General features: G+C 44.0%; 1 protein-coding gene across 1 annotated transcript; it reads left to right on the plus strand.

The window, feature by feature from the left end:
- Window positions 1-451: 451 nt before the first annotated feature.
- ABCD2 (ATP binding cassette subfamily D member 2) lies at window positions 452-44,491 on the plus strand. Its single transcript, XM_035126486.2, has 10 exons — window positions 452-1,595; window positions 5,211-5,391; window positions 9,911-10,032; window positions 17,064-17,232; window positions 23,124-23,218; window positions 27,414-27,559; window positions 32,820-32,965; window positions 34,025-34,109; window positions 35,177-35,302; window positions 37,515-44,491. The coding sequence occupies exons 1-10, from the start codon at window positions 630-632 to the stop codon at window positions 37,723-37,725; spliced, it is 2,247 nt and encodes a 748-aa protein (XP_034982377.1). The 5' UTR covers window positions 452-629; the 3' UTR covers window positions 37,726-44,491.
- The last annotated feature ends 10,213 nt before the right edge of the window (window positions 44,492-54,704 follow it).

Raw genomic sequence — 54,704 nt, forward strand, 5'->3', positions numbered from 1 at the left:
CAGAAGCAACGGGGGAAGAGGGCAAGTTTTTGCAGGTTATAGATCGATCTCGGAAAGCCTGTGATGGGCGGAACCCCTCCTTCCACCCCTCTGTTCCACACCTTCCCCAGGACAGGAGCATGTGTGGGGCAGCAGATCCCGAAAGCGAACGCACAGAGATCATCACATGCCACCACTGGGGAGAGGGAGAGAGAGAGAGCGATGACAGCAGATGCTCTCGACACTAGACGAACCCGGCAGCGGAAAGGATTTCCGCTGCTCGGAATCGGAATCCCACTTTTAACCTAGAGCGCTGTGGAGGACCAGAAGGAAAGCGACGCCGCTCGCCGGCTGAGGATTTCCCAGGGCTCGGCGACCAATGAGCGGGTGGCGGGGGCGTGGCTTGCTGCGGCGGGGTGGGAAATGATTCGCCGTTCGTGGAAGGGGAAAAGCCTCGGCCGCCGGCGGATCCGGAGTCATTCCGCCTAGGTCGCCAACGCGATCGGCGGCGTGGGGGGGAGAGTGAGCCACGTGAAGATGGGTCGCCCCAGGCCTCGATGAGCGGCTGCCGTCCCTCGGCCCCTCCCTCTGGGTGGGTATAATAAATAAGCCAGACAGGAGGAGAGGCACAAAGCAGCTTCCCCGGGAAAATGCCCCCCGGGCGCGAGAAATGGAGCCGCTCGAGCGCCGCGAAGAGGGCGGCGTGCTTGCTGGCTGCGGTGTACGGGCTGAAGATCCTCTGCCCGCTCGTCCGCAGGCGGCTCCGGCAGGCTGGCTGCAAAAAGGACCCGCAGCAGAGGCAGATCGCCAGCAGCAGCAGCAGCCGGGCTGACGGCGGGGATCTTCCGAAGGAGGTGGCGGAGCTGCAGCTGCTGCCTTGCCCGGGTCTCCCCGCCGGCAGAGCGTCTCCGGCGGCCAATGCGGAATTTTTCCGGCAGCTTCTTGCGCTGCGCAAGATCCTCTTCCCCAAGGCGGTGAGCGCGGAGAGCGGCTGGCTGTGCCTGCACTCGGCGGCGCTGGTGTCGCGGACCTTCCTCTCCATCTACGTGGCCGGCCTGGACGGCAAGATCGTCAAGAGCATCGTGGAGAAGCGGCCGCGCAGCTTCGCCTGGAAGCTGATCAAGTGGCTCGCCATCGCCATCCCGGCCACGTTCGTCAACAGCGCCATCCGCTACCTGGAGGGCAAGCTGGCGCTGGCTTTCCGCACCCGCCTGGTGGATCACGCCTACGAGACCTACTTCGCCGACCAGACCTACTACAAGGTGATCAACATGGACAGCCGGCTGGCTAACCCGGACCAGTCGCTCACCGAGGACATAGCGATGTTCTCGCAGTCGGTGGCGCACCTCTACTCCAACCTGACCAAGCCCATCCTGGACGTGGTGCTCACCTCGTACACCCTCATCCAGACGGCCAGGTCCAGGGGGGCCAGCCCCATCGGGCCCACGCTTCTGGCCGGGCTGGTGGTGTACGCCACCGCCAAGGTGCTCAAAGCCTGCTCGCCCAGATTTGGCAAGCTGGTAGCCGAGGAGGCCCATCGCAAGGGCTACCTGCGCTACGTCCACTCTCGGATCATCGCCAACGTAGAGGAGATTGCCTTCTACAGGGGCCATAAGGTAAGAGGAGGAGGAGACACAGGAGCTGGGTGACATCGGAGACAGGAGAGACCTCTGAGCTGTAGTACAGTACTTGGCAATCTCCTGCTGCTGCTCCCTCCTGCTGCTGCTCCTGCCCCCATCCCTGGGAGAGTTGAATTCCTATGACACCCAGACCTGTTTACTATATAGGTTCCTGCAGGCTTGGTAAAGGAGCCTTGTTTTTCTCCTTTATCTGGAAAAGGCCAGAGCAAGTGCTGGCAGTAGTAGCATAACAATCATTAGCTCTCTCCCATTAGTACATGCTAAGTACTCTTTTCTTCCTACAAAGGGTGAATTTCCCTTCTGTTGCAGCCACAGTGGTTGCAGAACCTGAGGTTTGGGATTAATTAATACAGAATAAAAAGGCCATGGACTCGTCTACACACTCCCATGTGAACCCCATTTTCTCTCCCAGCTGTTTGGATGACTAGTGCAGGCCAATGCATGACTAGCTCAGAAGTAAATCCATCGTATTCAGTAGGGCTTACTCCCGTGTAAGAGTGCCAAAGGCTGCAATCCCTAAACTCTTACTGGTGAGTAAGCGCCATTGAACTTGGAGGGACTCCTGAGAAAACACATGTGAGGGCTAAAGATAAAATGGGCCTTGTTTTCATTCATTTCTTATAGATTGTTCTTCATATTCTTTCAAATGTACCGGTTGCAAGAAATCATTTCCCCTCCCCCTTCTGTCTCACCCTGATCGATGCAGCACTTTCACTTGGCAGCCTGGGGAAAACTTTGCTCTTTCAATGTGGACAGCAATACAACCTTTGTCCATTGATCTGTGTAGCTAAGCAGAGATGCAGCACTGCAAAGTCTTTAAATAGCTCAGGCCAAAGTGTTGTGGGTGCTTTAACAACTAAAGTTACATAAAATGAATGGGTATTTTAAAAAAACCAAGGTGGCAAATATATTCAATGCACATTTTAAAAAATTGTTTTAATGTGGGGACAGAGTTTTCCACCTTAAAAACAGGTTCTTCTTATGTCTCTAACCTGGACTTGGGTCTTGCTTGCACCAGAGCTTCCTAGGGTGTCACATTGGTCTTTAGCACAGGTGGAAGGAGAAGAAGTTGTCCTCCTCGGAGCAGTACAAGGAGAGCCTCCCATCACCATCATGGCTGTGCTGACGAACAAGGAACTAACCTAGACTGAAAGCTGGTGCAAGAACAATGCAGGACTGATTCATTCCAGCTGTATCTCCAACTTCCCCCAAAACATTGCTTTCTCTTGGTGGGGTAGGAGAACTGGGGGGGGGGGGACATCTGGCAACCCAAACGCCCCTTTGGTTTCAGATAGTACATGGGTAAACGAGACTAGAAAACCTGGAACAAACTAAACCTCCTAGAACAAAATAATAAACCAAGAAGCTTAGTCCTAATAATAATAAACCAATAATAATAAGCCACCTGGGTCCCTCATAGCAGAACCTATAGAAGGGTTAATCCTCTGAAAAATAACGGACTGCTCATTTTCACGTTCATCTGCCAGGTACCTCAGCCCATATCAGTTATGCAGACTTAAATGGAGCATTTCCCCACAAAAACAGAGTTGGGAATTCCCAAGGATACTCAGCAAATGATGTTTCGCCATACTTCAAAGATTACGGCTCCAGGCAGAAGCATACAAACATCCCACTAATTTTGATTATCATAAGCAATTTTAATAATCAAGTTTGACTGAATCAAAGCTCCTAGAAAGGCACTCAATTCTCTGAGTCTAAAATCAGCACCAAAGCCATTAAGATATACCAGTAATTTACTTTTAAGTTATTTATGCTTGCCTTGGCTCCTGGTTTGTATTCTGATGGAGTTAAAAATAACAACACAATGTTTCGTTTTGATTTTAAGATGGGCATTTGCTAAAATCACCATTCATTTGCAAACAGCAATTCTGATTCATAAATATCTGTGCTCGTTATAAAAGTATTATCATAATCCATGCTGTAAGTGATTGAGTTGATGCTAGCATTAACTGGCCAGATGTTCAGCTGGTATATGTTGGTAGAGATTCCTTAAGGAAGCAAAATGAAGAGGGTTGCAGGATGTTTAAAGGATGAGCTCTTATTCCAAAGCAGCAGTGTCCCATAGGAGCCGGAGGGTGTACCTTGTTCCATAACATTACAGCTTGAAAGGATGCCATAGGATCAAAGATCTACACTGAACTTGATGGAGAAGCTGTAGAATGGGTAGAGTTGTAATGAGTCACCATTTTATGCGACTGAGGAGATGGAGCTTAGTGGTAGAACATATATGGTGTCCCACGTTCAACCCTCTCACATTTATATATAGATCTGGAAGCAGGGCTGGGTTGTACTTCTGTCTAATACCCTGGAAGTCTCCTGCCCATCAGAGTAGGCAGCGTTTGGGCTATAGTTACAGTCCTCATGGAACTGGGGTGGGTTGAAGGTTGCTGTTGGGTGTGCACACCTTGATCTGTGAAACAACCTGGATCAGGTGTCTTGAACCAACAGGTCTACCTATGTGACCATATTAGTATAAAGGTTGCTTTTCTGGGTGGTTCCAGATGGGACACAAAGTGGAAACATGAGTGAGTAACCTTCTCTTGCCATGCTTATTATCATTATCTTACATGAAGCCTGGGAATTAACGTATCTCCATTAGTGGCTGTTGTCCATTGGGAGTGGTAGGAGAGAAGGCAGTAAGTAAAACCAGAGTCAATTAATTCTAGTTTTGTCTCCATCCTCCTCCCTGCTGAGTTCTGCAAGAGCAACTCTGAGGCTAAGGTGGATGAAGCTGACAAGAAGTGCCACCTCTCTGGACTGGTTGTAATAATTTGGGCACGCAGGTGCGGATTGCATGAGGGCAGGCCGAGGTTGGTGAAACAGTGCTTTGCTTGCCTTAATGAACCAGCCTCCTCTACATATCTCACTTCCCAGAAGATATGTCCAAGCTACCCTGTTTGGGTTGTTGAGTTGATCGAAACTACATATACCAGCTGAGACTTTGCCTAACAGTATTATTAATTTATACCCCATCCATCTGGCTGGGTTTCCCCAGCCACTCTGGGCAGCTCTCAACAAAATATTAAAAACATGATCAAACATTAAAAACTTCCCTAAACAGGGTTACCTTCAGATGGCTTCTAAAAGTCAGATAGTTGTTTATTTCCTTGACATCTGATGGGAGAGCGTTCCACAGGGTAGCTGCCACCACCGAGAAGGCATTCTGCCTGGTGTCCTGTAATCTCACTTCTCTCAGTGAGGGAACCACCAGAAGGCCCTTGGAGCTGGACCTCGGTATCTGGGCAGAACGACGGGGGTGGAGACGCTCCTTCAGGTATACTGGGCCCAGGCCGTTTAGGGCTTTAAAGGTCTGCACCAACACTTTGAATTGTGCTCGGAAACGTGCTGGGAGCCAATGTAGGCCTTTCAGGACCGGTGTTAATTTCACTATGGTGTACTACCGGTAAAAGCCAGGTAAGAATATGAGTCTTCTTTCTAGTCACCTGGTATTGCTGGCTTCTGTCTGTCTCTGGACACATATATATTCACTTGTCTAGGCTTATCTGTTTAAAGTGCACACATATTCACATGTACCATGCTCTGAACTGTATCTGAATTTTTAAACTGTAGGTAGAAATGAACCAGCTACAGAAAAGTTACAAAGCTCTAGCAGACCAAATGAACCTCATTTTGTCCAAACGCTTGTGGTACATCATGCTGGAGCAGTTTCTGATGAAGTACGTCTGGAGCAGCAGCGGTTTGATTATGGTGGCTGTACCTATCATCACTGCAACGGGATTTGCAGATGGCGGTAATAAAATTTTATTGAACGTGAAATGTTTTGTGTGGCAGTTTCGTCTCAGTGGGATTATCTGGAGGAATTGGCCAGAAAGATGTCTACAGATTCTTAGCTGCAGCAACCCTGTGTCTGCCCAGCCCTGTGTGGCTAGCTTGAGCAACTCTAGGAAAAACTAAGTTATAGAAACAGCTGGCCTACCCAAAAACCTTTTGTTGCCTTGGGCAAAATAGTAAATGGTGCCCCCAGGCTCAAGTCAAGGTGCTTAGTGCCCAAGGTAGGTCAAATTACCTTGGTGCCTGAGGCAGAAAATCCCCCAGCACGTCTTCTTGGCAGTAAACGTACAATAATACTAAATGAAACAACTACTGATTTGTTGCCTTTTAAATAAAGGTGGGTCCAGCTATTGCTATGACTCGCATGCAATTTTTGTTCTTTTCTTAATTGTTTCTGATAACTATTTTAGCACATCATGCAAGACCTTTTCTGCTCTTGCAAGCAGTCTCAGAAAGAAAGAGAAAATGAGATTAGTAGTTCATACCGTGTAATCAATACATTAAACTGACTTGTAGAAACACTATTTATTATATTGTACTCAGCATTTAGTTATCACCTATCCCTCTGTAGCAGTGGGTATATGCAAATGGAGTCTGAAACAAACCATTGAATGGGCAGCCTGGCATGTCAGGATACTCCAGGAAATTATTCTCTCTCTTTCCTCCCCACCCCACGCCTCAAAAGAGGCTTAATTTGGGATGCATAAATCTCTGAATTTCAGTTTCACTCCCTTTTGTCATTTTTCCAGACTTCTCCACATTTCCATATCAGTTTGCGTTTTAAAAAAAAGTTAAGCCCCCCCCTCACAACACAAACATAATGCCCTAGTAGTGACAAACATAAAATGATTCCCCACAAAGTACGTTTCTTTATTCAACTATGCATTATTGTAATATTCTGAAATTGGGGGGTGGGGCTTGTTTTTAAAAATAACAAGAACATATTTAATAGCTGCTCTAGTGTTGTTGTTGTTTAGTCGTTTAGTCGTGTCCGACTCTTCGTGACCCCATGGACCATAGCACGCCAGGCACTCCTGTCTTGCACTGCCTCCCGTAGTTTGGTCAAACTCATGTTCGTAGCTTCGAGAACACTGTCCAACCATCTTGTCCTCTGTCGTCCCCTTCTCCTTGTGCCCTCCATCTTTCCCAACATCAGGGTCTTTTCCAAGGATTCTTCTCTTCTCATGAGGTGGCCAAAGTATTGGAGCCTCAGCTTCACGATCTGTCCTTCCAGGGAGCACTCAGGGCTGAGTAAAAACAAGCAAATGAAAGTCAAGCCTTGAGAGGAATTTGTTCTCTCGGCACATGCTCTGAAGGGACATAACACAGGGACTTTGCTGAAAGTAATTAGTTCTTTGCCAGTGCCTGGAAACACCACCTTGAATTCTGTGGAAAAAATGTGGTAATATAAATGATAATAATAATAATATAATAATAATAATTTATTATTTCTACTCCACCCATCTGGCTGAGTTTCGCCAGCCACTCTGGGCGGCTTCCAACAAACGATAAAAAATACTGTACATCGGTCATTAAAAACTTCCCTAATGAAACAAATTGTTAAGAGTTCTAGTAATGATCAGTAATTAATGGTAGAGGTGATGAAATTATTCAGGATTTACAGTACAAATCCTATGTGACTCTAATCCGCCCCTGAGCTCAGTGGAGCTTACTCTCCCAATTTCAGGCCTGGCTATGGGCTAGATACAGTCATGGTTGTCTTCTTGGATGACTTATACCACGCATCACCAAACTTCAGCCCTCCAGATGTTTTGGACTACAATTCCCATAATTCCTGACCACTGGTCCTCTTAGCTAGGGATCATGGGAGTTGTGGGCCAAAACATCTGGAGGGCCGCAGTTTGGGGATGCCTGACTTACACTGAGGGCTGAATGAGGAAGTTCAGTTGGATTGGTTCTCCAGAACCTCTATGTAACTTTCCATATCATCAACCATGGTATCTTTCTGGAACATTTTGCTGGGTTGGCCATTGACCCATGGTGCGCCACAAGATTCCATTGTGTGCCCCCTGCATTTTAACATCTGCATCAAAAATTGAAGGAAGTACAGTCGTACCTTGGTTCTCAAACGCCTTGCTACTCGTATGTTTTGACTCTGGAACGCTGAAAACCCAGAAGTAAGTGTTCCGGTTTTTGAATGTTTTCCGGAAGCCGAACAGCCAATGCGGCCTTTGCTTGAGTGCAGGGAGCTCCTGCAGCCAATCGGAAGCCGTGTCTTGGTTTTAGAATGGTTTTGGGAGTCAAATGGACTCCTGGAATGGAGTGTGTTCGAGAACCAAGGTTCCACTGTAACAAGGCTTTGGCTGAAGTGTCATCACTCTGCGAGTGAAAATGTTGTTTCCATCTGCTTCTCCAAGGGAGGTGATGCTCTGTATATGGCTGCCTTTTAAAGATAATTTGGAACCTTCCAGCGATGAACAATATGACTTAAAGGTAAAGGTAAAGGGACCCCTGACCATTATGTCAAGTTGTGACTGACATGGTGTTGTGGTGCTCATCTTGCGTTATTGGCTGAAGGAGCCGGCGTACAGCTTCCGGGTCATGTGGCCAGCATGACTAAGCTGCTTCTGGCGAAGCAGAGCAGCACACGGAAACGCTGTTTTTCTTCCCGCTGTAGCGGTCCCTATTTATCTACTTGCACTTTGACGTGCTTTCGAACTGCTAGGTTGGCAGGAGCTGGGACCGAGCAATGGGAGCTCACCCCGCCGCGGGGATTTGAACCACCGACCTTCTGATCGGCAAGCCCTAGGCTCTGTGGTTTAAATCTTCCTAAATTCTACTTTGATGACAGGTGTGTTTGTTTTTTACACACACATAATAGAATTTGCCTTCAGTCAATTGGGCTATGGATTATGTTTTATTTTAATGATAATTGATTGTATTCCCTTCTGGGATCATTTTGTATGATGAAAATGGAGACAGAATGAACAAACAAACGAGTGAAATATTTTTAAGACGGGAATCAAACCGCTGGGTAATGGCAAAGCCGAAGGCAATTGTTTTCCTTTGTTTGCCCATGTTATACTATTTGTATTTATTTTTATATAAAAAATTATGTCCCACCCTTCTGGTCCCTATGGCAGTACTCAGGGTGACTTGCAACAATTTAAAACTGTACTGTCCTTTAAAAACAACACATGTGTTTTTGAAATCCCCAAAATCGTGAATCCCTTCCTGGAATTTCAGTTTTATATTGTAATTCAATTAAAGTTCAGTGAAAATACAACAGAAGCAGACACATGAATCACACCTTTAAAATAAAATATTAGGTGTTTAGGAAAGAAAAAGCTTGCCAAACTTTATAAAAGTCTTCACCTTCTTCTCTTTTTCTTCTTCTTTGGTGATCACTCGTAGCCGAGTAAGATTGCCTTCCATAACACGGTTTTAACAATGAGTCTGTAAGTGACGGTGGAGGCCAATTGCGTCTTCACCAACCAGCACATGACAACTAGAGAGTGGCTTTTTTTTTTATCCCTGCATGGTTTTTGGTGCACCTCAAAAGCCCTATCTCTTGCCACAATCAGTTATGCTCCACACTAAGAGGAGTGGAGGGAGCAGGTAAATTGATATAGCAGAATATATTCCTTTGGGTATTTTGGATCAAAGGCCTTTGGGTCAAACCTTTATGACCTGATATCTACATGGTCCTCTGAGCACTCCTCCAAGGGCTACATACCAATGTCCCCCAAAATGTGTGTAGTAAAAAAGTGCCCTCACACACACTCGCACACATGTATGTATACCAGAGCACACAGACACCATGATTGGACTGTGGAATATGGATCCTTGGCCCTAGATGGAAATCGTAGCACAATTTTGACCGAACACAATTTCCCCCACATCCTCTCCCCCTGCCAACTGCAGCAGAAATCTATGCCAGGTACTTCACCATGTGACCCAAATCAGATCGGTAGGATTGCATTTGTTTTTGCAGCTGCCGCCACCAAACTACCAGGGGTTTTCAGGGGCCATATCAGACTTCCGGGCTACGCATTTGCCACCTGATTGTAGGGTTTTAAATGTAGCTACCAGTGCTTTGAATTATGCTGAGATGCAAATATGAAATCGAGTTGCTGCAGTCTCTCCAAAACTGTTCTTCCAAAACCGGAATCACTCAAATGCTCTTGTCCGGAATCAGTCAAATGCTCTTGTATTTTTGATGACTGTATAGTGGGGAGACTTTAGGCAGATGCTGCAGTTTCCTTTCCTTCAGTGTGCTGGCAGGAGAAGGAATATTTGTCAAGGTCTCCTTGACACATTGCTGCTGCTGTGACAGGACCATTCTTTGAGTCAAGATTTGGCAACTACATTTGACTGATTCTGCTTTAACTTCACAAATTTTGCCCACATCTCTTTTCCTTATAGAGAAGTTTATCTTTAATGGAGTTAAAATATGCTTCGAGTAGGTTTGCTCTAATTAAGCTAGCTTTCTTTCTTTCTTTCTTTCTTTCTTTTAGAACTAGAAGACGGTCAAAAACAAGGGATGGTCAGCGAGAGGACGGAAACCTTCACCACTTCAAGAAATTTATTGGCCTCTGGAGCAGATGCCATTGAAAGGATTATGTCTTCTTACAAAGAGGTACTGGATGAAATACTGTATGATTGACAGCAGAAATGATAACAACTGGGGTTTTTTTGGGGGGGGGAATCGTAAACATAGTCTAAAATGGAATTGTGTATACCCATTTGAGGGAGGGTGGGAACAGGAAATCCGGACAAGATCACAGGCTTCAAAAGTTCCTGGATATAATCACTATTTAATTCCAAGGTTGTGCATTTTAAGAGCATTTGTTGTGGCTACTTTTGAATACAGTCTTCCCTTGGATCCCGAATGACCTGGAACTCGGGCGTTTTGGCTCCTGAATGCCGCAAACCCGGAAGTGATTGTTCTAGTTTGTGAATGTTCTTTTGGAACCCGAATGTCCCACAGGGCTTCCGTGGCTTCTGATTGGCTGCAGGAGCTTCCTGCAGCCAATCAGAAGCCGCGATTTGGTTTCCAAATGTTTTGGAAGTCGAATAGACTTCCAGAACGGATTCCGTTAGACTTCCAAGGTGCAACTGTATTTCTTATAATGACCATAGATGCAAGTCTTCCTAAGGAATAAATAGGCTTGAATCCCAAGTTGCTCCTCTCTTTGCGTAAAGTGATTCTCACCAACTTTCCCCTCCATCAGCAGCTTCCTGCAGCATATTCCACACCATTCTCAAGAGTCCCCCAACCAACCCACCCACCCAGCCACCAGCAGCAGGGGGATGGGAGATGGGGAACTCCCGTTCAGTGAATGTAAATAGCTTGGGGTTTGGGGGATTTATGCTGTCTGGAGTTTTTGAAATACTGCTTTGTACATGCAATTACGAAGGAAGGCTGGGATCCAAATTATAGAGACTGTCATCAGGGGAAGGGTGCTTTACCACCACAGCCACTGTACACAGCGGTGTAGCATCAGTTGCTGGTGCCCAGGGTGGGTGGGTGCGGGTGCTGGGCAGGGAGGGTATCAGCCCATCCGATGCCACCAGAGTGACGCCATCCCCACCAGAGCAAAGCGGGGCTGTCCTAAGCCACCTGCCCACCTGCACAGGGGGAGCCCAGCCGGCCGACATGGCCCTTGACAGATGGAGAGGAGCACTGGGCCAGGCTGCTCTGGGGTCGCTTGCGTGGGGGCACCTGTTTCACGCCCCCTCAAAAATTGTGTGACCCCCCCCCAGCACACACACATCCCCACGCTATGCCCCTGACCATACATGCACTTCAGATTTAGCAACATCAGTATAAACATTAGGGGTAGAATTCAGCATCATGCTAGTTCTCTCAGCACAAGCATTTCTGCTTGCCAGATGGAATTATCTTCCTTCTGCTCTCTCCTAGTCCTGTTCTGGGGTTCTCATGTCCCTCCAGAGCGGCTTGGGGGGGGGGGTAAGTGTGGGGTGGAGAGGAGAAGGGGCAATGCCCCATTGTACCAGTGAGAGTTCTTGTAGTGGCTTCCACAAGTGCACTGGGTCACCCCAGTTGTTTCTGTGAAGAGAAGGGAGAATTTTGCTCAACCTTACTCCATACAGGCAACATTTTAATGTAAGTTTGATTTGCAATCTACAAGTCCAAACTTAAGCACCATAGATGGGTAAAAACTGTGTGTTCATTTCCCAGGTTGGTTTATATTTCTTGCTGTGAAATAGATGTCCACATTTTATTATTTATTTATTTATTCATTCATGATGAAACTAATACTATGCAGTGTAATACTAGAGCTACACATGCAGATTTACAAGTCCAAATCTGTTGAATTGTGTGGAAAGTTCCAACACCAAGCTCCTCATTTTTTGCCAAGACTGTTTTTGAACCCGGGTTGCTTGGGCTAAAAGACAACTTTCTACAGCGTTTATGTTTGCTTACATGTAAGATTGGCTTGTTAAGAAATTGAAATGCATATCTGAAGAAGTGTGCATGAAAGCTCATACCAATAACAATAATAATAATGATAATGATAATTTATTTGTACCCCGCCCATCTGGCTGAGTCTCCCCAACCACTCTGGGCGGCTTCCAATCGAATATTAAAACAATATAGCATTGACAATGACAAACTTAGTTAGTCTCTAAGGTGCTACTGGAAGGAATTTTTCTATTTATTTTTTTAGTGAGCTTATCCAGGCTTTAAAGCTTGATCGGCACCAACTTCAGGCTTCACTTTCTGCTGGGATCAGCTGAGATTGGCTGGAAATCTCAGTAGGGCTGCCAATCTCAGCAAGCTTGAAGTCACTGCCTATTTGCTGATATCTAATTATCTTAGCAGAGTGACACTGGCAGGACCTTTCTGTAATGTTTTAATGTCACTTCCGTTGATGACGGCAGAGGCTTCTTCTCCCTACATGAACCCCCGATCCCCTCCTGTGTTTTAATTGGCACCTAGGAAGACACGGTGGCAGCTAGTGGAGGAGTCCCAACCCTTCTGCTTTAATAGAAAGTGCCATGGGGAGAACAGGACAGGAAAGCTACTGCTGCCCTCACAAAAGGTGGCATTTTAAATGTTTGTGTGTGTCGCTTTTTAAGACGCTGTTGCTTCTGGCCACTTATTATTTATCATCATCATCATCATTCTTACCCTGCCCACCTGGCTGGGCTGCCCCAACCACGCGGGCAGCTTCCAACGCATATAAGAACATTCCGTATTGGCCTGAATATAAGCCTCACTTTCCCCCCAAATTCTGACCGTGAAAAGTTAAAGTGCAGCTTAAATTTGTGATCTTACAAAAATGGGCTTTTACGATATCGCTGCTGAAAAAGACATATGGTAACACAGAATGGGTGTGAGTGCCTGCAGAATTGTAAGTGAGCGGCATATATTCGGATATTGTCTCCCCCCCCCTTGAATTTTAAAGCTGTGGCTTATATTCGGGTGCGGCTTATATTTGGGCCAATACGGTAATAAAACATTGAACATTAAAAACTTCCCAATACAGGGCTGCCTTCAGATGTCTTCTAAAAGTTGCTTTTTACCTCCTTGACATCTGATGGGAAGACGTCACTGCTGAGAAGCCCCCTCTGCCGCCGCCTGGTTCCCTACAACTTCGCTTCTTGCAGATAGCTGCCAGAAGGCCCTCGGAACTGGACCTCAGTGTCCAGGCTGAATGACAGTGGTGGAGATGCTTCTTCAGGAGCAAAGGCTGTTTAGGGCTTTAAAGGCCAGCTCCAACACTTTGAATTGTGCTTGGAAACACACTAGGAACCAGTGTAGAGCCTTTAGGTCTGGTGCTATACAGTGGTACCTCAGGTTACAAACGCTTTGGGTTACAAACTCTGCTAACCTGGAAGTAGTACCTCGGGTTGAGAAATTTGCCCCAGGATGAGAACGGAAATCGCTCGCCGGCGGCCCGCGCTGAGAAGCAAAAGCGCGCCTCAGGTTAAGAATGGTTTCGGGTTAAGAACAGACCTCTAGAACGAATTAAGTTCGTAACCCGAGGTACCATTGTATATGGCCCCAGTGGCTGCTCCCAGTCACCAGTCTAGCTGCCGCATTGTGGATTAATTGTAGTTTCTGGGTCATCTTCAAAGGTAGCCCCACGTAGAGCGCATTGCAATAGTCCAAGCGGGAGATAACCAGAGCATGTGCCCCTCTGGCGAGACAGTTAAACACCCCTGCTCCCACCCAGTTTGGAGACAGACACACACACACAGGTTAACCAGCCCCGTTTCAGGGCACAGAGAGTTCAGGGATGAAGCCCAAAACTTCTGCCAGCCCCAATTAATTGATGGAATTTGCTCTGAGAAGACCTGTTGATGCCCACAAGCTTATATAGCTTTAGGAGACAGTGATAGCTAGCTGTGACGTCCGGATTCAGATACACTATGTCTTTTGAAGCAAAAGGCAACTTTTGCTTCAAACCTGTGCGGGCTTCCTGGTGGCAATTGGTTGGCCACTGTAGGAAACTGGGCTCTGGGCTAAATGGATTTTTGCCTTGATCCATCAGGGTTGCTCTGATGTTCTGCATGTGCTTCCTAGCGCAACTAATATTCCTCTTTCTTAACTGGTGTTGCTGGTCCAGATGTTTCGGCCTACTTCCTTTCTGCCAGCAGATGGAGACGGCACATTACAGCTTAGGGTTGTCATAATTTGTGGATTGGGAACTTGCCAGCTTTCAGAATCTTTCCCCATCGCACACCCCAGAAATTTGGGTGTGGTTTCCTACGTTTTTGGAAGACAGGCTGAGCCAGGGCCGAAGGCACAGGAATAATTTCAGCCGCCATCTTATAACAGAGGCATCGCGGAAGAATCAGATAAGGAGTGAGGGCCTGAGTAGAATGAGACAACATTATTCCGGTGAGGGTGGGTGGGATTTGCACTGAAACATTTTCCTACACGCAAAAATCCAGGCAACTTTCTCCAGTGAAATTGGGGGCGAGGGCAGGTCGGGGAGGAGTGCTTCCACTTGGATGTTCAGTGTTGAATCAGCAGGTTTGGTTCACTTGTGTTTAATGGGGTTTTCACGCAACACTGTCACCCAATCCTTGTCATTCAACATCTGCCCTGTGAGGAGAAATAAGAGGCCGAGGGAAGGAGGCACACAGAACATCAGGCCTCCTCCAGCCAGACTGCTCCTGCCTCTCCTGGGCAGATGGTATCCATTGGGATACTACGAGGAGGAGGAAGGATGTGCAGGAAGCAGACACAATAGGGCCTGCTCTAGCAGGACTGTTCCCTCCCCACAGCCAACTTTAAATGTTATCTCATTTGTTTTAGTCCCTAAAAATTGTAAATTGACTTGGATGCCTTAGGCAGAAAGGTTGTACATAAATACAAATTAATGATGATGATTAATTGTTATTATTTATTTCACTTGTGGATCTTCTGTCTCTTCTCATGCTGCAAAAAGCAGTCTTTTAAAAAGAGAATGGAAGAATAGCACCGTTTTCACAATGTAGATGCCTTTAGCACTACTTGTCAATCTTTTTTAAAATAGTGGGGTTTCGACATGGGCAGGAACAGATCAGGAAGGGAATTTATCTCTACTTAACACCCATTCATTATAACCCTTGTGGTGGGCAGCATTTTATGCCCCCATTTTTGTTTTTTAAAGTCAATCTTTCAGTTATTGCTCAAATGCTTTTCTAGTTAAAGAGAGGTGTATAATATCGTAACGCTATGGAATTCGTGTTGTGCAGCAGTATGGGATTAGAGCAGCATGTTGTTGTAGCGCTGGACATCTCTTTTCGGTTGTTTTTTTTTTAAGCCAGAAAAATCCTACAGCTGTTGTGAGGGACAGAAGTTACAGGCAGGTCCCTCCCATCTTAAGTAGCAGCTCGTCGCCCAGCGCGAGTGCTAGTGGGGAGGGAGATATCTCCAGCGGAGACTCAGGAAGTGGTGACCGAGGCTCAGGCAAGGTAGCGGAGCCCATGCCCAGTGTGGGAAGGGAAGTGGGAGGCAAGGGAAGAAGGCCAATCCCGCCGACCCCGGAATTGCGCAGGAAACGACGGGGGCGGAGATTCAGTATCCCTAGACTACTTTGCTGGAAGAAAACGCGTGAATCTCCATTCGGAGGTTCTGACCCCTAACTGACAACATGTACATAGTACTGTTCTGCACTGTAAATAATCAGCACTAAATAAAAGGATGAAAAGACAACGCTTTGAGGAGTCGTTACTCTAGAGTAGCCGCTACCGCGTCTGTGACAGCAAAGTAGTCTCGGGATACTGAATCTCCGCCCCCGTCGTTTCCTGCGCAATTCCGGGGTCGGCGGGATTGGCCTTCTTCCCTTGCCTCCCACTTCCCTTCCCACACTGGGCATGGGCTCCGCTACCTTGCCTGAGCCTCGGTCACCACTTCCTGAGTCTCCGCTGGAGATATCTCCCTCCCCACTAGCACTCGCGCTGGGCGACGAGCTGCTACTTAAGATGGGAGGGACCTGCCTGTAACTTCTGTTCCTCACATCTGTATTTAAAAATCTCTTGAAAAATAAAAGCAGGGATATAAAATGGTTACAGTGGATGCATGCTGTGCTGAATCTGGCATGTCCAGAACATTGCAGGACGTAGACATAAAAAAGATCACAGGGTGCTTGAAAGTGTATTGTGTGTGTCCAATAGTAGTTTGAATGTAGTTGTGTTTGACCTGATATGTGTGTGCATGCACACATGCATGTAGATCAGGGGTCAGCAAACTTTTTCAGCAGGGGGCCGGTCCACTGTCCCTCTGACCTTGTGGGGGGCCAAACTATATTTTGAAAAAAATATATGAATGAATTCCTATGCCCCGCAAATAACCTAGAGATGCATTTTAAATAAAAGCACACATTCCACTCATGTAAAAACATGCTGATTCCCGGACCATCCACGGGCCGGATTTAGAAGGCGATTGGGCCGGATCCAGCCCGTGGGCCTTTGTTAACCTACCCATGATGTAGATGAATCGGGGAGTCCACAACAGACCATTAATCCAGTTTTCGTTCACATGAAAAATCCCCCCTTCAAATAACATCTCAAGCAAATGTTTCCGGGATGGAAAGAGGGTGTGGGGGGCACGCGAATAAATTGGTAAACAGGCATCAAACCCTACTTTTAAATCAAACAGTGGGGTGTCCTGACACTTGCCTAGAATTTAATGTTTACGAGTGCATCTGAAAGTGTGTCTTTGACAGGCAAGCAGGAGGGCATTTGGCCTAGAGTTGCTTTCTGTATCAGTCATCAGATGCTAGTTGAAGCCAAGTGAATGGTGTTGCCTTTCTCTAAGAAGTTGTGCAGCAGAAATGAAAAAGAGAAGTACTTATTCTTTCTTGAGGTTGTTGTTTATTGGTCCACAAATCACTTACAGACAGCTTAAAGCTGCTGAAGTTTCTCCTGCCCTGCCATCCAGTGGTTTTCAGGTGATGATGTCATCATCATACTCTACAACCGCTAAGAAGCTGAACTTTGATAGGAAGCTCCTATCTTTAGGAAGAAATATCTGAATGTCCATCAAAATTGGATTCATTGCTTTCATGGAATTATCTTGTTCTCCTTGAATAACATAGCATGATACACATAACACGTTAGTATACATGGTAGAGTAAAAGCACTTGCTACAATAATTCGTTGGCACAGTTTTGTTTTTAATCTTTGCAATCGTTTATCGTTTTGTAGGTCACAGAGTTAGCAGGCTACACAGCTCGTGTGTACAACATGTTTTCAGTCTTCGATGAAGTGAAGAGGGGCATTTACAAAAGGACAGTTGTTTCTCAAGAATGTGAAAGCAACAATAAGAAAACAGATAAAACAGAGCAACATATCGACGGCCCATTGGAAATCAAGGGTAATGAATGATGCATTTATATATATATATATATAAGATTCCTCTTTAACAGCATGCAATTTGAAATTGAAACCCTGGGACAGCTATTTAAACAAAACTATCCACTTAATTCCTTCCCTTTGCCTAGATTGAACAATAGATTCTGGTACCTTCTGGTCCCCGCCATGCAAATTCCACATCCAACTCTTGGCTTTTGCAAACTGTTTTCTGTGAGATGCTAAGGGCTGATCTATGCATTAAAAAAGAAAAAGCAACATGGTACCTGATTCCTGTGGGTGCACCATTTCAGATGGAAGGGGACATACCTGAATATTCCACCACTTCAAATTCCCCTGCACATGGAAACATAGTATGTCAGGAAAATAATTCTAGTTTAGGATTCTCCATGATATGATGAAAAATGTGGCAGTGCATTACAAACTTTCACCTTTCCACCTTGGTACAATCCCAGGAATTGTATGAGTACATTTGCGTGAAGGTCTTCTGCTAATGGAATTCCAATATTTTCATTCAGCTCTCCCTTTCTCTGCTTTTCTCCTCATCCCTCTTACTTCTCATGGTACGCGATGCTGCTTGTCTTCCAGTAGCCGTCTCTTAAGGATTTTTTGTAACTCTTCTTCAAATACTTATTTTATTTCCTGGCTTATCCAGAAAACATCCCTCCCCATTATCTCCCTTCTCTTTAACAAACCTTAGTAAATACTCTTTTCTTGTTCATTGCTTCCAATGCATACTCTCCACACACCCCAGCTGATTTTTTACAGCCCCTCGTTCTGTCTGTTAACATGTATATTATTTTGGGGGTCATCTTGCTCGCAGGAATGTTAAATGGTGGCTTTTAAGGTGCTGCCTTAAATATGTATTGAATTCCACAGCATCCTAGCATGTTGTGAAATAGTGTAGGATTGGAGGACTTACTCAAACTAAGAGAACTTGTTGATGATGATGTTTAGCCGTGTCCAACTCTTCGTGATCCCATGGACCAGAGCATGCCAGGCACTCCTGTCTTCCACTGCCTCCCGCAGTTTGGTCAGACTCATGTTGGTAGCTTTGAGAACACTGTCCAACCATCTCGTCCACTGTCGTCCCCTTCTCCTTGTGCCCTCAATCTTTCCCAGCATCAGGGTCTTTTCCAGGGAGTCTTCTCTTCTCATGAGGTGGCCAAAGTATTGGAGCCTCAGCTTCAGGTTCTGTCCTTCCAGTGAGCACTCAGGGCTGATTTCCTTCAGAATGGATAGGTTTGATCTTCTTGCAGTCCATGGGACTCTCAAGAGTCTCCTCCAGCAGCACAATTCAAAATCATCAATTCTTCGGCAATCAGCCTTCTTTATGGTCCAGCTCTCACTTCCATACATCACTACTGGGGAAACCATATCTTTGACTATATGGAGCTTTGTTGGCAAGGTGATGTCTCTGCTTTTTAAGATGCTTTCTAGGTTTGTCATCAATTTTCTCCCAAGAAGCAGGAGTCTTTTAATTTCGTGACTGCTGTCACCATCTGCAGTGAACATGGAGCCCAAGAAAGTAAAGTCATGTCCTCCATTTCTTCCCCTTCCCAGGAGGTGATGGGACCAGTGGCCATGATCTTAGTTTTTTTGATGTTGAACTTCAGACCATATTTTGCGCTCTATTCTTTTACCCTCGTTAAGAGGTTCTTTAAGAGAACTTACTGAAAAATAATTTCTGGTTCTGCAGTGAGGTTTCAAATCGTGAGCAGTTTTCTAAATTGTAACCACATTTTCTGGTTAAGTTTTGTGTTCTGAGGATAGTTCTCCCAGCTCTCTTTCAAAGTCCATGGGTTGAAAATTACAGCCTTTCTATGTAGAATGGAGACTGTAAAGGAGACAATCTCGACTTTAGATATTTCTAACTACATCTCGGATAGGTGTTTCACCCTATACCATTATGTCTCCTTCACTTCTCATGATCAAAAGTGTGTAATTAATCAGTTATATAGCCCACTACTGTGTTTACTGTAATATACAATTATAGTGGCATACAACAATGGGGGTTAGGGAAGGTCATTCTATAAATACATTGTCAAAAGTGTGGCTATAACATAGCTGCCAAGTTTTCCCTTTTCTCGCGAGGAAGCCTATTCAGCATAAGGGGAAATCCCTTAAAATAAGGGATAACTTGGCAGCTATGGGCTATAATATGCTGCTGCTGCGGCTTTAGTCGTTCCCTGGTTACAAATCTGGATTATTTAAAAGCATATCTGAACTCTTGTTAATCTTCAGAGAAATGCTGCCAGACTTTATAATGAATCTATTGTTTATTTTACATTAGGAACAATAGTTGAATAGTTTTAAACTATTTGGAACAGTTTTAAGTCTTTGAGAAAAGGTATTGCATTCATTCAGTGATATATTCTTGTCACGAAGAAGGGTTTCAGTATTTAGGTTAGACATGTGGATTCATATAAGTTAAAAAAAGAAAGTCAAATGGCTCTGCCTTTCTTATTACTTTCTGAACTGTTTCTGCTCATCTGTAGCGAAGCATGCTTTGGATATCGAAATACGATGCTAAACCAGTGAATTCAGAAGCTAAAGGCTGGTTTCAGTGCAATGTTTAAGATCAGATTCACAGAGAGAAACAGCTGTGAGACTCTTGTTTAGCATTAGGTAAGGCAGTGCCCTTCGCACCCAGCCAAAAGGAGACAGGCTAACCTTTCTGTGGCCCAACACACAACACCGTATTCTAGCTAAAGGCCGGAAAGAGCGTTCATGCTCCATCTGCTGGGACTTAAAAGAAATAACCACGCAGTGTGCTTTAATGCTGTTTAATCACCCCTAATACCATTCATTCTCTCTAATGCTAAGTGAAGGTGAAGCCAAGGAGTGCTTTGCAGACTTAGAAGATCCTGAAAGGAGAAGGGTGGGTTCAGAGTTGTGCTATCTAGGAGCCCCCTCAGAGTTTTAAAGTGCAATGGCAGGTGACCACACAGAGCAAGGGGTAGCAAAGGATGTTGTTGAACTACAGTTTCCATCAGCCCCAGCCAGCATGGCCACTGGTTAGGGGTGATGAGTACAACTGCATTTGGAGGGTCCTGTGTGAGTGCCTGGAGGCGGTTGGAGGATGGATGGCGGCTAACAGATAGAGGTTGAATCCTGACAAGACAGAACTACTGTTTTGGAGGACAGGAGGGCGGGCAGGTGTGGAGGACTCCCTGGTCTTGAATGGGGTAAGTGTGCCCCTGAAGGACCAGGTGCACAGCCTGGGAGTCATTTTGGACTCCCAGCTGTCCATGGAGGTGCAGGTCAATTCTGTGTCCAGGGCAGCTGTTTACCAGCTCCATCTGGTACGCAGGCTGAGACCCTACCTGCCCGCGGACTGTCTTGCCAGAGTGGTGCATGCTCTAGTTATCTCTCGCTTGGATTACTGCAATGCACTCTATGTGGGGCTACCTTTGAAGGTGACCGGGAAACTACAACTAATCCAGAATGCGGCAGCTAGACTGGTGACTGGGAGCGGCCGCCGAGACCACGTAACACTGGTCTTGAAAGATCTACATTAGCTCCCAGTACGTTTCCGAGCACAATTGAAAGTGTTGGTGTTGACCTTTAAAGCCCTAAATGGCCTCCGTCCAGTATACCTCAAGGAGCGTCTCCACTCCCATCGTTCTGCCCGGACACTGAGGTCCAGTGCCGAGGGCCTTCTGGCGGTTCCTTTGCTGCAAGAAGCCAAGTTACAGGGAACCAGGCAGAGGGCCTTCTTGATAGTGGCACCCGCCCTGTGGAACGCTCTCCCACCAGATGTCAAAGAGAAAAACAACTACCAGACTACAGAAGACATCTGAAGGCAGCCCTGTTTAGGGAAGCTTTTAATGTTTAACAGACCATTGTATTTTAATATTTTGTTGGAAGCCGCCCAGAGTGGCTGGGGAAACCCAGCCAGATGGGCGGGGTATAAATTATTATTATGATTATTATTATTTATTAACTATCCCTGACAGAGGCAAGAGGATTGTTGCTGCCCTCCAGCAACTGCTTGGGAATAGAGGGAAGTGACAGTAGTTTCAGTGCTTCAATTACTCTTGGCCAGAGGCTACAGAAGACTGGTCTCTGTGGGGTTTAGAGCTAACACAATATAACGTTTTTTAATGGGCATCATGCAATAGATATTCCTGTGCATCTAGCTTCCCATGCAGTGGCTTAGTGGAGATGGAGCAGTTGCCAATTGCTTGTAAAGGGCCTTTAACGGCTGTTCATTCCTTTTTTTTGCATTCCATTTTTCTACACAGCAAATCGTGCTCAGAGCGGCTTACGACAAAGAAAACAAGAACACATTTCAAGCAGACACCGAAAAAACAGTTTCCTAATAGCATAGCGAAGCAATATAGGAAATGTAGCAAAACATAGGAAATCAACGTAGCAAATATAGCAACATAAAGAAAGCCGTGTTTCAATACTATAAATAGAATAAGATGTTGTTCAACATGCAGCATCCCATAGCACAAATAACAAAGGAGCTTCACAGTTCTACCTTAGTCCGGTGTTTCCCAACCTTGGGTCTCCAGCTGTTTTTTTGGACTACAACTCCCATGATCCCTAGCTAGCAGCCCCAGTGGTCAGGAGTGATGGGAATTGTAGTTCAAAACCCAAGTTCGGGGAAACCCCGCCTTAGTCCTAGAAACACCCCTCCCATGGTGTTGCTCAGGGTCCCTCTCCTGCACCCACTTGCAAGGCTTCCAAGGGCAAGGAGTGGATTAGCTACAAACGCCCCTCCCATGATGCGGATCAGCAAAATTCCATAGAAGGGAAATGAGGAAACTGAGGAAATTCAGGTGTCTTCATTCTGAATGAGAACGGAACCGAGGGCCTGAACAAAGGAGGAATAATATCAATCATTAGTTGATCAAGAGGAAAATCCATATTCTCGACACAGCAGAATTCAAAAGTTACGTTTGAGGAAGCATAATAATGCATGTTCATCACATCAAACATTCTCAGACGTGGCTTTTTCCTCTGTAAGTTCCTTGCTCCTGGAAGCAGGGTGATTTTAATTTGATAGCCTGGCATCTTGGTGAATATACATTACAGCTTTCCCATCTGGAGATGGTGGCAAAAACATAGAGTAAATACTACATACCATATTTTTCCGTGCATTGGACGAGGTTTTTTGACACTAAGATCATGTCAAAAAACTGGGGTCGTCCAATACACGGATAGTGGAATGGGGGGGGGGGAGATGCGGCTGTGTGCAGGGAGCAATCTTAGGGCTCTGGCTAGTGGCACACAGCTTCTCCCGATGCCACAGCGATCTGGGGGCACTGGCTGGCAGTATGCAGGAAATGATCTGGGGCAGGCATCCCCAAACTGCGGCCCTCCAGATGTTTTGGCCTACAACTCCCAAGATCCCTAGCTAACAAGACCAGTGGTCGGGGAAGATGGGAAATGTAGTCCAAAACATCTGGAGGGCCGAAGTTTGGGGATGCCTGATCTAGGGAGTGATTCCTGCCTGCAGCTGCGTGAGGGGAGAGGCTCAACAACTTTGGGTCATCCCCCATCATTTTCTTAAAATTGAGTCCCCCAAAATGGGGGGGGTCCTTATACATGGGGGCGTCTGATAGACGGAAAAGTACGCCCATCCATGTTTGCTGTTCTTATACTTGGTGTATGAGCGACATCCATGAGGTTTGTTAAGATGACCACCAGCTGAGTCACAAAAGCTGAACATAACAGCCAGCCATCACAGAAAGTGTGGTGATTTTCAATGGAGGCGTTTCGCAGGGAGGTTGTCCGCCAACGATCAATGCATGCATAAGCAGCCCTTGATCTGACGATGCACGAATAAGCCCTCCTAAGACTGACAGCTTTTTGTCTGTCTCCCTGTACATGTGTGTGCTTCACTAACATGTTGTATTTTTTGTTTGTTTGTTTTACTTGTAGGAAGAGTAATAGATGTTGATCATGGAATTATCTGTGAAAATGTTCCTATTATTACCCCAAATGGAGATGTGGTGGCTTCAAGGCTAAACTTCAAAGTAAGACGATGTGCAAGAATCTTCCGACTGTGGCTACCACAGTTAGCACAAATGCAGCATGCAGTTCATGTACCTTCTGTTAATTAATTGGGCAACAATATAGAAAAGAGGGGAAATCAAGCAAAGCAGACATAGTGACTCAACGCTAGAAGCAGATGCTTACAGTTTCTCTGAGTTACAGGGAGACAGGATTCCCCTTCTCATGCAGCGGCCCACACATTAAATCAATGTGCAGAGGAGAATAGGCATCTATTGGTTTTGCCTCTGTCCATTGCAAAGAGGACGAGAAAAGCCTATACATGCATAGAAACTATTACACATCTAGGATCAGTACTTGTGGTACTGTATAGATCTATACAGGCCCCATGTAAGTACAGTCCTTACAGTCTATGAGTGGATCATAGAATCGTAGAGTTGGAAGGGACAGCAAGGGTCATCTAGTCCAACCCCCTGGACAGCAGAAATCTGTTGCCCAACATGGGCCTCGAACCCATCACCTTGAGATTAAGAGTTTCGTTCTATACTGACTAAGCTATTGGGAATGGGGTCACTGGCACACAGCCCCTTGGCTTAAGGACAAGGCCAGCTGCTGCAGTCCTGCCACCCTCAATGCATTGATTTAAATGTATGGACTGGGGTGTGCAAGGAGGGCTAGACAGTGAGGATGGCCTTTTTGTATTATCATGCCTTTTCCAGGTTAATAACGACAGCTGGAACGTTCAGAGCACCTAAGGGCTACTCTTGGGTTCCATTGCTACCGTTAGATGTCCTGTCTTTACTTCCTAAGTAGACAAGTAGTGCTGCTGCTTGCCTTAAAAACATTATCAAGTCAAGAAAAGAGTATTAAAGTTGAGTGAGTGCTCTACTGCTGAGACAGCCTTAAGGCTTCAGAATCCATGATGCTGAGGGCCAGGGAGATGGAAAGCATGCTTGATAGAAGGCTGGAAGTATTAACAAAAACCTACTGGGTTTGGTTTTTGTTTTGTTTTTTTAGTTACTGAAATGAATTTTAACTAGCTTGTTTATACTTCTTTAATCTATCCCATCATTCTGGGCCGGATGATAGTATACATTCCATACATATATTATTTCTCAGCACACTTAAAGCACCCAGATTCCCCCAAAGAATCTGTGGAAGGATTGTTTGTGCCGGGAATTGTAGCTCTGTGAGGGGTGAACTAGAGTTCCCAGGATCCAGGTGGGCCTGTGGGTGTGCTTAATACGGATGTGACCCCTTCACTTAGCTTTGCAGCAAAAGTTAGTTTTTCTTCACTTTCATCCAGACACCTTTACTGAGAATTTTATTTTACTTTTTTATTTTACTTTTATTTTATTTTATTTTATTGTTAGTTAGTTTGTACCCTGCCCATCTGACTGAGTTGCCCCAGCCACTTTGGGCAGCAGCTTCCAACATATATAAAAACGTAATAAAACATTAAATATTTAAAAACTTCCCCATACAGGGCTGCCTTCAGATGTCTTCTAAAGGTTGTATAGTTACTTATCTCCTTGACATCTGATGGGAGGGCATTCCACAGGGTGGGCGCCACTACCTAAAAGGCAAGTGGCCAGGTTCTACACAAGGCAAGGTGTCAGCCTCTACTTCACACAGTAATTGCAAAAAACAAAACACTATGGGGATTTCCCCCATATGCTGTGGGAGAAGAAATGTGTTCTGAAATTCTCACTTCTCCAAAAGTGTTAATAGCATAGCGCCTCTAAAGAGACTGGGCCCTGAGATTCACGATCTGTCTTTTTGCAGTCTGTAAACAAGGATTGTATATCAGTAAACTGATCCTGTTCCTTTTAAAAGTTGGTAGGAGCCTTCAGGATTTGAAACATGGCTCTTTTCCAGCCAAAGCTCTCAAATGGATCTTGAGTTTTAAGGAACTAGGCAAATGTACAGGCTACGGAATTGCAAACTTCGGAGCAGAATCATATAGGACATGGTTAGTAGGGAGGGAATTTATTTTTGTGCTTCTGTGTTCTTGATACTGTTTCCTGATCCTGACACATAAGTGCTTCAGCACCAATATGCACCCGAGAGTTTCTCTGGCTTTCCCATTCATTTTAATGCATCATCTGCACGCATTAATTTACGCGTGTTGTGTAGTTCCATCCGCTGAGATGAAGCAGGACTCACCTAAGCAGAGGACATCATAAATGGCAGAGTATCAGCAATGGAATTGGACTATGTGGTTTTCCAGATAGCCCATAATTTTTCCTCGAGAATCCTTTTAGGGACTTCCTCCACAGTAAAGAATAGAAGCATGTAGCCTCTCTCCCTACATATGCATATATCCACGTGATATCATTGTTCCACGCTTCTTCCTCATGGGGTGGTGGGGTGAATCATATGTAATAATAATAATAATAATAATAATAATAATAATAATAATAATAATGTATCCGCTACTTCACCAAGTGGATGGCATTGCATGGCTTCATATGCAAATCAGCTGTTGACCAGTTGATGTGATAAACTTTTTCAGCCACGTTAATTGGCTGAGAGCTGATCATGTAGATGCCATGCGCCAGCAGTACTTTATACCTGGCAAATTAGTAGGTACACCTTTATTCCTAGAACTTTCAGTACTAGGAAATTACACCAGGAAATCTTTCACACTCCCACCCATAGAACATCTTAGTAGGGAATTCCTGGTAGGGAATGTGTGCTAATATTGCATCCATGTAGCCAGGGCTGATCACGTGGGTCTTCCTCGCCTGATCAGCACTTCCCTAGGAATCATAGATTTGTAGAATTGCAGAGTTGGAAGGGATGAGGATCAGCTAGTCCAACCCCTGGCAATACAGGAATATTTCAGCCAATGTGGGGCTCGAACCAACGACCCTGAGATTAAGAGTCTCCTGCTCTACCGACTGAGCTATTCCTCATTTGGCAGTACAGTAGTGGAATATATATCAGATGGAAATGACCCAAGCAATTGGCAGTGCTACACAATGATAATATTTTGCACACAATGATATGAGATTGTGGCATAGGGTATCAGTTCCCACTCTTCTCTCTCTGTGTAATTAGTTTTTTGGGGGAGAGGGGTTGTCTCATACTTTATTAGCACTACTGTATAACGTTTATGATTGTTGTAACTATACATGGTCTCTTTAAAAAGAGACACTTTCTAAGTGCAGATGGGGTAAAAAATCTGACAAAAAAATTCCATGTTTATATATAGCTTTACTTCCTCCGCTCTGATATTCATTTAGATCTAAATATAAGCATATGCATTTTCACTAAAGACAAATTGCTGACATAGAATGAGATCCTAGATTTCCCATATTAATCTCACTGCATAATGACGACCGCAAAACTCAAAACATTGTGAAAAGCAAATATTACGATTTTGACCTTAGTGTGGTCAAGTCACCCAAGGAAAGGTTTTGTCCTAAAACTGTAGGCTCAGTCTAAGTAATATTGGGACTCTCATTGATTATGGCACATGTTGCATGGGCGTGTTTTTCACACATCCGTTTTTTCAGAAGCCAAATGTTCCTACTTAGTAAAAAATAAACTGCAGTTAGTTTATAGCCAATAGAGGACGCACATGGGAATAAAACACAAGCTATTAACTATATATATGAAGCCACTGTTCTTGGTTATGGTAAATGGGGCTCCACATTTATGCTTCAATTGCCTTTTTCCTGCCCAAGCCACACTGGGAGCACAGAAGACTAGTCTAAGAGTGTCTTTTATGCACATGTTTCTCAGCGATCCACACAATTGACCTCTTTAATATTATGTTTTGGGGGAAATTGCATCAGGACGGCAGTGAAGAAGAATGCTGCAGTGGCTTTATTTGTGGTGTGTGTTACTCTGCCCAGTTTGGACTCAATGCTAAACTGTAGTTTAACATTCCAGCTTGCATCGCTCTCCCTCCTCACCTCTTTCGCTGCAGCAACAAGAAAGAGATGGGAAGCTTCCGCTTCCATGTTAGATTAACCACAGTTTAGCATGTTGCTTAAGCCCTAAACTGTGGTTTGTGATAACTATGGTTGCTTGAAACAAGCCTACTTCCTAAGCTGTAGTTTGAAGTTCAGAAAGAAAACCATAGTTTGTTGAGATGCATTGTCATAACTCTAAGCTTTGGTTAATGTTGCATCCAAGTCAGTCCTGTGTTAGATTGTTGATGGAAATAATTGCTTTCTCAAAGGTTATTGTGCTTCTCATAACTTGTAGGTGGAAGAAGGTATGCATCTTCTAATCACTGGACCTAATGGTTGTGGGAAGAGTTCTCTCTTCAGGATTCTAAGTGGTTTGTGGCCTGTCTATGAAGGAGTTCTTTACAAGCCACCTCCTCAGCATATGTTCTATATTCCTCAGAGGTTTGTGATTTTACTTGTATCCGTATTTGCAAAACAATATATTTTTTATAAATTACACGTGTTTCCTGATTTTTGAACATATAGTCTATAGCTCAAGGCAACTCAGAGGAACAAAACATTAAAAACAGTTAACCAGTATAAAATTATCAGAGGTCTACGAGTGTCAGCTGGGCTTCTTTGATTTCTGGGATTTGCGGTGTGTGTGTGTCTGGCAGGTATTGATTTTAGAAAAATGAGAGAAACGCCATAGTAAACAATTGTTGACAGCCTTTTTAAAAGGCTACACTAGCTTCCACTAGAGCAGGCTTCCTCAACCTCGGCCCTCCCGATGTTTTGAGACTACAATTCCCATCATCCCTGACCACTGGTCCTGCTAGCAAGGGATCATGGGAGTTGTAGGCCAAAAACATCTGGAGGGTCGAGGTTGAGGAAGCCTGCACTAGAGTGACACTAGGGATGCTTCTCAATCTCTATAAACAGGAAAAATCAAAAGGAGGATTATTGAAATTTTCACATTGGCATGGTAGGTGGGAGGATATAGGAAAAGAGAAGACTTACTTATCGCCAGATACAGACACAGGGTAAGCACCAATTTGAGGAATACTTAAGATGGTCCAACAGCAGATTATTGCTCTATCTTGACAAAAGAAATTGGGGCTTTTAAAGATGTTTGGATCTTCTGCAATAGCTTGATTAAAAACTGCCCACTCCTAACATGAAAAGCACATTAGCTCTTACCTAGTTGCTGAAAGCAATGGGAGGGTTGGTATTGTTGCTTTCCGTGAGATTCAGTCATGAATAACTCTCAACTGAAGTGGGGACAATGAGCGTAAACCACCAGGAGGCTTTTCTGTGTGAGTATCTTTCAAGGGAAAGGGGCTACTTGGTGGTGTGAGGGGAACCAGTAGCTGCTAACTACAACTCCCATCAGCCCCAACAAGCATGGTCAGTGGCCAGGAGTGATGGGAGTTGTAGTTCAGCGACATATGGAGGGCCAAGGGCTCACCACAACTGGGCTAGTGCAGGAAAGCATCAATGGATTTATGTCATTATTTATGCCTTCCGTCTTCCCAAAGTCACCCAGGGCAGCCAACATCAAAAACATCAAAACAATACATTTTTTAATGTAACAAAAACCTATTGAAAACATTTTGAAGCCACCTAAGAACATTTTTAAAAATAGGATATCTAGAAGCTTACTCGTTTCAAGTTGTCTTGACCTGTATCTTTTAGCCATCAAATGCCTGGGTAAACAGGAATGTTTTTAAACTTCTCCCGAAAGTCAATAATGAAGGAGACATTGCAGCCATTGTCTGCTTGAATCTTACTCAGCACAGTTTGCAAATGCCACTATTTGTATTGGATTTCTCTGAACTAGTAGACCAGCCATTTAAGGCAACATGCTGTGTTGCCTTCCTAATTAAATGTAGCCCTAGCTGAATCTACTCATACTGGGATTGTCTTGATTCCATATCGTTTAATTGAGAATTTTGCTTGCCTTAGTCCATGAGAGCTCTCCATTTATAAGTGAGTACACAGATAGCCTGAGGAATTGTTTTTGTATCATTGTGCCTACTGATACAGCATGAGATACGGCCCAGAAATTTGACAATGCAATTTACCATTATAAAATGTATAGGAGTAACCTGGGCAAGTCTCCAAGAGGGAATATTAGCTTTAGAGATTAACTGTCATTTTCTCCCCTACCATCCCAGGCATTCTGGCCGTCTCCTAATTAGAACCAGGGCTTAGAGATAGAGAAATCCCAGACACGGATTATATTTCCTAAAATACTTCGCACAGCGTCAAAGTTGATATTTATAATGTCCCTTGCCTGGGAGGTTTTGAATGACAGAGGATTTGGTCAAAGTTAAGGAACACATATTTACACTTGCATCCTAAGGTGTGTGTAAATGTCACATAATAACTTTTTAAAAACCTTTTTTTAAATAATAAAAACTATGTAGATTACACCCAAAGCAAACATTTTGTACATAATTTTGCTTTCTTCATTTAATTGATATTGCAGATTATTTTAATACTTGTTGCTATTACTTATTACATTCACCAGCTTATCTAATAATAATAATAATAATAATAATAATAATAATAATTTTATACCCCACCCATCTGGCTGGGTTGCTCCAGCAACTCTGGACAGCTTCCAACACATATAAAAACATGGTAAGCTGTCAAACATTAATAATAACAGTCTGACCCAATACAAAAAATAACAATAACTTTAAAATAAACAACTTGTATCAAATAAAGCAAGATTCAACAATCCATTAGAGTCTAGCAGTGCACAGTAAAATTAAATATCAGCAAATAATAAACAGCTTACACTTGTCAATTACAATAAAGAATTACTAAACTACAATCGACAAAAGCAACGGTTAGTCACAATGCATAAAATACCACAAACCATACAAAACCATGTAAAAGGATGGACTTGAGAATCAAGGACATGCAACTTAATAAAATTATTATTTTTAAATATCCCTGAACTCCTCTCTTCCCAGCTGCTGCTGCTGCTGCTGCTGCTACTGCTGCTGCTGTTCTTCAAGGAGCTCAAGTGCTCAGGGTCCTTCCCCTCCCCATGTTTTAGATAAAGATCAGCCCTGTGTGGTAGGTTAAGCTGCGATAGCATCACTGGCTCAAGGAGCTTCGTGGATGGATTGCAGATTTCAGTATCCAATACTCAGACCCAGGGCTAGCAATATAACACACACACACACACACACACACACACACACACACCAGAGCTTTTGGAACCTAGCTCCCATCTTCACTGACCCTGGACCTGATGGATGTTTTATTCCAACATCTAGAAAGGACCACATTGGGTGCCCCCTCCCCGCACTCTAACCATTCCTCCCTACTGGGTTGTATGGTGCAGTAGAATATTTCAATTCTTTATGCACAGCCTTTTCTTCAGAGTTCCCTGACTCCGAATTCTGTCTTCATATGCTTAGTAAGAAACATAACTATAAACTAATTCAGCTACCCACACCCCATTTCAAATATCTACATGTCTTGCGTCTACCCACTGAATACTTTTTTTTTCAGTCGCCATATCTTAGTGGTTGCACATATTTGCATAGTTTTGTCATGTCAACCTATCCCATCTCAGTTCTGCACGTAGTTTAGAATGGTTTCACATACCGTATTGGCCCGAATATAAGCCGCACCCTTAAAATTCAAGGGGGAGGGAGGGAAAAAAGACCATACCCGGATATAAGCCGCTTCCTTAAAGTTCCACAGGCACTCACACCCATTCCGTTTTACTATATATCTGTTTCAGCAGCAATATCGTAAAAGCCCATTTTTGTTAGGTCACGAATTTAAGCCACACTTTTAACTTTTCACGGTCGGAATTTGGGGGGGTGGGGAGTGAGGCTTATATTCAGGCCAATACGGTAAGTGGTTCTGCCTTACTGTAGATTTGCCCAGTTTTCCTGATGTGCCTCCCAGCTTGAAACAGATATTGACATCTATTTGTTAGGTGGCAGTTGTTCAAATACTTGGAGTGGCTTGTATGTACATAATAATAGCAATAATGATCATGTCAGCAGCAGCTCTTCCTCAGTGTGCTCCCTAGTGGTGATGTAACAAGAAAGTTGACTGCCCTTTTTACTTGCTGATGTCACGGTCATGCATTACGTTCAGGCCATGTGTTCTTCTAGTCTTTTCCCCAACTCTATGGCTCCTCCATTTGGCACCTGAGCCTTACAAAGGAAGCGTTACAAAGGGCAGGAAGTGTCCCGACAGCTGCTTGAGATTCCACAGTGCTGACTTTATAGTGATTGACAGCCAGCTCCCTGCTGCGTCTCCCCAGTGGGCTTGAATCCCTGACGGAGGCAGTTTCTGATTTGTGCAGCTTCAAGGGAGCCAATAAAAATTTCATGAAATCAAGGAGCGTTGCTTAACCTGGCTTATCATTCAATCACACGGCTTCCTTTCCAGATTAAGGATTTGTGCTCTTTCTGCGGTCCGGTTGTTTATTGTGCAATAATATATTTCTGCCTGTGACGGCGGCTTCTAATTATGCATCGTGCTGGGAAAGCTCTATGATCTGTGCCCCGTAAACTATGTTAGTGGGTGTAAGGTAATTATGCTCAGGCTTGGTAATTGAGCTCCTTGAAATATTTAGCAGGCGCTCTTGGATATTGGAGAGGAAAGCTTACTGTTGGCTATTTTAGGCTCAAATCAATTATTTATATCTGGAGAGAGTTGTGGAAACTGCAGCTTGCCCTAAAATACCCTTGAACTTACCGTATTTCAATGGAGTGGGAGAATGCTATAGAGATTATTACATCCATCCAAACTTACCTACACTGTTGAATTTATCTTAATGTTGCCAATGTTTTCAAGTATACACAATTTCCCCCCATATATTCAATAAACATTTTCCAGTCTTCTCTAAACGTATGTTCTTCTTGTTCTCTTATTCTACATGTTAAGTCTGTAAGCTGTGCATATTCTGTCAGCTCTAGTTGCCATTCTTCTTTGGTTGGGATCTCACTTGTTTTCCATTTTTGGGCTATCAAACCACGGGCCACAGTCGTGGCATACATAAATATCTGTTTTTGACACCTGGGAGGAGGAAGGCTTTTGTAGCTCTTCCTGTTTAGGAGGATTCGGTGGCCAGCCTGGGTGGGTAGGACCAGTCGAGCACCTGAGAACTAATACATCCTTGAAAAATGCTGCAAACTGCAGTCCTAGTGGTTCACCATAGAGAGCAGCAAAGAGCTGAAGGTTCCCTGCTTACCTAAGTCCTGGGAGCTCCTGATAAATGTATACAAATAATCCGTTGTCTTGGAAAATGGGGTGTGGGGCATCCTACTCACTGTTAGATGTGGGCAACGCTAATTTCAAAAACTCGCAGCTTTTGAATAACCGGGGCTCAAAAATGAGAGTTGCACGGTGTATCTGTAAGAAATTGAACAGGAAAATGCATTCCTACTTTGATACATGCTTTTGTGTGCTCAGGCAAGGTGACTTTTGTGCGAGGGATACTGTGCGGTTCTTCTTTATCAGGTGGGTTGCTCTTGAGCCACAGTGATCCACGTTGCTGCACTGCAATCTGTTCTGCAAACAAGGCATTGTTCCCTAGAGTGTGTTTACTAAAACAGTCACCCTCAAATAATTACAGTATTTAGAAGCACTGCATTTAAAGCATTATTCGCTGTTCAGAGAACAGCAGGGTTGAGATGTGACTCCCCGGGAGGCGGCTCATTTTCTCTCTGCTGCTTTGCAGACCTTACATGTCCATTGGAACTCTGCGGGATCAAGTGATCTATCCGGACTCTGTGGACGACATGCGCGAGAAGGGCTACCAAGACCAGGATCTGGAGTGCATCCTGCAGATAGTTCACTTGAATCACATAGTGCAAAGAGAAGGAGGTAAACATTTGAGGTCTCCTTTTTCAAATCTAGCAAGTTCAAGGCTGCCCCAATAATGTCAAGGTAAAAAGATAAAGGACCCCTGGACAGTTAAGTCCAGTCAAAGGCGACTATGGGGTTGTGGCGCTCATCCCGCTTTTAGGCCGAGGGAGCCGCCGTTTGTCCCCAGACAGCTTTCTGGGTCATGTGGCCAGCATGACTAAACCGCTTCTGGTGAAGCGGGACACTGACGGAAACCAGAGCACACGGAAACATCATTTACCTTCCTGCCACAGCGGTACCTATTCATCTACTTGCTTTTGAACGGCATGCTTTTGAACGGCTAGGTTGGCAGGAGCTGTTACAGAGCAACGTGAGCTCACTCCGTCACGGGGATTCAAACCGCTGACCTTCCAATCGGCAAACCCAAGAGGCTCAGTGGTTTAGACCACAGCGCCACCCGCGTCCCAGTAATGTCAGACACAACCTGCACACTTAGAGGGAAGGAGGAAGGGGTCTGTTGGGAGAGCTCAGCATCTGCCTTCAGTCTGGAAAGGTTTCTGACTTTGCAAGTAATTAATAGCAATATAATTGTTGCTGGGTTTTCCCCCAAACCTAATGACGTGCTCAGCGCCATTGCAGGATCCCCCAGAGAAGGTGGCAGGGCAGATGCTGCAAGACCACAGATAGCTTCAAGGAACCATCTGTAGGAACTTGGCTGTAGTTGAAAGCAGACTGAGCCTTTTAAGCTCAGTCTGCTTTCAGCTTTTAAGCCCATGCCCAGGCCACCTCTCTCAGGCTGCAGCCCTTGTGCAGCTCATCTGCGCTGGGCATATGTTTATAATCCAAATTTATAAAAATACCAAAAGTATACGTCCATTTGCTACTTAAAGCTGCTCTCTGAACTCCAGTTACCTGGAAGTAAGCTCTTTAGAATTCAGCAGGACTTTCTTCTGAGTAGACATGGTTAGGATTGCACTCTGAAGCTGACCTTTTAAAGGCAAAAATGGAGAAAAGGAAGAAAAGGAAGTTTAAATTGGGAGAGTAAAACATACCTGTTCTCTTTGGGTGCCTTTGAAGGGTGGGATGCTGTTACAGACTGGAAGGATGTCCTGTCCGGAGGAGAAAAGCAGAGAATGGGCATGGCTCGGATGTTTTACCACAAGTAAGTAAATTTTTCCCCAAGTATGAATAGGATGGACATAGGTAGATTGTGTTGGCATTGCTCAGGGGGTCCAAGGCAGAATAAAGCACATGGTGCTGTAGAGGGCCCAATTCAAAGTGCTGGTATTGACCTATAAAGCCTCAAGACCTTAAGCGCCGCTTCTCTCCATACAAACTAACCTGGACCCTGCACTCGATTTTTGAGGCCCTTTTCTATGTCCCCCTTCCCTGAGAGGTTTGGAGGGTGGCAACACGAGACTTTAGTTGTTCCCAAGTTGCTCTTTGCGCATTTATAGTCTGTACAAACAAGAACCTTGTCATGCTGAAAAACCAAACAATTTAAATTTCTTAAAGAGTAGGTCCAGCAACTTGTCTTGCCAAGCTGACAGAAGCTGCATTTAAGTAAGTTTACTTGTGGCAGGTGGTTCAGGATGCTTTGAAATTAAGGGACAGTCCATGCAGATATCATCAAGCACATGGTGGGGGAAATAGCTCAGAAGAGACATAATTTGGGGTGAAGAGATCGCTGCACCAGCTGCTCCCTGGGGGCATCAGGAAAAATACTTGATGCAGACCTCCGCCTTTCCATAGTCCATATAATCCTTGGTAGCATTTTGGAAGATCATCTTCAACTTTTTCGGAGAGGATTGCTGAAATCAGTTTTGCAATCCGAAGGATCCCCATTTGCTTTGCTCATAGTGATCATGAGAGCAAATGATCACATTTCACGTCAATTAAGTCTGTTTCAAGTTCAAATGTGGATCATTCTCATGGGTGCACAAACCTTGAGCTGCCTTGAATTTCTAATATGCGGGTGTCCGATGTAACTTTTCATTTAGCTTGCAAAGGCTACCTTGGGCAGCCTACCACATCAAAAGGGGGAAATTGCATTCGATATATAGCTAAGATGATTGCTCTGAATCCAAAATTTCAGCGCATGGGTGGAGAATCCAGTGCACACTTGAATGCAAGTGTGATTCGCACGAGAATGTGCATCCTTGTTCACCTAAATCATGCCTCTTAGCTGTTTCAAAAAGTGAATAACTATTTGTTTTCCTGCTTTACAAGGCCCAAATATGCATTGCTGGATGAGTGTACAAGCGCTGTCAGCATTGATGTCGAAGGAAAAATATTCCAGGCTGCTAAGGGGGCTGGCATATCCCTGCTTTCAATAACACACAGACCATCTCTTTGGTGAGTCTTTATGTAGGACCTTTTTTAAAAAAACCTTGTTGCCGTGTAGGTTTCATCAGGTACTGTATTCACCTCACAATTATGTGGCATTCCCAATCACAGGGAGACTCTTGAAGCAAACAGCACATATTGTTGGCATCTGTCTGTCTCAAGAGACTATGAAGTGCACCTCCAGGGGTGAAGTCAAACCACTGTGTTAGCAGCACTGAAGTGACCTCTCCGGGGCGCAAGCCTGGGTAGCGTATCTGGAGGTCCAGGGCTGCCGAGACAACAAGACCCTCATCTCGGCCTCGCTGATGTGGTCCAAAGGAAAGCAGAGCAATATGTTTGGCACCAGCTTCGCTGCAGGAGTTGCCAGAAGGAGGCGTACAAGGCACCATCCAACCGTCTTAGAGACTCCACTCCAGCTTTGTGTGGGGCTTGCTCCTTAGCCTTTTCTTCTTCCAAAGATATCCTGCAAGGCAGTGAAGGGTTAGGGCTTCCTGTTTCCGCCTGTGCCAGGAATGGAGGTCTCCCCCGACATCGCAGGGAGAATCAGACAGAAATAAACAAGAAATGATGGGGTAAACTCGTTATTTGAATTCCTCTCTGGGTGGGAGAGTAATGGGCTCTCACCTGCAGATTACCCTGCGGTCTAGCACTCCCTTCTCTATGGAATGCGAGGGAAGGCAAAGGCACTGGGTGTATGGAGCACTCTGAGAGCCATAACCTCTCACCTGCTCCTGGAAGCAGAGGATATTCTGCTAATTGGGCTTTAATTGGAGTAAAGTAAAGGCATGTGCTAGAGGCGATGAGACAACAAACTGCGGAACATCTCGGCTACAAGGATTTAAAGGTTGGAATTGAGATAAGGTTTCATTCGGTGCTAAAGACTGTGGGGAGATGGGAGCCTAAGGTTGCTTTTCAAAGTTTTTCTTCTACATTTCTAATTTGGCAACCGTCCTTGGAATGCAAGGTTAAAATATAATATAGAAAATGAAGGTTCAAGAAACTGGATTAATAACATGAAATTTATCATCAAACTGGAACCATGTTTGAGAGGAATGGAATGGAGAGAGAGAGAAAGGGGGGGAGTTTCACCCTTTGAAAGGACTATGTTGGAATATAGAACGAAACCACCCCCACTCTCCATTATTTTCAAAGAAATGCGGAGATAGACCGTTTTGAATGTAATCTAACTGGAAAGATAACCGACTATAAATTTTTCAGCTGAAAGGAGGAGAGGAGTCTGCCAGCAGCAAGGGCAGAGGTTTTCTTATTAGTTATTGGCAGTTTGGAATTGGACCCCTCTTCCTAGGTTGGGGAAAAATTGGTGAGGGCAGTTTATTTGTTGGAACAGAGGAGTCTCTTACAAGCTATTAAATCACGGGATGAAGCAACGCAGAGGCTTTTGGAAAACTGAGAGAAAACCGCTTCCTCCGAGTCATGATGGGAAATATCAACAGGTGGAAGAATGAAGGACACAACACCATATATGGTTGGGACAGCATCATGGTGGTGGTGGTGAATTACCACACACAGGAAAGAGCAATGATTACAGGCTGAGTACCTCACTTGAAACATTATAAATTACATAATATATTAACAGAAATTGAAACCATAAGATTGTAGTTGTTGTATAAAGGATTACTATCTTGAAGGGAATGCAATTGAAATTATTAAGATTTTGGAACGCGGAAAACAAAACAAAGAAGAACCCATCAAAACTAGCACATGAGGAAGTCACTTTAACTAAACTGTATAATTCAGTATATAAATAATTGGTTTTAATAATTGTATTAATTGGATAAAATTGGCATTGTTATAATGAGGCTGTTATTGGAACGATATTGGAAAATCTGTATCTATCTAGATATAGATATATCAAAAAAGGCAGTGAAGGGTTAGGATCAGAGTTTTCCTTCTCCTAGACGGGCTCCCTTCCCAGGTTGATAAGCCCCATCTGCCCCTCAATTCCCTCTGCAACACGTGCAGAAACAGTCTTCTTAATTGTTGAAGCCAATGGAGGTTGCTCTCTGCAGACATAGCACTAGTTTCTGAAAGTTGTAATTCTTGCAGCTTCCACGCTTTCACAAATGCTCTTCTGAATGAACCCTAGGGAACTTGTTGCATTTCTGGTGTCTTACTGAGAGTCTACCTGCTCATCATGGTGCTCCTGTGACTTTGAGATTTTGTTGCTGGATTTCTCAGTGTTTCTTTTCTTCTCCTGCAGGAAGTACCATACACACTTGCTACAGTTTGATGGGGAAGGACACTGGCGCTTTGAACAGTTGGACAATGCTATCCGCTTAACCCTCAGTGAGGAGAAACAAAGACTAGAATCCCAGCTTGCAGGAATGCCAAAAATGCAGCAGAGACTGAACGAACTTTGCAAAATCTTAGGGGAAGATTCCGTGCTTAAAACAATGGACAAAGAAGAATAAATGTTTTTAGTTAATTTCCCCACCCCAATTTTTTAAAAAGTTAACAATGCACTTTGATTTCTGAGGCACAATGGTTTGCATGCACCTGATTAGTGTAGACTGTAAGGAATTGGCCACAAACTCAATGCTTCAGATAACTGTCAACTTTATAATGTTAAGGTAGAAAGTGGTTCAAACTAAGGCTGTCCTGAATTTTAGTGAGTTCTGGTTTTCAGTGTGGAAAAAAAAAAGGTTATGGGAAGGTGTATGAAAAGGCTCTTGCAAAATCTTCTACCTTCCTAATACAGTGGTACCTCGGGTTAAGAACTTAATTCGTTCTGGAGGTCCGTTCTTAACCTGAAACTTTTCTTAACCTGAGGTACCACTTTAGCTAATGGGGCCTCCCGTCGCCACCACACAATTTCTGTTCTCATCCTGAAGCAAAGTTCTTAACCCGAGGTAGTATTTCTGGGTTAGTGGAGTCTGTAACCTAAAGCGCCTGTAACCCGAGGTACCACTGTATGCTGCTGGTTTGATGCAATTTTTAGGGCTTTGTTTCCCCCCCCAACTGGTTTCAGGCACAGCACGACAGAGCAAATCAGATTTGAAGATGTGACAACATGCTCTGAGTGCTGGGGGGCAAAAGAGGCAACCAGAGAAGGGTTATGACACAGTGGGAGAGCACATGGGTTGCATGTAAACGTCCTATGTTCAATCCCCAGCATCTCCTGGTAGAGACCTAGCCCTGAAGACCCACATCCAGTCATTGTAGGCAATATTGAGCTACATGGACCAATAGTCTGACTCAATGTAGGGCAGCTTCTTGTATTCCCTAGATTTCTTGCTGTATGACAAGTTGTTTGCTGCCAACTAGTCCATGTTGTGCGTTCTGATGTTTGACAGTTAGGGACAGAATGAGAATGTAAGAATGCTGAAAATTTACATCCAGAGGCAGATCTAACGGATGAAAGTCTACATTTGGGTATGCATTAGTTGCGCATATAAATTTCAGATGCCATGCATCAATTTTGCAATGTATGTGCATGTGTATCCAAGTGGTTGCCCACATTATGTCCTAACTATGTATTCAGCTATCTGTATTTATTCAGGACTGGCTCCTGGGTTGAGTAGGCTTTGGGCAAAGTGCTGTTGGGCAAGCACTCCTTTGCCATGGTGCCTCCCTAACATTTCTGGGGGTCAGGAGGGACATACAAGGGTGGCTGGAGGCAGCAAAGAGCCCAAATGCCCCAGAAAACCTCTGTTTCCAGGACACTGTTGGAAACAGGGGTGGCATCCACCACCTGCGTTGTTCTTAGATTATTATTTTAGAGCCCAGACCAGTAGTCAACCATGATACGGGGCCTAGTAGATTCTCTAAGGAGCCCCCAGCTGAATCTGAGCCCACAGATCTAGATCAGGGAACGATCTAGGATCTTTTTCCCAGCCGGCACTCACCTGAACTCATTTCCGGCACCTCTCAGGTGAGCGCCATTGCCATTATATAAGAGAACAAGGGAGGTGTTCATGGTGAGTTCCGGCACCTCTTTTTCTAGAAAAATAGCATCGGTAAGACCCTAGCACCCACCCCCATGGGGGCACTGACATTTCTTTGCAAAACGGTGCAGAAAATTCACTGGAAAAGTAGGGCTTGTGTCATGGTGGTGTGTGGTGTGATAGAACTGTTTGCAAAACACGCTCCTCCTTTTCAGCTCGGCACTAGTTTGAAACCCAGAAAATTATCAAGAAATGCACTGTATATATCAATCATTATACTCACGGTCGGTGCTCCTGGGAAGCTCCTTGTGTGGTTGGATTACCGTGACAGATTCTTGCTTCAAAGCCAGGAGGTAGAATATGATCTCCCACCATCCTGCCATGCGCATATGATATGCCTGGTGTATTCTGCAGGCATGGAGTGACAGAAGGGCAGGGCTTGGTGAGTATGCAGGTGCATGGGGGGGAGGGGGAGGCAGAATATCACATATATGGAGGGGGGTGTCATTTTTTATTTTAAAAAACCTGTAAAAATGATATTTGCAAATAATAACACATGCATGTCAGCAGCTGTGCTTTCCTAGGAAGCAACAAAATGACAGGCAGCTTAGAAGATAAGGGGATGGCCCTGGCCTTTCCATTCTGTGCACGAAATGGCAAGTATGTCGCAAAGAAGAAATTTGGAGGCTGTTTTCTACTCTTACACTGGGAGGCATGCACCTGCGCTCTGTAACAGCAATGGGCACTCGTATCTACCTCTCACTTTTCCTCAAAGGAATTCAAGGTGATATACTACGAGTTCATTCCATTTATTTTCACAAAACTATACGCTGCTTCCCTTGTTGCTCCTATTTTAGTTATCACTGTTGTAGCAATAGAGGGAGACCATTGTAAACTGCTTCAAGATGACAGGTGGTTCCTATAATGGGCCGTTTGGGGTGTACCAGCCACATGCACGGAAAGTTAGCATATACACCAATGCAAGGTTCACTGGCTGCTATTTTGGCAAGGTTATGGTGATTTCTGATTCCTTTTTGTATTTTGGAAAGAATGGTCTATCCTTGGAAAATGGAAGGTTACTTTCGATTGGGTTCTGCTGCTTTCCAGGCCGCCAAATTCCATATTCCAGGCACCTGACTTGAATGCCCATTGCTTGTTGGTTCTTCCACCGACAAGGTATAAGAATTTGCCTTCTATCAGGTTAGACTCTGTGTCCATTTAGCCCAGGGGTCAGCAACCTTTTTCAGCTGTGAGCCAGTCCACCGTCCCTCAGACCATGTGGTGGGGCTGGACTGTCTTTTGGGGGGGAAATGAACGAATTCCTATGCCCCACAAATAACCCAGAGATGCATTTTAAATAAAAGGACACGTTCTACTCATGTAAAAACACGCTGATTCCCAGACCGTCTGCGGGCCGGATTGAGAAGGCAATTGGGCTGTATCCGGCCCCTGGGCCTTAGGTTGCCTATTCCTGATTTAGCCCCATATTATCTACACCAGGCATCCCCAAACTTCGGCCCTCCAGATGTTTTGGACTACAATTCCCATCTTCCCCGACCAATGGTCCTGTTAGCGAGGGATCATGGGAGTTTTAGGCCAAAACATCTGGAGGGCCGCAGTTTGGGGATGCCTGGTCTACACTGACTCGCAGCAGCTGTCTACTAGAGTCTCAGGCAAACGTATTTGACATTATTTGCTACCTCATGCTTTTGGTTGGAGGTGCCAGGGATTGAATTTGGGACCTTTTGCATGCCAAGCATGTGTCCTGCCACTGGCCCTTACTCCCTCCTGCATGTTAAAATTATTATTGTGCATCTTAGTGCAGAAGCAGATGATCTGATTCTAACCCTGCTGTATTGGAGTAGGCAGAGTGCTTAACAATTTCCAATTCCCAGCAATTGAAAAGTAATTGCTTGTTTTTCTTTGATAATGGAATTTCTTAATAAACTAATATGGGAGAAAAGATAAGAAAAGGCTGTCACTATTTTTGAGTAGGATTCAAAAACATGCCAGCAAATTCAAGTAGTGCAATTAAAGTTGATTTGGCACTCTTCCACAACAAACTTGCTTCCCCCTCAAAACAGAAAGGAAATGTGATGAGTAAATGCACTAAAAAAATGTGGGTTAACAATTGCTTGACATGATATCATCTAACCTCCCCGCAAACAAATCAGGGTGAATGTGGAATAAACAGACTGCCTGGGAGAAGCCTAAGAACATAATGCTAATTTTAATATGTAGTCGCAGGCCAGCAAGTGTTTCATAATAAGAATTCAGCAACCAGCTTTTAGTTAATGGCATTATTGGGCCCTGTTCAGAAGTCACAGCTTATGGATAGCATAAATTGGCTCAGTGTTATATTTGAACTTATGTAACCTTAGTTTTAATTGTATATATATAATTTTTTAAAAAAAACTTTGCTCTCTTAAGCTTCCTGAAGGCCCAATGGACTGTGTGATGAGAAATAAGGGGCGGAGCCTTTACAGTGGCCATACCCAGACTTTGAAATTCCCTGGCCAGAGAGAGCTGTCTCCCCCTTTTCTTGATCTTTCCTTGATGATCTTCTTAATGATTTTGGTGAACTTTTTGCCACTGTTCTTAAGGTTTTTGCTGCTCTGTTTCTTCTAGGTAATGATGCTTTAGCGTTTTGTCATATCTCGATTTGTGCTTTTTTATCTGTCATATTTCCTTTTGTCTGCTCCTTTGAACTTTTTGGAATGGTGGGATGTAAATGGCTCAAATCAAATAAAGAAATTAAACCCAAAAAGTAAAACAACAGCAACAACAACAAATCTAGAGCGAATTGTGGTTTGCCTTTAAACTAGTGGTTGAAATGAACTCAGGTCAGTTTCTACTCTAAAAGCAAACTTCAGTAAGAAGTAACTCTTTAAGGTTCAGATATAATGTTCAACCATGGAACACTAACAAAGGAAAGCACATGCAAGATGGAGGGGGGATATGTGACTTTATAGGGTGCTCCCAATCAATAAACCATGGTTTAGTGATCAGGTAGCCTGGCATCTTTGCCTGACCACTAAAGAGAGTTAAAGTGTGACGAAAAGAAAAAGAAATTGGGGGTGCTACTAAACTGTGATGCCTGTTGTATACATCTGTGTAAAATCAAAATTAAGATTTTCTTTTCTTGATTGTATTCTTTTTAATTCCTCTTTGCCTGAGCAGGAGCTCCACTTTCTCCTTTCATTTTGCTTTTCTCAAAATTCGATGGCAAGTTTTAGCTAACATATTCCAAAGCTGATGGAAGCCACTCCATGCCACTGAGGCCGCCTGAGTCTCAAATGGCAGCAAAGGATCCAGAAGTACCCCCAAGCTACATATTCGCTCATTCAGGGGAAGTTTAACCTCATCAAGAGCAGGCAACCCCTATTCTTCCAGTTTGGGGAGCCACCCACTAGCAGTGCCTCAGCCTTAACTGGACTGAGCTTTGGTTTGTTGGCTCTCATCCAGTCCATTACAAAGGCAAGACTGTGGTATGCTCTAGGATCCTTTGCAGTGCCATGTGGGATGCTGGATTCAACCAATTTCATATTGTTCCCAGCATTTTGCACGAGGACTTTGGATGCATGCATTCATATCATGCATGCTACTTCTCTGGCATCTGTAAACATAGTAGCTAGGATTCCAATAACTGCAAGCAAAGTTCCACTCTTGGAACGGAGCTTTTCTGCTCTGTCTTTTCTTTGCTTGCATCTGAAGGTTGGGAAACCATCTGGAATGATGCTTGACGTGGTGGTGAGGGATTGCAGCTGTGTGAGTGGGAACTGTTGGCAATTGGAGATCCCACACCCCTCCCAGCAATAATGGAAACTATAATTTTTCCCAGGCTCAGCCTTTGGCCCATCTAGTCCCCATCTACGCAAAGGATGAAAAACTTGTGGCCTTCCAGATTTTGTTGGACTCCAGTTCCCATCATCCCTCAGTATTGGCCATGCTGGCTGGGGCTGATGGGAGTTAAAGTCCAACAACATCTAGAGGACCTCATGTTCCCCTTCCCTGGTTTACACTGACTAACAGTCCTTTCTAGAGTTTGAAACTGGAGTCTTACCTGGCAATATGTGTAGATGCCAGGAATTGGACTGAGATGTTTTGCATGGTAAACTCCTGCTATGCACCTGAATTGTACATAGGGCACTGTTGGATTCAAGCCAGTGTTGACAACTGCTTGGCTGTTGTTATTTGTGCAATCAAGACTTGGAGAACCTGTTAATGGGTCTTACTTGCAACATTGATTTGTTGACTGGTAATGGGACCTAGGGCTTGCTGATCAGAAGGTTGGTGGTTTGAATCCCCGCAACGGGGTGAGCTCCCATTGCTCTGTCCCAGCTCCTGCCAACCTAGCAGTTTGAAAGCATGTCGAAGTGCAAGTAGATAAATAGGTACCACTGCAGCGGGAAGGTAAACGGCGTTTCCGTGTGCTGCTCTGGCTCGCCAGAAGCAGCTTTGTCATGCTTGCCACATGACCTGGAAGCTGTACACTGGCTCCCTCAGCCAATAACACGAGATGAGCGCCGCAACCCCGGAGTCGGTCACGACTGGACCTAATGGTCAGGGGTCCCTTTACCTTTTTAATGGGACCATTGTCCTGCAAATGTTGGCAGGTTGGCACACTGAGAATAACAGGGTTTGCCACAGCATCGGATTTTTTTTAAAAAAAATTATTTAAAAGAAGAGTGCTAATAGAAAACTGTTGCGAACCATGTTGAAGGTGGGATGCAAAGTGCAAAACAGATGTGATTTTTTAAAATAGGAGCTTAAAATAAAACAAAGGCAATTATTAATTGCGACTATTAACATTCATTTACTAAAATATTTTTCCTCAGCAAATAAAACCAGTATGTTTTGAGACTTTCAAAAGTTCTCTTCAAGTGTGGTCCTGCTTCACTGACCTCATTAAAACCAGTTAGAATAGCATCTAAATCAGGCATCCCCAAACTGCGGCCCTCCAGATGTTTTGGCCTACAACTCCCATGATCCCTAGCTAACAGGACCAGTGGTCAGGGATGATGGGAATTGTAGTCCAAAACATCTGGAGGGCCGAAGTTTGGGGATGCCTGATCTAAATAATAAGGACAGCAAATGGATTACATTGGGAAATTATTCTCTCTTTTGCTTGGTTAAAGATATGTTAGAGCTTTGAAGAAATCTGAACTATCGTAAGTGGATGTGTTAGAAGCTTCCTAAAATTTACAAGCTGTATGGCATCAAATTAAATTACTCCTGTACATGTGCCTGTGTCTGAAGGTTTGATGAATTAATTAAAATATCACGTTTTGGCCTTGTCCTGTTTTTGTTCAAGTTTTGAAAAGAAGACCGGTTTGGAAGCAATAAAGTTGCTTTATTACAGCTGTAGTTCAATCCAGCATTAAATAAACTGTGCTGTATTTACTTTGATGCTGCAGTGTTTATTAATCACCAGGATAAAGCAGGATAAAGGCTACTCGTGCTTGGTGAGGATTGAATGATTCAGAAGAAGCACCTCAGCTCGCCCTGCTCTGAAATCCTGAAGAAATATGAAGCTGTTCACAGTTTTTGAAACTGAAAAGGTAAGTTTAGCCCTAGTACACTTATTGAGTGGACTGTGGAAAGGTAGCTCTTTACTGACCCCTAGCCAAGAATTGCACAGACAGCCGTTAAGTCCTCTTTACTGAAATCAACATGGTGATATATCGCAAATCACTCTCTGTGTGTGTGTGCTATGCAAAAAATTGCAATGTAAGAAAACCGTGAGGCCAGCCATTGCTTCTCTCATGATTCCTTCTCCCCGTTGCTCTGTATAGTGGTACCTAGGTTGTTGAACACCTTAGTTGTTGAATGAATCGGCTCCCGAACGTCACAAACCCGGAAGTGAGTGTTCCAGTTTGCGAACGTTTTTTGGAAGCCAAATGTCCTACGGGGCTTCCGCAGCTTCCGTTTGGCTGCAGGAGCTTCCTGCAGCCAATCAGAAGCCGCACTTTGGCTCCCAAACGTTTTGGAAGTCGAACAGACTACATTCGATTTCCAAGGTACGACTGTACTATAAGCTAACAGTTGTAACAATATGTTTAAGGTAAAAATGTATCCATTTTAGATCCCTAATTAGTAGCAGTTTCCGGGACATTACCCCGTTCGCCTCTACAAAGTTACATCCTTATTTCAGACATCTTGCTATATCAGTATGTCACGATGTTTAGCTAGTGATATATCACGATGTTGAAAGCCAGACATCGCTCAGCCCCAACTTTCAGACACAAATCTTTTGTGCAGCATAGCTAAGGTTCATGTTAAGAACATTATATGTATTGGATGCTGTGGTAGCTCAGTTGGTAGAGCACAAGACACAAGTTGGGCAAAAGATCCCTGTATTGCAGGGGGTTGAACTAGATGGCTCTTGTGGTCCCCTTCCAACTCTATGATTCTATGGACTGATGATGCAAATGAATGCTGTGGAGCCCCTAAGGACCCCCCCCCCAGTGAAGACACTGAGAGCCAAGGGATTGGCAGTGGGTTCAGTGAGCAGGAAGACACTGTCTCAGAGAACAGTCCAGAATCTGAAGCATAATAATAATAATAATAATAATAATAATAATAATAATTTATACCCCGTCCATCAGGCTTGTTTCCCCAGCCACTCTGGACAGCTCCCAGCAAAATATTAAAATACAATAATTCATCAAATATTAAAAGCTTCCCTAAACAGGGCTGCCTTCAGATGTCTTATAAAAGTCAGGTAGTTGTTTATTTCTTTGACATCCGATGGGAGGGCATTCCACAGGGCGGGTGCCACTACCAAGAAGGCCCTCTGCTGAAGAAGCCAGGGAGTCTCCCCCTCCTGCTGCGACCAGCTCCCCCACTGGTCCCCCAGAACCTGAAGAGAGTAGAGCAATGACGGGCAAGGTGAAAAAGTCTCATGTTGCTTTGGAAGGATCTGGGGCAGGAGGAGTCTTAGCAGTGGGAAGGTGAGGACCCTCAGTCCTCGCAACTGTCTCATTGGGGCAAGGCCTACTGAAAAGGGTTGCTGTGATCCCTAGACCTAAACTTTTTTCCCCCTTTGAATAAAGAGTTCACTGGCACCTCGTTATTGCTGGCCTGTCCCAGATTCCCACCTTGACACATATTGGATATTTTCTGATCCTTTTCATGACATCGGCAACGTCACACCAACTTGTCAGGAAAGGGCTCCCCTTGTTCTAAAATGATTTCCTTCGTCTTTCAAACATTGGTGAACATGCTATGGGGCATAAAAGCCGAGTCCACCAGGAAATTCTGTGGCAAGGGGAGAAAAATGGCTTGTGATCAGTGTCGGTGGTCACTTTCCTTTTTTAAAAATTGTTATCGTTCAGTTGTTGCACCACCTAAGAAAATGCAACTTTGCATTTTTGAACTGCGCAAATATTCTTTTAGAAGTGCACATTCGCCTCCCCCCCCCAAAAAAAAGAACTGCTTGTTTTGTGACTGGCACAGGTTTAAAAGCCCTGCTGGGTTTGCTGTGTCCAATGCTTAATAGTGGCACACCCAGAAATAAACCATTGCAAAAAGATACTCTGACAGGCTGATGCTACACAAAGCTGTCTTAAGGAAATGTACTTTCAGAGCAGGTGCTTACGATGCCTCATTAGGCGCAGGAAATAAATCTTCTTCTTCTTGTAGAGGCTTGTTGGAAGCCAGGTGTTCATGCCAATTCTGCCCTTCCTAAGATGGATGCTACAAATACAGTTTGCAAAGTGTGGAGGTTACAGCAGGTATGCCTTGCTGGAAACAAACCTCACAATGGGCCTGCACAAACAGGTGTGTGGCAGCCAGTTTATTTAAACAACAGAACCAGTTTAGAGGAAACATAGCTCCAGTTGCAAAAGGCCTGATCCGACAGGTCACATTCATGCTACATAGCAATTACTCATAAGTAGGGATGGAAACTGCGCTGGATTAACCATTAAGCAATAGAAGTACATCAAGGGTGTCCCCACAAAAATTTTCCATTGCTGGATTTACCATGGTGCAGCTGAACAAAAATATACATGTTTTATACAAATCTACAAAAACAAACATTACTTTCCATCTTACTGTAGATTTGGTTTTGAAAAAATATAGTTTTATTCTACGGTTTATTATTGTTTATATGTTGAATTTGATATATTTGGGGGCACTCAATTCTTTTAAGTGCTTAGGGCCTCTAAAGGTTTTAATCCGGCCCTGAATGGAAACAGACCTTGTCTGTTTTGGTTCTCATTTTACTAAACTTAAATTGAGTTCTCTACATTTGGCAGCAATTTGCATTCTTTAAAAAAAATCATCATGAAAATTCACCAGTACGAATTTCTGCTAATAAACATATTTTTCTTGTACACATTTTTGCAGGCAGTTTTCCCTAACATAATGCATTTTGTGTGTTATTGTCATCAATATATTCATTTTTATGCATACTTTCCCCCACTAGTTGCATTTTTGTAAGCATGGTTTGGTTGGAATTGTGCATAGCAAAGGATACCTGTGCCTCAGGTCACATATTGTTTTGGAAATTGCACATTTTATAGATTCAGCTTCAAATGAGACCTGAATCGAATTTCTCCCCAATCCCTACCCATGAGTAAGGTTTCCTCCTCAAGTTAAGTCAGTAAGAATAATAAGTGGGATATATCTACACTGTAGGGACGGGGGTGGTGCTGTGGGTTAAACACAGAGCCTAGGGCTTGCCGATCAGCAGGTTGGCGGTTCGAATCCCCGCAACGGCGTGAGCTCCTGTTGCTCAGTCCCAGCTCCTGCCAACCTAGCAGTTCGAAAGCACATCAAAGTGCAAGTAGATAAATAGGTACCACTCCAGCGGGAAGGTAAATGGCATTTCCGTGCACTGCTCTGGTTCGCCAGAAGCGGCTTAGTCCTGCTGGCCACATGACCCAGAAGCTGTACGCCAGCTCCCTCGGCCAGTAAAGCGAGATGAGCGCCGCAACCCCAGAGTCGTCCGTGACTGGACCTAATGGTCAGGGGTCCCTTTACCTTTTTATCTACATTTCATTACTGTAAATGGAATGGAAATTGAAGCAAACATCCCAAACTTTGTTTTGGTGCAACTACTCATGTCGACACAACATGTTTACATGCAACGGAACTATAGTGCTTCCATACCTTTGATGGTCATGGAGAAGGAGCAATTTCAGCAGGTGCACTTACTGAAATCCACTCTTCACAGATTTTCAAGGTTCATGGGCCCTGTCTTTTGCATCTGGCCAACCTAATTGGGAAGTAAGTTCCTTGGGTCACTAAAAATTGGCCCAAATATTTTTATTTTAGGTACATGTATCTTGCCTAATTCTGCAAAAACAAACACCCACACATCCCAAAACAAGATACCGGTAAGCCATATATTTTCCCATCTGCCATCCCATCCAAGTATACAGAAAACCAAATGCCAGGTGAAGAGTTCTTTGAATCACCAAATGGTCCAGGCCGGGTTGCAAAAATATAATGTTTAAAATACTTTGTATTTTTAATGTTGCAAGCTGCCCTGTGACCTTTGGATAAAGGTGGCATTCAGAGTAAATTAATAAATAAAAAAGTATGACACAATTGACCTTCATGTAGAATAAAAATCACAAAAACAAAGCAAGTGCTCTACTATGGCATTTTAATATTGCAAATTGTATCATTATTGTATAATATTATAGTTAACTGAGGGGTTTGGGAGGAAGGGAGGGATATAATAAAATAAAATCATAAAAATAAGTAATAATACCTAAAGCTCTTTCCCTGCACTGTACTTCTTTCCAATCTTGGATTAGTTGGATGTAATCCTTTTAGCAGGTTAAAAACAAAAACAAAACAAACCACACCTGTACAGAAAGGATGGGGAACCTGTATATCTATAAGTGTTCCCAGACTCCAGCATGTCTAATGATCAGGGATGCAATACAGTGATATCTGGAGGGCCACAGGTTGTCTATCCCTGATGTAAATTTTGCAAGGCCTGACATACCATAATGGATAGGCCTGCCTTCCCAAAATAACCTCAACTTCCCCTCTCAGCATGCAGCCATAAACAATCATGGCCCCAGTTTTAAATGTACCAAATTAGCAACAACAGTCTCAGGAAACCCACAACCAAATTAGCAACAACAGTCTCAGGAAACCAACAGCAGCTTCCTTTAATCTAGAAGGAAATTTAATTGCAAATGTGTCAATAAGTGGCTCTGTGTGGTCCTAGGCCTGCCAATCGGTGATTGTAAACGTACCTGATCAGTGGATAATGGATTGTTGGGTTCTGAATAGGTGAACACTAATATAATTTAGGAAAGTGTGAAGGTGATTTTTCACATTTTTAAGCAAGTCGAGGAAGAGAGCTAAGATTCGGGGAGATCAACAGTAGGCCGTACTGGGTTTTGATGGGGCAGTGAAAAAGGTTTATAGGTTTTAGGGGCAGGCAAGAGGGGATAAGTGTGCAGGGTCAATAGGAGAATAATATTCAACCACCTGGCTTAGATTTCTGCGTTCGTTGAACAACAAAGTGATACTGAACCTGAGGCAGAAATACTGATGCTGAACAAAGTGAGCAGCAAACCAAAATACTTGGCAACAACTCTGTGTGAACTCTGGCATCCAAGTTCAGTAGGTAGGTAAAATATTCAGCCTCCTCCTAATCGTACATACTAAGCACTTAGCAGTTTAATCCTGCCATTTGAATCAAAGTAGATACAAGAACATTAATTCTGAAATCCTGAAGTTGTAGGACTGGTTGAGCCACGACTCGCAGGAAGCTCTGACTTAATGCTCAAGTCAGTTTGGGGCTGTGGTTTGGCCTGGCTCACATGTTGCGATGCAATTTACTGAATAGAGAGGAGGTGACCTGTTGTACTTCTCTTTCTATGTTAGACATGAGGTAGTCACTCACCTTGGTTTTGGCAGTACTTAGGGGACGCTTTTATGTAAGTGTTTTCCTGAGCCACACTTTTCAGTGTCAGAAGTAGGGATGGCCCTGTGTTGCCCCTTGGATTATATGTCTGCTGTAACAAGTCTAAGCTGCTTATGAACTGAGCCTCTAAGGGATAGAGCTGCGTCTTTGCTCACACATCAAAGGGTATTAACGAGCTCAGTTCTGTAGTCACAAAATTATTAATTTGAAACCAAAGCTGCATTTTCTAATGAGACACACAAACCCGCTATGTGCATGCCCCCCTTGTGCTGCAACACGGTTCCCCGAGGCAACAAAGACTAAAACCTCTTTTCTTTTTTTGCCTTTTCAGTATTAAAGCAGCTATAAGGAAAACTGCTGCTGTTCAATGTTCCTGCACAAAAAATGGTAGAAGGCAAGAACTCTGGCCACAAAAGTAAAATTGTGTTGGACTAATAACTCTAAGCTACCAGGACATGTTGACTTTAAGACTATTTCCTGAAGAATTTTTGAAACAGGGCCTTGTCCTGGCGCACTAACTTCACCTGGCATATAAACTTCAAGGAATAAATCTATCCATAAGAGACTATTTGAAAAATTTGAATCATTCGAACTATTAGTCCAACACAATTTTACTTTTGTGGCCAGAGTTCTTGCCTTCTACAATTTTTTGGGTAAGCTTCAATGAAGAACTCCAATTTCTTTAGTCCAATGTTCCTGAGCAGTGATGTTATGAGCTTAAAATGATAATGAAACAAGGCTGGGCTGCAAAAGGGACTTCAATCAGAGTTGTCTCTTATGCTCAAACCCACTTCCCAAACCAGGGACAAGTTGTTTCAACACTCAGACACGCTGTGGTAATCTGTCATAAACTGGAGAACCACAATTGCAATCTCCTTTAATATGCATAGCATTTACAGGGCTAATTGAATTTTGGGGAGCCATTTGTTTCGGCTCCGGTGTGAGTCCCATACATTCTGTTTGCATGTGACTTGGGCTGCTGGTTCATGCAATGGTTCTCTGTCCATATGGAATGCAACTTAACTGCAGGCAATGGGCAGCGAATACAGATTACCGTTCACCGCAGGATACCTTGAGGTGATGTGCGTGCAACCATTTTGTGAGGTGGTTGGAAAGAACATACTTCTTGGTACATTCAAACCGGGTTGGAAATCCTGGGAAGCTAAGAATGATGTCATCCTCTATGACACTTAGCAGAACATTACTAAGGACCAGCTTAGCAGTTGGTTACATGCACATGGTGATAAACAACCATTTCTGTCATGTGAAGAGTGTGGGAGATTTGCAGTCGAATCTAACAATGCTAGTTAGTATCATACCTGCCAAGTTCCTGCCGGGAAAATAATGAATCTGCAGACCGGAAGTAGCGCTGCCGCCATTATGGATCTGGGCGGAGCATGCTCAGCAGCGACTTTTTATGCTGCTCTGCCCAGTTCCAAAATGGCCACCACGCCAGAAGTCGCACTGTGGCCATTTTGGAACTGGGCAGAGCAGCATCAAAAGTTGCTTCTGAGCATGCTCCGCCCAGTTCCAAAATGGCCGCCATGCCAGAAATCGCTTCGGCGCATGTCCAGAGACTCCAGACATGCGCAGAAGGAGCCATCCCCGGGCAGTAAGTAAACTGGGGGAAAACCCAAAAAATCCGTTTTTTCAGCTGGGAGCAGCTGGGAAAACGGGGGGTTTCCCGGGGAATACGGGAGACTTGGCAGCTATGAGTTAGTATGTGAAGGGGTTAAGAATCACAGAGTTCTAAATTCCCAGAGTAGGCTCTGTGATGTAAAGCTTGTTTCCTATTCCCCCCCTACCCGCTGAGGACAGAAACAGACATGCCTTAACATAGCTCTCTGACTCAGATCTGAGGCTGCCTTGCTGTATATTTTTCAACTAATAACATTTACCTGCAAGTCTGGGATTTAGTAACTGTAAGTAAAGCATTTTTAAACCTACTTTGCAGTCTGTGGTCTGTCTTATTGAGAAACAGGGAAGAGGGTGCCAGCTTCCTTAAGGAGCCGGAACATATTAAAAAGAAGGTTGAAAAACGTATTCCTATGTTCCATTTAATCTGCCTAATGATGGGATTTAAATTGTGCTACTGGGCTCTTTATGTGTAAGCCCTGCATTTCAAAAACAAGCACAAGCCACTTTTCTTTGTGTTAACCCACACACATGAGTCTATGGATGATCAGTTATAATTACTATATCCTCTTACTAATACCCATCAAAGAGCATGTCCAGAAACAAGAATTTATTAATACTGTACACCCTCATCTGCAAACCTCATTCAGTGCTCAACTTCCAAAGTTCTTTCATAGCAACTCTTTGACTTCTTTTTTATTTGAAGGCCATGAAGGAAATCACCAACAGGAGAAGCTCAGATTTTACCCTCCTAACGAATGGAGCATTTGCTTTCAACTCTACCCAACAACTGCCATGAAATAAGTTTTGTCCTACTCTGTTCTTACGTTGCATACACAACCATACATTTAAAGCAGATTATTAACTTCCAAAGATTCCTGGGAATTGTGGTCTAGCCCTCACAGAGCTATAATTCCCAGCACACTTAACACATGACAGTTCCCGTGATTCCTGTGGGGGGAAATTGTGCTTTAAATGTATGGTGCATTTGCAGCCTTAATAATCTACCCTACTAACTTACCGAAAGCAGTTCATTCCTACTGTGAAATTGGACATATCCTTATACTTACCTTTAAAACCTTGCACAAGGATAGATCCCCCCTCACTCAGAGCCTGGCCCATATACACTCCTCTGCTAAGTGCAATCTTTTAACTAGGTAGGGTTTTGTTCTTGCAGTGTGAAGTTAGAATAATATCTGCTCAGAGCAGGGCTTTTACTGTGTTGGCCCTGAGGCTGTGGAACGACAGATGACGTTTGTGCTTTCCACACAGCACAGAACATACCTGTTCCTCAAGGCCTTTGAATAATGACTGAAGGTGTGGTATGTTGTAGAACCAGTAAGGTAGGATAGAAGATTCCCAACCACCCCCCCAGCAGCTGTTTTTTATATATATATATATTTTACAAGATTGTCATAGGCACGATCCAGCCACTTTTAATGCATTTTAATGCCCATTTATTTCAATGGAGGAACTGGAGAGGTGCTTTCATTTCCCCCACTGAGATCAATGTGCTTCATTTTTGCTGGATTGCGTCCTCGTGTTGTTCTTATTAACTTCTGTTATCTTTTTGTTGCTTGCAAATGGGATTTGTTGTAAGCTGCCTTGAACTACCGCGAGGTGGGGCAAAAAGGTGGAGTGTTTCTATCTATCACATACATAAATATGCCATGGTAATTGAAAAACGAACGTTCATCTGAGCTTTCTTTAATCCTCAGGCTCGGGGAGGGGAGGGTTTGATCAAAAGAACTGCACTAAATAGGTTGCCGTGTATCTGATTAGAGGATGTTTCAGGATTCACAGCAAGCATATTGGCCCTGGCAGAGGGTGGACCTGCCGCCATAGCTGCGACTTTTAAACAAATCTGTATGTACTGAGCCAGCTTGTTAAAAGGTTGTGCATCCCAGGATAGTGCAAAATGAATGGGGAGGTCTCTGCTGCTCCTATTTATATACCATAATCATATTACAGGGAATTCTACTCCTGTCTAATCTTCATTTATATGGGTGCCATATGGCATGTTGCAAGGCTCTCTAGGTTTATGAGGAGATTCTTAATTTGTGTCACAGTGGACCAAAGTGGCACAGGCAGATCGACAAATTACGTCTGCTGTGAACATTACCATTTATGCTAGTATTCCTACCCTCGTGTTCAGGAACACAGGCCAAGTCTGAATAGACTGACTGGATTAATGGGGCGGGCCTAAACGAAAATGTTTAATAATAAACAGAGTTGGCCATGAGGATTATTCTTTTTTCACTCCTAGTGGCAAAGCACTGGTCAAGGAACTTGCCTCAGCTCATCAAAAGTATTTACTATTTATTGCTATTTATTAATAAAATTTCTATACTGCCCTTCACCCAAGGATCACAGGGTGGTTGACAATATAAAAACGCAAAAATGCATAACATAGTAACAAACAAAGGGTAGTATATAATGTTAATATAACAACAACAACAACACCCCAGCCAGATGGGTGGGGTATACTGTAGTAGTAGTAGTAGTAGTAGTAATAATAATAATAATAATAATAATAATAATAATAATAATAATAATATAATTAGCCAAAGGCCTGGGAGAAGAAATGCCTAAATATATGTTTTGAAGGCACCAGGCGAATGTGATCAGGGAGAGGTTAATTCAGTGGCAATACAATGTAAGTTATATGAAACACAGAGAGGGAGATAACTGTGTGTGGAATATGTCAAAATCTTTAGAAGCATTTTTATTTACAAGCACAAAATGGAACGCACACACATACACACCCCGAAACTTTATTCAAACGTCACAGCCTCCTAGGAGCCAGATAAAATGTCTCAACAACGGGTGGGTGGGTAGAGTTGGAGATAATGGAAGAGTGTCACCTGGGTTGGTCTGTGGAGGGGTGGGAGGGGAGGGAGGGGTGGCAATAGTGAGTGTCATCTGGTTGGTGTGGTGGGGGAGGGGTCTCTGTGGATAGCATGGGGGGAGAGGA

The sequence above is a fragment of the Zootoca vivipara genome, chromosome 10, assembly GCF_963506605.1.
Source record: "Zootoca vivipara chromosome 10, rZooViv1.1, whole genome shotgun sequence".
Lineage (NCBI taxonomy): Eukaryota > Metazoa > Chordata > Lepidosauria > Squamata > Lacertidae > Zootoca > Zootoca vivipara.

Excerpts from the sequence above, each read along its gene's own strand:
- ABCD2 (XM_035126486.2), top strand. The coding sequence starts at position 630 with ATGCCCCCCGGGCGCGAGAAATGGAGCCGCTCGAGCGCCGCGAAGAGG. Across the intron at positions 17,233-23,123 it reads CGGCCCATTGGAAATCAAGG|GAAGAGTAATAGATGTTGAT; the intron begins GTAATGAATGAT and ends TTTTACTTGTAG. Across the intron at positions 27,560-32,819 it reads ATGTTCTATATTCCTCAGAG|ACCTTACATGTCCATTGGAA; the intron begins GTTTGTGATTTT and ends GCTGCTTTGCAG.